This window comes from Agelaius tricolor, unplaced genomic scaffold (genome assembly GCF_023055355.1).
Source record: "Agelaius tricolor isolate 1412-34295 unplaced genomic scaffold, bAgeTri1.0.p SCAF_12, whole genome shotgun sequence".
In the NCBI taxonomy this organism is placed as follows: domain Eukaryota; kingdom Metazoa; phylum Chordata; class Aves; order Passeriformes; family Icteridae; genus Agelaius; species Agelaius tricolor.
In genome coordinates this window covers 782,704-843,651 of record NW_027269272.1, presented here as the reverse complement: position 1 = coordinate 843,651, position 60,948 = coordinate 782,704, and the positions used below count along the sequence as shown (strand labels likewise).

General features: G+C 44.3%; 1 long non-coding RNA gene across 1 annotated transcript; it reads right to left on the bottom strand.

Moving 5' to 3' along the window:
• Positions 1–201: 201 nt before the first annotated feature.
• Positions 202–32,382, bottom strand: LOC139594731 (uncharacterized). The gene is made up of 2 exons (XR_011680746.1): positions 32,283–32,382; positions 202–722 (listed from the first exon to the last, which is right to left on the bottom strand). It is a non-coding gene; the product is annotated as an uncharacterized lncRNA (long non-coding RNA).
• Between the last annotated feature and the right edge of the window lie 28,566 nt (positions 32,383–60,948).

Here is a 60,948-nt window from a genome sequence, read left to right as displayed (position 1 = left end):
GGCTTCCACTACAGCTTTTTCCTTTGAACCAGCCTTAGCTTTAGGCTGTGTTTAGTGCTAGGGTTAGGGTTTTGTCTTGGTTTTGGAAGACAGGAGTCTGCTAAGGAAGGCAGGAGTGTCCCCTGAGATGGAGAATGTAAACCCTCCCCACTTCTCCAAATTGCTATAAATTTTAAATTAAGGGGCTGTAAGGCAAAAAAATGGGAGCAGGAAATAACAGTTCTTTAATAGGGAAGAAAAAAAAGAATAAAAGGATAAAACAAACAATGCAGTACACTAGAATAACACTGATAGAGTCAGAACCCAACCTGACAACCTGTGTGTCAGGGTGTTGGTAGCAGTCCAATAGGAAATGTGGCTGCAGTCCTCCTGAAGTTTCAGGTGTGGCTCTGTTGGAGCAAGGGGGTACTGTAGAGAAGGATTTATTCTTCCTCTGAATATCCAGTGGAAGAAGAGGCAGCTGCTGTTCCTCTGGGGAATCCAGTGGAGAAAGCTGTGCTGGTGTCTCAAAACCTCTGGATTATATCTGGCTTACAATGCTTGGCTCCTCCCTCTGAGCAGTCTCGTCCCACAGCCACTGGAGCTGACAGGTGCCGGCTAGCCGCTCCTGGAGTGACCGGTGGAGACCACGAATCCCGCCACTCCCAGGTTCTCTGCAAGAACCCTGAGTAGTGGCTCCATCTGCGGCGTGATGACGCAGGCGAGAGTAGGACTGCGAAGCACTGAGGTGAAGGAAGGAAGGAAGGGACACACATGTAGTTGCCAAGGCGCTTTATTGACCCAGGCGGGGCCAGTAATGGTGTCAAGAGAAAAACTGTTAGGGAGGCACTTATAAAGGGGATGGGCGTGATGGGAGGAGACATGAGGGAACCAATGAACGAAGCCCAGGGGAGGAGCAAGGGACACAACTGAACCAATAGGAATGGCCCAGGGGAGGGAAAGGGCTCAGGAGACAAATCATATCATAAGTAAGGGATGACTGACATAGAAAATTCTCAAAATAAAGGGGGGGGTGGTTACAATGATGGACAGGTCACTGGTGGGAAAACAAGGGACAAACAACTCAGGAACAATCCATTATGAGGGAGACCATGGGGGGAACCAAGGGTCAAACCGTAATCTTAACTTATAAAAAATAACCAGCTTCATAATAAAACCTGTATAGAACACACAATGCTACAGCATCTCACAATGGGATGGTGTAGTTCTTATCAGTCATGCAGTGACATTCAATAGCCTGTTATCAACAGATGTCCCCTCCCGAGGGAGGAGTGATTGTTATCACTCAAAGAGAGAGATAAAGCAAACTGCCCACTTGACGAACGATAATCTGCCATAGAGATCGTAATAGAAAACATCTTGCATTGCAATATGGAACATTATCCACCCCTTATTCTATTTCCATCTGCATCACAATGAAACCTTACACGCAGCTCTCACTTAAGGCTAGGTTTCCCTGTGGTACACAACGGCTTTATCCATCTTTCTGCATTACCCACCAAGTGTAACCAGGTCCTTGAGCAAAAACAATTCCACAGATGGGTTTGTCTTTGCTTGAGGTGGGAGTAATCCAAACAGTCTTTCCTAAAATACCTTTCATGTGTGCAACAGGGACTTTATCTTCATCCACTGTGTGCAGGGGTTCAGACTGGGCAGGACCAGCTCGATTGATGGACCCTCTGGAGTTGACCATCCAGGTGGCTTTTGCTAAGTTCATTTCCCAATTTCTAAAAGTCTCCCCCCACCAGTTCCTTAAGGGTAGTTTTAAGTAGTCCATTGAACTGTTCAACCAACTTTCCCAGCAGGTGGTGCATGATAGGGGATATGATATATCCATTCAATACCATGTTCCTGGCCCAGGTGTTGATAAGGCTGTTCTTAAAATGAGTCCTGTTGTCTGACTCAATTCTCTCAGTGGTGCCATGTCTCCACAGGATTTGCTTTTCAAGGCCCAGGATGGTGTTCTGGGCAGTGGCGCGAGGCGCAGGGTAGGTCTCTGTCGCAGACATCTTTCATGAAAAATCCTTTCTTAGGATTTTTCCTTGTGAGAAGCTGCAGTTTCAGCAACCAAAGTAAACAATGGTTATCTGCTGCTGTGGAATGCAACAGGTAGACCCATGATTGGTCTCCTGTGGGTGTTTGGATTTCTTGACCACTCATGGCAGAGCTGGCTCTTGCTCTGTCTGAGACACAGATCTTTGTTATTCATTCTTTTCTATTCTTAGCTTAGCTAGCTTCTGAAGAAACCTTTTCCTTTCTATTGCTTTTTAGTATAGTCTTAATGTAACATATATCATAAAATAATAAATCAAGCCTTCTGATCATGGAGTCAACATTCTCGTCTCTTCTTCATCCTGAAAACCCTTGTGACCACAGTCACAGGTCTCCAACCATCCAGTGGTGGCTTCCACCATGGCCAGCACATAGCACTTGCCTTGGCGTGTCGGGGGCAGTGGGATGTAGTCAGTCTGCCAGGCCTCTCCATACTTGTACTTGGACCACCACCCACCATACCATAGGGGCTTCACTCGCTTGGCCTGCTTGATGGCAGCACACGTCTCACAGTCATGGATGACCTGAGAAATACTGCCCATGGTTAAATCCACCCCTTGGTCTCATGCCCACTTATAGGTGGCATCTCTACCCTGATGACCTGAGGCAACATGGGCCCATCGAGCTAGGAACAACTCCCCCTTATGTTGCCAATCTAAGTCTATCTTTGACACCTTTATTTTTGCTGCCTGGTCTACCTGCTCATTTTTTCGGTGCTCCTCATTAGCCCGATTCTTGGGAACATGGGCATCTACATGGCAGATTTTCACAGGTAGCTTCTCCAACCAAGTGGCAATGTCTCCATTCATCAGCAGCCCAGATTGGTTTTCCCCTACGCTGCCAGTTGGCCTTTTTCCACCTTTCCAGCCAGCCCCAAAGAGCATTGGCTACCATCCATGAATTAATGTAAAGGTAGAGCTTTGGCCATTTCTCTCTGTCAGCAATGTCCAGGGCCAGCTGAACAGCTTTGAGTTCTGCAAGTTGACTTGATCCACCTTCTCCTTTGGTAGCTTGTGCAACCTGTCGTGTGGGGTGTGGGGCTCCATATGGCTGCTTTCCACTTCTGGTTCATCCCTACGATGCGACAGGAACAATCAGTGAAAAGAGTGTAGCGTGTTTCCTCTGGTGGCAGTTAAATGGAGGAGCTTCTTCAGCATGTTCCACTGGTTCTTGTTCCTCTTCATGAGTGAGAGCAAAGTTCTCACCTTCCGGCCAGTTTGTAATTATCTCCAAAATCCCAGGGCAATTCAGGTTTCCAATACGGGCGCACTGTGTGATAACAGCAATCCATTTACTCCATGTAGCATCAGTGGCATGGTGGGAACCTTTCCTTTAAACATCCGCCCCGGCACTGGTAGTCGGGGTGCCAAGAGGAGTTGTGCTTCTGTGCCAATCACCTCTGAGGTAGCCTGGACTCCTTCATAGGCAGCCAAGATTTCCTTCTCTGTGGGGGTGTAGTTGGCTTTGGACCCTCTGTAGATTCAACTCCAAAATCCCAGTGGTCGATCCTGAGTCTCCCCAGGCACCTTCTGCCAAAGGCTCCAAGACAAGCCATTGTTCCTGGCTGCAGAGTAGAGCACGTTCTTTACCTCTGGTCCCATCCTGACTGGGCCAAGGGCAACCGCATGAGCGATCTCCTGCTTGATCTGGGCAAAAGCTTGTCACTGCTCAGGGCCCCAGTGGAAATTGTTCTTCTTGCGAGTGACCAGGTAAAGGGGGCTGACGATTTGTCTGTAATCGGTAATGTGCATCCTCCAAAAACCTATGGCACCCAGGATAACTTGTGTTTCCTTCTTGCTAGTCGGTGGAGACATTGCGGTGATTTTGTTGATGACCTCAGTGGGAATCTGATGCTGTCCATCTTTCCAATTCACTCCCAGGCAACAGAACCCACTGTCTCTTGGTTGGTGTTGGCATTAATCATTCCAATAATGGTGGTGTATTGAGATGGCCCCAGATTTGCCAGGCTCCACAATATTTGTCCTGTGCACCTGACCTTGTCAGGGTCATTATCATGCTGTCCATCCCTCCCAAAGAGTACCTCCAATACTGCCACTCTCTCAGCTGTTGGATCCCTTCCTCAAGAGTCTTACAGCGCATTCTATGGTGCTGGTCCTGCATTCTTTCCCTGTGGACAAACCTCTCTCTGACACTTATTAAGAGCTGTTCCCAGAGGGAAAGGGACCCTGGCTCCCTTACAAAAATCTGATTGATACCTGAATCCTGGGTCAAGAGTCCCAAATTCCTTGCCTCACCACCATCCAGCTGGATGCCTGTGCCCATAAGTTCCCAGACCCGAAGTAGCCAGGTTGTATAAACCTCACGTCCCCGTCGTACAATGTCTTTGTGCAGATTACAGAGACTTTTGTACGTCAGGGACTCGGTGATGATCGCAACCTCTGGCTCCCCTGTGGGTTGTGAGGGCCCTCCCCTATCTGGGTGCTCTGCTTTCATCTTAGATCTCTTTGTTTCTACAGGGGCAACTGCTGCTGGCTGGGATTGCCTTTGCAGTTCATCTGGAACCTGGACAGTTGTAAAATCTGTGTGTTCTGCTGCTGCACTATTAGGCTCTCCCTCTTCAAGGCAGGGGGAGGGCTTCTCACCAGCTGGGGAAGTGTATTCCTTCAGCACCTGGCCCATCTCACATATCTCCTTCACCAGACCCCCATCCAATCTGGGTAGTTCACATCTGGGCTGGGCTGTGGGGCAGGGTCAGGCTCTGGGGCAGCAGCATCACTAGGCTCTGGTGGCGTATTAGGTTCTGGGGTAGGTGTCAGGGTGGTTATCCAGGTTAGTCTCCTCTTCTCTCTAAATGCTAAATAGAACAGGCCTATCAGCAACATCAGCCACTGTATGATATCATTAATATTTAGAGTGGATCTGAACCCTTCAAAAACTGGTGGGGCAGACCCAAAGAGATGGTTAAAGGGATGGGAGAAGATTTCGCCCAGTGTCATTTCCTTACAGCAGATGCCATTATTGATGTAACCCCAAAAACATACAGTGAGTGTGTGATAGCTGTGAATCCATGTGCATGCTTTCCAGAGGAAGTTAAAAATCTGTGAATTCCTCACCTTATTCACCCATAAAACAAACCGGATAATAGACACAGTAGCCTTGGACCCATGTTAGATAAGGGCCTATAAATGGGAGAAATACAGCCATGATCATGTGCCACCCAAACCAGGGCAAGCTGGACCACATGGTGTTGCTTAATGAGGTTTCTATAGCCGCACACAAAAAATTAGATTACTCAAGAACTGCTATTCCCTTTTTGTTTCTGTGCCCTCGAGCCCCACATTGGGCGCCAAAATCTCTCTTGGTTTGGAAAGACAGGAGTCTGCTAAGGAAGGCAGGAGCCTCCTATATGATGGAACATGTAAACCCTCCCCACTCTTCCAAATTGCTATAAATTTTAAATTAAGGGGCTGTAAGGCAAAAAAATGGGAGCAGGAAATAACAGTTCTTTAATAGGGAAGAGAAAAAAAAAAAAGGATAAAACAAACAAGGCAGTACACTAGAACAACACTGACAGAATCAGAGCCCAACCTGACACCCTGTGTGTCAGGGTGCTGATAGCAGTCCAATAGGAAATGTGGCTGCAGTCCTCCTGAAGTGTCAGGTGTGGTTCTGTTGGAGCAAGGGGGTACTGTAGAGAAGAATGGATTCTTCCTCTGAAGATCCAGTGGAAGAAGAGACAGCTATACAGATGGTAATAGAAAACATCTTGCATTGCAATCTGGAACAGGTTTTGAAACCACAAAGCCCAGAGCTCCAGACACACTGCAGCTGCAAAAGGCATCTCAAGGGTTACACAAAACTACCACAACATGGCTTCCACCACAGTTTTTATCTTGGATCCAGCCTTACCCTAGGGCACTGTTTATGGCCTAGGGTTAGGCTTACACATAGGGTTCCAGCTAAGCTTAGGGTTTTGAAACCACAAAGCCCAGAGTTCCAGGCACACTGCAGCTGCAAATGGCATCCCAGAGGAACACAAAAGTGATCAGGTGAAGAGCTTGCTACGTAAAAGCTGAATATGATGTCAAGAATGCTTTGTTGTGGATTACCATTGTTTGGCATCATTTATCCCTTACCCTCCCATGTAGGTATAGGAAAAAATTAGGTAGCCACAAGGCTTTTACAGCTGTTCTTGTATTTTGGGATAGTAAGGACTTGGCTTGGTAAAGAAAACTGTGGTGAGTTTTACTATTGACTTTATCGCTGTTTCACTTTGAATTAACTGCTCTGCATTTCAGCTTACCCATCAGTATAATGAGAAGAATAATATCTTCCTTCCTGCCCAAAAGATGTTGAATTATGCCTGTGACGTCACAGACTTAAAAAGAAAAACCATTGTGATTGAAAGGAAGTATTGGCATGCCACAAGATAACTGGAGTGAGCTGTGTTTCCTCCTCAGCTTCACTGTGATAGTAGAATTTTAATTAGCAGTTCCAAAACTTTGTCTTAGCATAGTCTGGTGACATATCTCAGTAGAGCAGCGTCCTAGGGTGACTTTATGATGCTTGTATCCCCAGCCATCTGTTCTGTTAATGCTGGATATTCTATTCTCTGCCTTCAAGACTGGTTCTGAGAGCAAAGGTGGGGAGAAGAAGAAGCACAGAGTTTGTTATCAGAGGCTGCACTCACTCTGCTAAAACCAACACCGCTCCACATTCTGTGCTGCACTGTGTTGTCTGGGCACTGATGGAGCAGAACAGAGTGTTCTTTGCTTTTCAGTTGGTTTAGCTGGCTGAGGCAGAATTTTCCCTGGACTGTCTTTTTTTCTTTCCCTTTTCTTGGAACTGTTCAAACCTGCTCCAGACTGGGACCTGGAGAGCACTGAGAGCTTGCACTTTGTGGCCTATGGGGGCCTACTCTGGGCAGCAGCCTTTCCCAGTGCCGGAGGGATTGATAACAGAGCAAGCATCCACAGGAGAGACTTTCTGAATTTGTTGTCTCTTCAGAGCGGCGACTGAGTTTTGTCATCTGGTATTGTTCATTTTTTGTGCTGGGGAGTGCTTTCCCTGTTAAATAAACTGATTTTTTCCACTTCTCTCAGAGGAAGTGTTTCCCAGACCAGTTGAGGGGAGGGGCCGTGTAGGTGGGCTTTCTGGGGGGGGCCCCCTGAGACATAAACTTTAAAGAAATTTAGGGATTTTAGAGGAGCTGAGGTTTTAGTTAGAGACAAGCCTTATTAGAGTTTATCAAAATAAACAGGTAGGCCTTGATGACGTTAAGAGTTAGTAGTTAACTAATAATTGATTGCTTGTCAACATCATGTTGGCTTAGCTGGGTTTATCATGAAGAATACAGAAACTCATAAATAGCTTTTAGGAACATAAGACAATTGTAGGCCACCTCTGTTCTGAAACCAATTGAAGATGGGGAATGGGAGTTCTACCAATGGGTTCATTTGTCATATTTGCATTGAAAATGTAGAAAGTTCAGAACCAGGAAGACTTCATTTATTTCCTCATTTTGGAACCCCTCCCCATGAAAGGGACCACCGATTCATTTTGAGCAACAAACTACGCGTGCTTAATAGCTTTTGAACTAATTACCATACAAAGTGGGAAATGATGGGATGTACCGAAATTATGAATATGTATTTGTCTTTTGGGTATTCAATACTTGTATAGATAAAAAGACTCTGTTATCACCTCTAAATCACAGTGTGTATTTGGGAGCTATCCCGCACGCTGCCCAGTGTTGCAATAAACATACACTTTCTAACTTTAAACTGTTAGAGAGCCTTTGTCCGTCACAGTTGGATATCAGTACTAGATCAATATTTTTAATAAATCACCCCTTCTTGAGGATTGCTGCCAAATTTGCCCTCAACCAGGACAAGCAGGATGTGCGACTTCGAGAAAGATGGAATCACTTTGGTTGGAAAAGACCTTTAAGAACATGGAGTCTAAATGTAATTAGCAAACACAACCATCAAGAAATGTTGTGCTGTCTGAGGAGAACATGGTTTATCTGGTAAGCTTTGCAAGTATTTGTGTCATCACAAGCATGCATGTCCAATGCATTAGATGGGTATATAATAAGAAACCTGTGCAAATCAACAGAATGATTCTCAGGGTAGGATATTGGCATGTTTCATCCTTCTTCCCAACTTCTTCCAATGGATTATTTTTATAAAGTAAGGATTGGAATTGTTACTCTTTTGACGGTTCTTGTTGTATTACTGACATTTTTGGCATAGGAATGCCAAATGGGTTAATTCACCTAGTTTTTCAGATAAAGACCAAGATTTAGTGTTGCTTAAGCTGGAGGCAGAAATATTGAAATCCTCCAGTCTCCTTCTTAGTACCTAATTTCTATTACAGTATCAATGCACAATCTTGTCCCTTAACGTCCAGCTAGCTCAGTTTATACCAACAGGGTGACATTAGTACGGCTCACGTGATGCTGCACACGGAAGCCCTCAGGGTGCACCTCTAGCATACAGTAATTCATGCAGTTGGACCATCCCAGTGCTGACTTTGGATCACCAGAAGAGTAGAACTAGAGAGTCTGATGGAGAGCTCTCTGGAGGAAGTGGCCTGAAGAAGACAGCAGAAATCCCATCTGTGTGTTTGTACAAATAATGTGAATGCCATTTACAGAAAAAAAGTCTTCAAATGGATCTAGCTTTTTCTGCAGATTATTTGTCAACTATATGCATTACATGGACAGTTCCACTGAGCATCTGAAATACAGCTGCGTTTAAGTGGATTGATTCAGGGTTGGAAAGCAGTGAAATAAAGCTTTTCAGGAATAGCTGACATCCAAGTCCCGCAGAAATTTACCTATTTTTAATGTCCAGATGCTTTTTAATATAATGGGTGACCATTTAGCTACCTAATAGCTTTAATCAGAAATACAAAGAAAATTTTAAACTCCCACCTTTTATAGCTTGAATATTTTTCTTCGTTTATTTCCTGGTTTCCAATTCAAGTATACAAATCATATGATTAGGTAACGAGAACTCATGCTGTATAAAAATATTTCCTGCTATACTTCCAGGTCAAGGCCATGTTTTTCCTGGAACTGTTTAAAAAAATAAAATTCTATCTGGATTCTCTCTAGCCCACACTCATCATTATATAAAATCATTTAAATATTATATTTTGGTTTACATGGTGCAATTATATTCAGAAATCCAAGGCTCTATTGTTAGATTGTTTGTATGGTTTTCTGGCACTTCTAACTTCCCACAACCACCCTTTGCAGCTATATATTTTTGCAGCAAGGCATCACAGGGGTCTGTGAGAAGTTTTAATGTGAAGCAGAGCTAACATTAAAATACACGTGACATACTCGAAATATTTCACTTCAGAAAGTTACAGTTTGCTTAGATGGAATGAAATATGAAATAAATGAACCTCACACAACCTTTCTAAATCTTGGAAATCTATTACCTGAACTTTGAGTCAGTTTGCAGGACAGGACTCTGTAGAAATGCAAATGTGAAGTCCAAGGAATAGAGCAGAAGGTGTATTGGGCAGGGGTACAGAAGATTGCTCTGAAGGGTGATGTAAGAAAGATTGCATCCTATAAAGATAGCAGCTGCTTCTGCTGGTGCCAACATAGAGAATTTGTGCCACCAGCCTAGTTTTCTGGGGACATTTGACCTGTACACTCTTGAGGGCTTGTAGATGTGAATGAATCTGTCCCTTGAGCTGTTTTTTTCTTTTGAATGTCTATGACCTGACTTGCTATTGTGTACTGTATTGTATAGTTTATAAACAGACATGTTTCATCTGTTTGAAAGCTGTAGTTGAAAGTGAGCTTGCAATCATGAGTTGGCTGTCAAAAGAATTAATTTTCTGCTTTAAGCAAAATATCAATAGAAACAGTCCATCCACTCCTATGATACAGATTCCTTTTGAATTTACAGGGTAATTTGCATCAGTGAGTATACTGCATGTGCAATAAATACACCTTGCTTGGTTTCTAATGATGATAATAGTCCTCTTGGTATTACTCTAAGGATTGAACTCACCATCATTATTTTCCCATTCTCATTGAACTGTAAAGGAAAAATAGTTTTGCATTAACCAAGGAGTAAAATGCATGGATTTAGCATCATTCTTGCAAGTAGTCCTCGATTCTGAAAATACCTCTCAGAAGCTGCATCAAATGGGAAAGCTAGACAGATGGCAGAATGCAGAACCTGCCATTTAGGATCAGGTACAAAATAACACCCAAGAAATTCTTCATGGATGCTGCATAAGTACAAAGACGCCGTTATTTAAAAGAGAAAAATAGTCAATGTGAAACGTGTTTGATGAATAAAAAGCTATGCTAATCAAGAGACTACAGTGCCCAGTGTGCGACAAGGCTTTTTTGTAATTCACATCATTCCCAGCATGAAAAAATACTATTTTTATTGTAGATTGCTTAAGAGTGCACAACAGTTTGGAAAAAAGTGCTTTGCTTTTTCTATTCATAGGAACTGTGTATCATGGTAAGAGATACTGTAGACAGGTTTTGGAAAACAATGTTATTTTGAAGATTCATTCTATTCAGAAATACTTCACATGAAAAAATTTGATCTGCTCTCCATCCTGAAGACTCTTAAAGGAAAATGTCTTTCTTGTATTCTCTTCACACTAGTTCAGGAGCTCAGTCTTACCTGCATTCTAATGCTTTTTTATGTTCCTGATGGCACGGCTTAGACATCCTTGTCTCCATTACCATCATGATTTCCAGATCAAGTGATGAGAATTTTTCTTCAGGATTGGTGAAGTTAAGTGTCATAACATTTTTGTCAAGTCAATTTGAAGGGTTTTTTTTTGCCAAAGGAATCTCTTCCTTCCTAATGAAAACCATTGGCAATAGCAAACCTACTCAGTTTTTCAGGAAGTCAAATAATACATCTCCACTGTACAAGGTCCTCCGTTTTGGTTTTTTTTCACCAGAAGAAAACTGCTGTTTTCTTAGACTTACTTTCTTCCAAAATCTTTTTAAACCTTTAGATTTCTCTTTATAGCTACTGACTTTCACAGTGTGCTATAGCATATGTATTTGAAAAGACCATTTGTACATATTCAAATGGCTTACTTCTATTCTATTAAGAAATGGCGTTACTTCTATTAAGGAAACATAAAGGTGCAGTAATATTTTTTCTTCTACAAAATTTAAAAAACCCCAACTATTAAAAATGATACCAGCAAATGATGTCTGTAAGACTGAGGCTTTTTCCAGAACAATGTGCAGTTCTTCCCAATTCTATTATTCCCTCCGATTACTTTGTACAAAAATAGTTTTACACAGTCTTCTAATAGTGGCATGTTACTAGTGGGGTAGAGTATTGCCCTGCCAGCATTGGAATTGACTCGACTGTAGTTGTGTTCAAATCTGCTGATGAGACAAGGTTTTTTGCTGAACACACTTCAGCAAGCAAGAGAGCTTCTTAGTCTTAAGACGCTATGAGTCCCAGAAGAAGATGAATGAGGTGATGACATGCCTTGTGTTCTGAAGAGAGATCAAAACTTATTTCTGGGGTCACCCCCCTCTTGGTGGGTGAAAGTGCACAGAGGGCTTTGAAGCAGCACTTTCACCCTCTTTGCATTCACTAGTAAATCGGAGACAGAGCTTGCCCCAAGGTTTGGGCAAAAATACTCTTTTGATGCAACTCTTCACCAGACAAAATCTCTGGGAAAATTTGCAGTGGCAGAAAGCAAGCCCTTCCTGGGAAATCTACTGAAACGGTTCAGAAGTTATTCCCATTCCCTGTTGCTAACCTCTGCTGTCTAGCTGTCCGATATGTTTGGGACAATGTTGAAATCATTCTAAACAATGTACTGATGCTGCACTGTTGAGTAAACATAGGTCTTTTCCATAGGTGTCAGGGAAAAATATTTCTGTTGGTAAAAATGATAGAAAACAATACCAGCATGGCAGAAAAACAATTGCATCAATAGAATGAAGATGCCCAGAATTCTTCTTTTGAAGTTACACACAGTCAATATTTTCTAAAGAAGGTTGTGAAACTTAATAAGGAGTACATTCTACCTGACTGGTGCACAAGTTCATGTTTCCAACTTACAAAATACATATTATTAAAAGAAAAATGTTCTGCCTTGTAGAAAAGTAACCCATTAGTCATTTGATCAAAGATAGGATTAGATCAAGTATTCCTACGAGACACTAGTAGTACTAGGAAAAGCCTTTTGGCGTCTATTTAACTACAGGAAACTTGAGAAAGCAGAAGAGTGTCCTTCCCTGCTGCAAGCTGTACTTCCTAGTTGCTAGTGGTACTTCAACATTGTCTAAAGAAAACTTGCCAAAATAAGACTACTGTATACACGCAACTGTAACTATCCGTTCCGTTCCAGCTAATTTTAACTAGCAAGTATGAGTCACACACTCTAATGGAATATTCTAATGCATAGATAGAGTATACCTTCACTAATAAATGGGGACTCTGGAAAAAGGACCAAATGCAGATGAATTTCAGGGAAGGAAATTATTGGAGTGCTAACTGCAGTCCCTCAACTTCACAAGAAATGATGTCTGGTAATTCCCAACCAGAAACATATAGAAATCCATTTTCAAATGGGTTGCATCTATGGTCCTCTGTTCTTCCTATATGAAGAAACTGTGTTTTGAATCAATCTTCAAAATAGTATACCTAAAGACCTTAGATGCCTCCAATTCTTTTTTTTTTTTTTTCCAGAAGCAACTGTCTCAAAACCTTTTAAAGCTGATATTTTCCCTTAAGATGCCATATTTTAAAAGAGCACCTTGTCATTTAACAGGGTATTCCAAACATCATTTACAAATTTAGACTAAAAGTAACACTTTTCCTAGTAATCTTTCCTTTTTTGCAGCTCAGTGCTAACAAAGCAAAGAAGAGATCAGAATACAGCTCCTTCTGGAGCATCTTGAACAAATGCCCTTGCTTATGTTCTAATCATTCACTTCACCAAAAGACCTAATGAAGAAGAAAAGGTTGTGAAAGCATTACTAGTAGTGTTACATGGCAATGTACAGGTGTGATTTCTCAAGTAGAATTTGTATCACATAGATGATACTTGGCAAACAGCAAATGAAGGGGTTTTCTTCAGCTCTCAGACTGATGTTACATGTCAGTAATTTAATAAAAAGATAACAAGAAGAAGGTTATTTTTAACATGTGAATTTAATTACACCCCTGCCATGGACATCTGAATCTTATGAATAGACAGTGTCTGATTTAGAAAAAAATAAAGAATTATCACAGTTTAAAGAAACATAGGATCATAAACCCTTTGCTGATGGAACGTAGCCTATGCATTGGTTGAAATGAAGCAGGTACATAGGACATATGAAATATATTTTTGTGGATCAAACATTTATTTTCTAAAGTGATGCTGACAGATAGTGAACTCACCAACTTAGATATTGCACGGTAGATAAGGGTACATAACTTGCTCCATCAAGTAATCCCTTGGCATCATCATCCAAGGGGATTTTCCCCTGCATCTGTGAAAATATGCCTACCTTTTTCACAATACTTCTGCAGCAGCATTGTTAGGCCTGATCAGCTGCTATGGAGAGTGAATTATCGGCAGCAAGGTGACTGGCCAGGGCAATTTGCTTCAATGGATTTTGATCTCCCAGATATTTTGCAGACCTGCTTCAGCCCTGCTTGTCAAACACAGCCTTTAAAGGGTGCCAAACAATTGTTAGTCTGTACTGGGCCATATGCTCTTTATTCTCTCCCTCAACTTCTCCATTGCCTCTCATCTGTTTCACATGAGCTATGTTCAAGGTCCACAGGCTACTTTTCACAGAATCTTCAGGCCTGATGCAGTAAGAATGATGACTAGAACACAGCTGGGATCAATTTCCCAGTTTGGATAAAATGCATTCTGCACACAAATCCAATGAGAAGGTGTTCCCCCTATGCCCAGAAAAACCTTCACTAGTACTAGTGTTCTACGTAAACTGCAACTTAGTCTGAAAGAAAAGATTTTGTCTGAGAGTGTCTAAGAGCTTTGTATGAAGCACAGATATTTGATATATGAAATTTTGAAAACCAGAGAAAAAAGAAAACGGCAAGAAGTTTTTAATGGTACTGGTTTTAATTTTAAATTCCATGCACCTTTTCAAAAAGTGTCAGCTCAAATGCCCATCAACATATTTTAGTCATCTGTAAGTCAGTATTCATATAAAATGTGATTCAAATCAAAAGAATTTCAAACCTTTCCTCAAAGTGTATATGCCTAGATGTAATATTTCTGACACATATTAGATGAAAGGAAGACATTTTTTACTGTGGAGGTGCTGGAACACTGGAACAGGTTGCCCAGAGAAGTTGTGGGTGTCCCATCTCTGAAAGTATTCAAGGTCAGGTTGGATGGGGCTTTGAGCAGCAACACAGGAGACTCTTGATGGTAGAGAAACAAAGTTTGAATATAGAAGAAACTCAGATTGATGTATAGGAGCAAGTTTTCCTTCAGCTCTTGGGGTAAAATCAAAGTTGTACAAAATTACCTTTATCTGTGATTTTCACTACTGTAACAGGTTAATGAAAACTATGCAGAAGATAGCAAACTTTAAAAGAGATAAGAATTACAGCATAAAATACATGGGATGGGTTTCTACATGGGACAAAATCTCTGTATTTCAACACTTCCTCATGTTAGGATTTCATGAAGTGCCAAAGAAGGTGGCAAAATATCATTCAGGACATTATTTACTGGAGTTCAGCCTGGCCTTTAGTAGGAATTGGGTTTGAACATAATGTAGATATACCACACACTTTCCCTTCACTGAAAAATTACTGTTTACAATGAATAAGCAATGAGGATATAAAATTGACTGAAAGCATCTTAAAAAGGTAAAGTATTTCATTGTAAATGATCTGTGATCCAAATAGTTCTTCCACCTTAGTGAGGGACAAAAGCATTCTTCCATATCATGATGGTTTAAAATTGTATAAACCAATGTTTTCTTCTGAAAAGATATTATCTATTTTTTTCTATTTTTAGAAGAAAATATTCCTAGACATACAACACATGAGAACAAAGTAATTGTAAAGAAACAAATGATATGAAAATATTCCCTACATATAATTAAATGAAAAGCTGTGTTTTAAATAGGAGGTAGATATTAAACAGAATTTTTACACCAGATATTTGAATTGTTGCACCAGCTATTTTGCCCCCAAAGAGAGGTATTTAGCATTTCGGTCTTTTCCAAGGTGTTCATCATCTGCTATGCTGACCTCTGTGTGGGCCTAGGTGTGTGTGGAAGGGGGGCATGTGAAGGGGAGTGTGTATCTTTGCTTAACACTTGTTGTGGCAGATTCATGCCTCAGCTCCATCATTTCTTTTAGAAACTTCACAGAGAGTGGATATGAAGTTTAATATCAACAAGAGATCAATTCCCAAATCATCCGTTTTACCCTACCTTATAAATCATATGCTTTGTTGCATACTTTATCAAATAGACTTTCAAGCCACATGGAGAAATGAGAATGTGGAGAATCCCTCCAATGTCTTGCAACTTTTATGCAAATAGAGTTTCAAGAAAGCATAATTTCTTTTTAAATACATCAGGGACAGGCATGATGGTGGTGTCAAGCTGTTGGAGTTTTTGTTGCTGGGAGAAGTTGTACAAAAGGATTGGTTTTTACACTGACTAGTTACTGAATCAAGTGCATGAATACATTGGAAATTCAACTGGGGGTTCCTTTTTCTAGCAGATTACTTCTACAACAAGCTTGCAGACTGAAGCTGACTCTTTTGCTCTCTTTTTGTTTCTTACCTATTTTCTTGGCTTCTTTACCACTATCTACACAATTTTGGAACTTTTTTCCCAACTATAATTGTTTCATAGTCTGATAATTAGGATACATTTTTTACAAGGAATTTTTTAAAATCTTTGTTTGAGTTAAGAAGGTTAAGGACTAAGGTCTTTTTCTTACCTTATCAATATTGCGATGAAATTGATAAATAAAGACTAAGTCTTTCTTTTTATTTTCAACCCAAGTAGATAGTTCCCATACATTAATACATTTTGTGGACCAATATTTGCCATTCTGATGTAAGTTGTCCCTTCTTAACAATATACATTCTGTGACTATGTTGACAACACTATTGGTGAAGATCCTAACTGGTCTTAAACACACATAGGGAGAAATTTGCTCAGCCAGTGTCAGTCTTAAGCATGCCTATCAGAAGATCCTTCTATAGCTGGGGAATTTTCCTATGAAAGGGATTCACTTATGGAAGAGACACTTATCCCAGAGTTTTGCATTCTTCTTGAACACTACTTAAGGAACTTAGATCCCATGTCCATTTGGATCTCTCTCTGCACAGAACTTTGTCATGCCAGTGCTTAAAATGCATCTCTAAGAGAATTCACTAGCACAGAATGAACGAGAGTGGAAGGCGTCAGTGGGGCTCACCAGGTCCAACCCCCCTGCTTAAACCAGGATTCCTAGAGCCTCTTGCCCAGGATTATATCTGGGTGTACTTTTAATGTCTTCAAAGATCCAGGCTCCACCATCTTTCTGGGCAGTCTGTGCCGTGGTTCAGTTGCCCTCACAGTAAAAAATGATTTGGTGATGTGCAGAGGCAATCTCCTGTATTTCAGTGTGTGCCTACTGCCTCTTGTCTTTTCACTGAGCATCCTTGAAAAGACACTGGTTCCCTCCTCTTTGCACTATTCCTTCTGGGATGTCTGTGTGCTGCCACCTAGATAAATGTCAAAAACCTTCCTGAAGCCCAGGCAGACAATATTCCCTTCATCTACCGGGCAAGTTGATTCATCAGAGGAGTTTAAAAAGTTGCTCAGCATCAAGTTCCCCTGGTAAATCCATGCTGACTAGGTTATTTTGTCCTCCTTCATGTGCCTGGCAATGCTTTCCAGCAATAGCTGCTCCATCAACTTCCTGGGGATAAAAATGACGCTGGCTGGCTGGCTTGTACTTTTCCAAGTCCTCCTAGTTGCCTTTTTCCAAGATGGGTGACATTTGCTTTCATCCAGTCTTTGGGCACTTTCCTCAGTCACTATGATCCATCAAACATCACGGAGTGGCCTCAGAATAACATCTGCTAACACCCTTGAGACCTGTGGCTGCATCTCAACAGGGCCTGTGGACTTCATGGAATACGTACCAATTCAGTGACTATGCCCATAAAAGTTTGCAAGGGATAACAGAACATATTAACAGCTACCTGAAGAGTGAGTGAAAAACTATGGAAGCAATCCAAAAGGACAAAGACTAGAGTTCCCTTTTCAGACAAAGCATCCTATCATGGAGCTGAGCAGCTTTAGATCTAGGGAAGCTTCCCCTCTGAAAGGATGCAGAAGACATTCTTTTACCCGTATCCACTAATCAAATGTATTGACCATTCACTTGCAATACAAAAAACTAAATTATTTCCAAAATTGTTGCCGCCTAACTAGACAATCATGTACTGGCTGGGTATTCCCCTAACAGATGACAGCACCTGCTTGATGCCTCTTATGCCTACAGACTATTTGAATTAGGTCATCTGAGTGGGGATTACTGGTCTGGGAACTTTCTTTCTGATGAATTTGGAATATTTACTGAAGCAAGGACCTGAAGACCCATCAGTGCACTTTAACATCCACGGCTGTAATGCCATTGTTTCTCACCAAATGAGTCGAGAATTTATGACTACAAAGTGGATCAGCTCCTAAAGGAAAGATAGAGGCTGGAAAATATTCTCTCTTGGTAAAGCTATTTACCTCAAATGAAGTGACTAAATTCTAATCACTCACTGGCCTAAAGCTTAAGGGAGGGGGAGGTGGACCAGGTTTCCTTCCACTGCCGTTCTCTTTGTCACCTCAGTGTTTTATAGGGGTATGCAGACATTCAAAAAGAGAGCTTTGCTGAATTCATAAAATTCAGTCTTACAAAATAACTTGAGAGCAGCTGAAATGAAAAGAACAAATAAAATGCAATTAATTCCAAAGAAGCTTGAAATGATTATGTCTTTATTTTGCATTTGAGGATGTATATTGTGTGAGTTTGTCTTGTAGTGTTCTACAGGTTTTCTAACTGGCACACCTTTCTTTATGAATGGACTTTCCTTTCCTAAATACTCTCACATGGAGGAACATGCTTCTGATAAGAAGAGCACTAGGGTGTCTTTACTTGACCTTTTATTCTTACTGATGTTTGCTCCTTGGAAATGAATGGGGTTTTTCAATTGACATGTCTTACTATTGTTCCCACAGGATAAGCCACAGACTCTTCTGCTCAGAGCTGTCACTAGTAGCTATTCTCCTATCTGCCTTTAAGTAGTTGAATGTTCTGGTCTCAAAGTAGCACCTTCTGTGTAGCCATGCTCTTAGCTGCCAGTGTCATCTTGAATCCAAACACCCTCCTGCAAGGGACCGCTGGTTCTGTAGTCAACTAAGGGGAAAAAAACGGTCCATCCATGCTTCCTGATTTAAAATATAGAGGTATATAAAGGTATGGTGTCCCTAAACGATTCTCTGCAGTTGAACACTACTTATCTTTGCCGTGTTTCTTCAACTCACTTGCAAGTCATTCATGCGCTACGTTGTTGTGAGAATTGCTTGGTTTGAAGATGATTTAAAAGGGTAGGAGAATACTTTTGTGCCTCTGCTATAAGGATGCTTTTCAAATCCACACAAACTTCCTGCAAATGCAAAAGCATTCATCCTGTATTGTCCTAGGCTACAATATAAAAATGTATTCTGCTCCCAACCTCAAGAGCTGCTGAAACCGGGAGGGGCATCATTTTTTCCTTATCTCCTTATCTCTTAACGGGGCCATCCATGTCTTGCCACATGATTCAGAGATGACTCCCTCCAGGAGCCATTTCTGTTTAAAGGGTAATCAAGGAACCACTGCATGACTCAGAACAATTTGAGCCCATTGCAAGATGCTCTGCCCAGGGGGCAGGAGCTAAGCATCCCCAGCTGGATATAATCTGAGTTTTGGGACACCACAAGCAGTCTTTCCACTGGCTTCCTAGAGGAACGGCCACCCTCACCCACTGGTCTTCAGAGGACTAGAGCTACCAGATGGTTTCTACAGGATCACCACTTCAACAAGGCCATTTCATCCGGACTGCTGCCACCACCCTAACTAGCAGGGTGACAGGTTGTATTCTGTCTGTGGTTTTTCTTTTGTATTATTGCATGTATTTGGTTTTTCCCCTTTTCCTAATAAATTGTATTTCTGACTTGGAGTCTTGCTGCCATGCTGGATTTCTTCAGACCGACTAGCTCCTGACACCAACAGCCAGAGTGGGCTGCCCCCAGAAAGCTGTCAAATCCAGGGTGCAGCTGTAGGGCACAGCTGCTCTATGGCACAGGTGGACTGCATTGGGGATAGGACTGCGCCGAGGGCAGGGACAAGGAACAGGGAGAGGTCTTCTGTATGTTTTCCAAAGGAGTTTCTTCCCTGGAGGGTCAGGGACAGAAAGACACTGACTCAAATGCATACATCAACTTAGAAATGGGGAGAGGTCCCAGAGGAGGATACAAACCTTAATACACTGGGAGAAACTGGGGGTGGACCACAAGGCGGGGAATACAATGTTTAAACCAATAGGGGACTACAGGGGAGGAGAATAACTTAAACAAACCAATGGAGTTTTGAAGACTATAAAATTGATAGGGAAGTTTCTAGAGAAAGGGGCAGGCTTGGGGAGGGATTGACATTCAGTGGGAGGAGGAAAAGGGAAGAAAAGGGCTGGTCTGTGGGGAGATGGACAACTAGGGCAAAAACTAACAACACGGGGGGAAAGGAACAATCCCTTAATAATAAAAGATGCTCCAACAGCACAAAACAGGAAGTATTATAAAACTGACTACTCAAACTGCATTACAATCAAAAACACACACTGCAACAGCGACAGCATCTCTTGCTGGTTTTGCTTTCAAACCAGAAGAGGTGCCAACCAAAAAATTAGCAAACGTAAAAGTTAACTGGCTGCAGTTTTGATTTCCTTCTGAAATATATTATTGAGGGGCTAACTGCTTGTCTAATTGGCTTAGCAGCATGTCTGTTCTTAGTGCCAAGCAGGGATTCACTTTGCCAGGCATGGAGGAAGCTTCTAGGAGCTTTTCACAAAAGATTCACTTCTGTGGCTGGCTTCTTCCCTCCCCACCAAAAACCAAGCCATGCAAAACCAACACCTTAACTAATCCCTAGTACTTAGTACGCATCCAATAATTCCTTTTAAACTATACTTTACATTTTTTACCCAGTGCCCTGAAAAGAAATGGATCCATAATATTGATCAAAATAGTTCCAGTTCAATAGAAATATTGGGTCATGCAACTCTGGTTTACATCACTATTTTTTGTACAATCAACAGGAGCTTTTTTCTCCTCTGAAGAAATGTTTCCTGATGGTTTGGATCAGAAGATCCAGTATTGCCATCGTGAGATTTTTGTTTTGAAGGCCATAAGCTGTGCTCAGTGTTTTGGGTATATTCTTTGTTGTGCCTTGCATGTATTTTGGATAGAAAGCCAGTAGAGATGATGTCCTTGCTGCAGTAGCCATGCTAAATAAGGCAGAGCGTCTGGCTGACGTACTGGAGCTGTAGACTATCCACCAGTCGCCCAGGGCAGTGAGGATCTCTAAAGGAATATAATATTGGCTATGCTCTGGAAGTTTTACAGAGAGAAAGAGCCTCATAGCTCTAATGATTTGTCTCCTGGAGTTCTGAAGAATATGTTGTAAAGAAGAAGGCTGCTGTCTTTCGCAACAATCTTCCGTGCATTCAAAAGGATAATTTAACTTCTTGTCTGAGAATGAAAGAAATATTAGTAGTAATGAGTTCTTTTTTCTCTGTCGGTGCATCACTGATTGAGTTTGGGTAGGTTACACTTTATTTCTTTTTTTTCTTTAAATATTACATCGTAAGGTGTTCCAAATTCCCAAATTCTGTTTCACTTTATTTTGTAGGCCAGACTGGTTCATCTTGTCTCGGCTGTATTATTGCAGACCATATCTGAATGGATATTTTTTTTAATTTTGAACATTATTAGATTTAAACTGTATGAACAGAACACTTTATTTATCATTATTTTACCAGTTTGGAAGGAAATAGAGAATTTTTAAGAAAATGATGCAACTCCACTTGTGGTTTTCAATGGAAGAGAAGAATTACAGTGTCCTACATTCACAGCATTGTTTGCAGTCATATTGCAGCTAGTTTCCAGCAACTTAGGCCAGGTTCTGGAAGCAGGCACCCATGATAGTATAGAAGTCTAAGCAGTTTCATTTTGGCGGCTTTCCTTGAAAAATAGCTAAGATGTCTCAACATTGTGCTGAATCTTGTTGTACAGACTCTTCTTTTGAGGTCTGAACTCCTTGCTGGACTACTGTATCTCAGAATCAGCTACAGTAAACCTGTGTTTCCTTATAGCTTTAAGAATTTGGTTCTAATCTATAAAAGCAAGAAAAGGTTGCCATATTAATACAAGAGAAAGAATATGTTAAGAAAACAGTTAATGGCATGGGGTTTTTTCCTACAAATTGGAGCAGAGATTTAGTTGTTTGATTGGGTTTTTTTGCTTCTCAATGGAATTTTAGAAGTGGTTGGGAAAGAAAGTGTGGATTTTTCAGGTTTGCCTTTAAAGAAGAATAACAGGGGAAACTGTTGAAAAGAATTAATCCAGAACTCTATGCCTTTCATACAGAGTTTCAGAAGTGAAAAGCAGGAAGAGACAGTCCAGACAAGATGATTGAATAGAATGAATTCAAAATAGCTTTCTTTTCCCTCTGAATTCCAGCTCTAAACCTTATTAATATTAAGGTATTAATAGGAAATACATCTGTCCTAGGGTGACATTATGATGCTTGTATCCCCATTCATGTGTTCTGTGAATGTTGGATATTATGTTCTGTACCTTTAAGACTGGCTCTGAAGAAGGAATGTTTTGTTTTGGTTTTCTTATCAGCCTGGCGGGACACAGAGACTGCAGCTTTTGCATTTCCTGCTTTTGCTTTTCACTTTGCTCTCTCTCACTCTTGCTTGCTTCGCTTCTGCTTGCTTTTGCTCATTAGCTAGTTTAGCTAAACTGTCCAAATTTCTTCCTGGACCGTTTCTCCTTTCCTTTTACTGACCATTTTGAACCTGCTCCGGACTGGGACCTGGGAAACACCGAGAGTTTGCACCTTGTGGCCTGCAGCAGCTGGCCCAGCGCCGGAGGGACTGAGAACAGAGTGACCACCCCCCCAAGAGAGACTTTCTGAATTTGTCATCTTTTTCAGAGCGGTATCATCCGGAATTGTTCCTTTTGCGTGCTGGGGGGTGCTGTGCCTATTAAATAAACAGGTTCGTTCCACTTCTTTCCAAGGAATCCTTCCCGAACCGGTTGGGGGGAGGGGCCCTAATTTGGAAATTCTCCTCCAAATTTGCCCTAAACCAGGACAACATCGCAATCTCTAAGATTAAAAATGGATGATGAAGTTTTATATCCAGTAAAGTGTAAGGCTTCACATTTTAATCTGATTTGCATTTTGGTGAAAGCCGGGCATCCTTTGCAATTTACCAGATAACAAGGGATTTAGAAGAGTAAGTATGCAAGTAATCTTTTGGACCCTTCATCTCCCTTCTTATGACAATGAATACATTTATTAAGCTTGTTGTCCTGGCATGTTTTTATTCCATCAGGGGATTTGATCATACAAATGTCTAGTCATTCTTTCCTTGTTTTCAACCACTCTAAGAGCATTCATCAGAACTATTCAGTAGTTCTTGATCTGCAACAGTGACGAGCACTAGACTGGTAAGAGTCAGTGGGCAGCAGCAGATCCCCTATGACAGCACGTGGCGGGCTGTTCTGGCAGGACTGATGTTTGAGGAGCTCGAATTCTGTGAAATAGAACATTCGAGGGATGGGAAACATGGAAACAGATTCTGAGCTTTCAACCCACCACATGAGCAAGTAATAAGGCAGGTAATTTTCTGTGGAAATTTCTTTAGCCCCAGTGTTGTGGATGATGATTACTCTTCCTACCTCCTTTGGCCAGCTACCAGCTTTCCCCTCCATTACTCTGCTTCTGGACAGAAAACCAGAAGAAGGGATTTTTGACCAAAACACCTACCAGGACCTTAGAGTGATTTTTGCTCCAAAATGTTTCAAGGCAGATAAGGAAACAATTCCATTTTCGAGAGTGTGTTGAGAAGACAAGGTTGAAAGTTAAAAACCATGGGTTCTGTTTCTATATATGTTACTGATTGTGCTTATTATCTTAGTCATGTAATATATATATATATATATATATTTGGTAGGGTTTGTTCTTTTTTATTTTTGGGGTTTTTTTTCCTTTTTTTTTTTTTTTTTTTGATGCATCCTTGAGATAAAAGGCCAAAAGTACAGAAAAGTTCTGTACGATTAAAATACTTTGGAGATGCCTCATGCTGAAAAACTTGTAGCTACTGCTAAGGCCCATTGGCCAATTCCTGCTTCATTTCTGAGAAGGCCCATTGGCCAATTCCTGCTTCATTTCTGAGAAGCTATAAAATTCCCATCTGTATTTTAGTTCTAACAATTTGTTGTTATGGTGGAGATGCAAATTAAGAACAACCATTTTTGAATCTGTAGGGATGAATTTACCATTTTGTAGCTGCCTTTTCAGTTTCTGAGCCACTATTGAAAAAAAGGAGAAGTATCTACACTGTTTTCAACCTGTAGACCATCCACTCCTGTCCACATGCTCAGATTCAAAGGCAAACAAGCCTGTGTGGCCTCATTGGGAGGAATTATTTGCATTCAAAAGACTAGACTAGTATTTGATTTCCACCAGCAGAGTCCATTGGGCAGCTCCTGTCATCTGCATTTCAATATTTAATCCTCCTCTATGTTTACTGTGCAAAGCTCTTTCAGAATGATGGTGTGCCCACTGTCTCACCAGCTGTGACGTTTGCAGCGAGTCTCCCACGGAAAGGAGCTGTAAAAAAGGCAAGCCAGGGCAGTGATTTCTGTTGCTCAATACCCACAAATCAAAGCTATTTAGTCTAATTTAAGGCTGAAAAAGAACATGCCTTCAAAGGATTCAAAAAATCATCAGACAAGACTGCAGTTCAGTATTCAGGACAAGAGCATATCCCACAGTGTGGTGGTTTGACAGGAAATGTGTTTTCTGGGATGCTGTGGTTAGGCCAATGGGTGTTCAGATTTTAATATTGGCACCTAAGGTGGCCATTGGGACATTGGATGGGCCTCTGAGAGCACGGGGTTAAAAGCAGGGCTCTCCCCTGGGAGGCTCTCTTGGGTTCCGGTCAGGGAAAGGTTCAGATCTCCCCTGCCTGGCTGCGGGCTGGGCAGGGCAGGGGAAGCCACCCGGCCGGGTGAGGTAGGCTGGGGCCCTGGCCAGAAGGGAGGTGAAGGCCCCTGCAGGATGGAAGGGTGGAGGAGCACTGAGAGGCATCGGGCAGCCACCCCCACCCCACCCCAGGAGAGACAGAGAGAGAGCTGGTGCCTGTGCTTGGCCATCTGAGAAGGAGAAGAGGGGAGTGCAAGAAGGTGCCTGGCAGGGCAGCCATGGGAGTTCTGGACAGACAGAGCCTCAGATTTTTAACCCTTTTCTTGGATGATGGAAACCTTACAAATGCTAATCCTCCTGGAGTTGAATGAGAAGAGAGATATAGTGGAGATAAGAGGAAATGGGCCACAAGAGAAATAGAGAAGAAGGCAGGTGGAAGAGATGATGGAGTAGCTTATGCTGGACTCTTTGTGTGTAGCCATGGACAGAGCCATGTTTCCTTGTGATACAGGGACTGCATTCTAGGGGGAGGCAGTGCCTCAGGACCAAGAGGGTTCGGTGTGGGTACCCCTCGGCCCCAGGGGGTGAAAAATATGGGGGAACAGATGTCCCAAAGTTGAGACTGTGCCTTTTTGCAGTGGGACGAAGCATCCTTAAAAGTCGACCCTAGAAGCAGCTCTGGTCCGTGTTCAGTGGTGAGAGCACTGGACATGAAAGGAAGAGGTCACCATTGGCACAAGAAGGACTCCTTCTCCTCTTGATGAACTGAGGATTGAGTATTCTGAAGGGTGGTGCTGGACCGAGAGTCGATGATTTGGGGGATGTATTGTATTGGGAATTTGGGGAAGAGGAGGAGGAGATGTATTTGTGAAGTTTTCATTTTCCTTGTGTGTTTCTTTTTTTTTTTTTTTTCCTTTCCCTTGTAGTTTAGTTAATTTTTTTTTTTTCCCAGGTGGGAGCCTGCTTTGCTTATTCCTGGTCACATCTCGCAGCAGAAACCAGGGAGAGAGTATACTCATGGGGGCACTGGCATTGTCCCAGTGTCAAGCCATGACACACAGGCTGAGAGAATTAGGGCTGTTTAGGCTGGTGAAGAGAAGGTTGCATGGAGACCTCACAACATCTTCCAATATCTGAAGGGAAGCAGGAGAGGGACTCTTCATTAGCAACTCTGGAGACAGGACAATGGGCAATGGCTTCAAAATGAAAGAGGGCAGGTTGAAACTAGATACTCGGAAGAAATTCTTCCCTGTGAGGGTGGTGAAGCACTGGCACAGAGAGCCTGGAGAAGTTATGGACACCCCATCCTGGTGTTCAAGGCCAGGCTGGATGGGGCTCTGAGCAACCTGAGCAAGTAAAAGGTGTCCCCGCCCATGTCAGAGAACTAGATGGCCTTTAAGGTCTTTGTCTACCCCGGCCATTCTATGATCCTGTGATTCTGCTGTGGTAGCGTTCAGGATGGAGCGTGTTCTGCATGTTGGCCATTTCCAATACACCATTGGTTCCAGGTGCCTTACACTAGCTTGCTCCCTGAAAATTCTGTCAGAATGAAGAACATCTCTCTATATATTAGACACATAATAAATGAAGAAATGGGTTTGCACATTTGTCCACTAAGTTGTGGATGAGATTGCTGTGAAGTTTCATTTGGTTTTCTTGTTTGCTCATGAGGCCAACGGTCCTTGTGTCAGCTGCCTCAAAGGCAGCATTTGCCTCCTCCTCCTCCCTTCTCCCTCCTGCCTCTTTCAATTTCTTTCCCTTGACAATTTAATGTCGTTTTCCCTTTCATACCTGAAAATCCCTGCATGCTTCTGGGCTTTCTCCCTTTTCATAGAGATCTTCTTCCACCCTTGACAATCCATACTTTTCATACCATAAGGGCCTGCCCTTCAGGCATAAAAGACTTTGATTCCTTATTATATCTATGGGAATTTAATTAATAGCTTCATGCCTTTTCATAGAAAGAGTAGGGAATTGATAGCTTGTTCCCTGAAGTACAGAAGGAAGAGAATGAAACATGAATCATGTGGAGTGGAAAAGTTGCTCTCTATTTTCTTCCAAGAACTACCCCAAAAGATGCAGGGGGTGATGAAGCCTGGCTAGATGAGTTTCCCTTCTAATGGAAGGAAACAACCACGCCACTTCATACAAGTCAGTCCTATAGAAGAGAGAAATTCACTTCTGGGAACATTGCAGGATTTGAATGCAGAGTCACACTCATCTTTTGTTGCTTTGTTGTCTGCTTGGCATGGAACACGCTGCTTTGAAGAGGGAAGGGACTAACAGACAGTCCACTTTACAAACACATCTGCTTCCCTCTTCTTCTGAGACCTCAGCACAGAGCCCTCTTTGGCATGGTACTTCAAGGTAAGAAGGAGCGGGCAGAGGGCACTGCGAACAGACAGCAGTTTGCAGGTTGTATAGGAAAGAGGACTGCCCCTTGAATGTGGTGCAAATACAAACTTCCACCAGTTTCAGGGGTACACTTCAGCCAAGCTTGTTGTCCTGGCACATTTTTTCTCTGTGAAACGCTTTGCGGTATGATCTGGACGACAAGAGACGCAGAATACAGGGCTCCGTAGTGCTGAGAAGGTAAGTGCCTGGCCCCAGTGTCTTTTGGCAGAAGCAGCGCACTAGAGCCGTTGGCTGCTGCCACAATGATCTGTGTGAGAAACAGATGCCTAATCCCCTCCGGGAGAGTAAAAGCAGGATTGGTTACAAGAGTCGAAGAGCACTGGGCTGGTGGCTGCCGCATACCAGCTGTAAAAGGAGCATGACTCCTACTGGCCTACCAACCAAACTCATGGTGGCAGTGGTAAGGATTAAAGTTCAGTGAGAGCTATTTGTGCCGCTACCTATGGCCCTTCTGTGGAAACAAATGTGCCTACCTTTAGGTTCCGAGATCCAGAGAACACAATGGTAGTTGCAGCGGAAAAGGGAAGGACAGAGCGCACTGGTGAGTTTGATGTGGCTTACACAGGGCAGGCAGAAGGTGCAGCCCAAGTCTCGCTTTTATTTCTAGAGCCTTTTTCTACGCAAACAGCTGCTGGATGTTTGCAACAAAGATGTGAGTGTGAAAAAGTGAGGGCAGGTCTATGTGGGAAAGAAGATACAAAGCATTGTGCGCAGTTTAAAAGCTGTTTAGAAAAAAAAGGGGTTACTTTGAGAACATCTTCTGTCTTGACACTTCCACCTGTGTGATCTTTAGCTGCTTTGGACATGGCCACAATGAAAGAATGTGAAAATATTTGCGCTGCCAATGTCAGGTTGCACAGGAAAGAGGGTAGGTTGGCAAATGCCTTCTGTCCTGGCACATCTGTCAGTCAGAAGTGCAGCTGAAAACGCTTGGCTGTAGCGATAGTCTCTGTCACTTTGAGAGAATGTGCTGATGCACGTATATATATCATTGAGAAAGAACCTGAGAATCGCTAGTATGTTTCGTTTGGTTGACAGACTGCAAAGGGACCGTTATGGCCAGCACTGCCTTTTTGTTGTAGGACTTGTTCTTTGAGAGCAGCCGCTGGACATTTTGAAGCAGTTTGGGATCTTCAAGCGTTCGAGTGCAAGATGGTACCTAGATCTTGAGGGAAAGTGCATATCTCCAGGAAGCTGAATGCAGTTCAGTGGGTGCAAGTTACATGTTGAGCAGCTGATGGCCCAGAAAACTTTCTAAAATGAAGAGGCCATGCTGCAATTGCCTGTTATTTTGAAGCTTCTAAACTGTGCAGCCAACAATGAAATGATTCTTCTTCCTTCTGGGCTACATGCAGGATCCCATTCTGTCAGTACCCGAGAGCCAGGATCCACAGCGGAGCTCTTGTCCCTACACTGCTCCCACACGAACGGGGCTGGGCTAGAAAAGTGCTTGTCTTTTTCCTGGGCACTGTCAGCGCTCTTCTAAATAACCACACCACAGCACTGTCAACTCACAAAACCAGGACACGCACCGAGCCCAGCTCACAACCACCCCCAGGACCCAGCCAAGTCAGAAACGTCCCTGCTCTCCAATCAACTGTGTCAGGACAAAAAGATTTCACCCATCTTCCCCTTCCAAGTGGATACTCTTCTTTGCCCCACACTCAAAGGCCGACACCAGATCTTCTGCCCTAACAAACTTTTTCTCTCTCACAGAGTCTGGTGACAAACTTGAAAATGTCGGCCGAGCTCGCAACAGAGCTCGCAAAACTGTTGGTGGAGAAAGCTCTTTGCTGCCTACAATTTCAATTGCACCCATCCAACTATAAACGCACACCCTGCTATCGCCACTTTCCTTCTCAGCTCTAGGTACCACCGTAAGCCTTCAATCTCTCAGAGTCAGGATCCAAATGGGATGGCACCAGGGACTGCTCACACAGTCCCTAAAGCTACAAGGGACAAAACCCTGTCCTGCAGAGGCCTGGCCTGGCCTCTGCATTGCCACTGACAGTTCAACAACTCGAACCCAGAGAACTGTCTATTGGGACAAGCCTTTCAATTCACTGAGACCACCCAAAGTGGCCACCCAAACTTTGCCAAAGGGAGGAGGAACTAGAAGCCCATCTCAAAAGAAATGGCATCCCCTCCTCCAAAATCCAAAGCATCCAGGGCCTGATCCTCTACAAAGGTGTCTGCCCACTGTTATTGGGCATTACCCGTGCGGGGCACTAGCTAGGCTGCACACCAAGACCCAGCGCAGCTCTTTACCTTGTCCAAAAGAAGTGTGCTGGCAGAATTTCAAGAAGGCTGCCTTGAGAAAGTGGAAAACACATGCCAAATGGATTCTTGCAGGAAGGAGACTGCCTTCCAAAGATGGATACCGACTCCATGATTGTACCAATTGAGTCAGGGCTTCCACACCAAATATGCCAGCATAGAAAGTTGCTGCCGCCCTTAAGCTGCACGACACAGCTTCTTATCTGCACCTCCAACACTGGGGCTAAGTTCTTTCCTTCCCATGAGAAAGCATTGCTGTTCTCCTTCAGGAACTTACTGAGCAAAAGTTGCATACCACGTCCGGTACTGACTCTGTCCAACAATGGCTCCTACACAGAAAGGACCAGGACAGAAATGTCTTGCTGTACTATACCTTCCCACGATACTTTATCATCAGCCCTACCAACATTGCCATCATATCTTTTACTTCCCAAGCCAGGAAAGGCACTCCAAGTCACTCGGCTTTGCCTTTCCTCCAGTACCATGCCTAGTTTTCCTAGCCTACCCTACCCTAGCTTTGCTTGCTTGCCTATGTCTGCCTTGCCTAGCCCTTCCAATAACTTCCTGGCTTTGCTTTGCCTTGTCTACCACTCTTTGCCTTGCCTTCCATGCAGGTAAGGCAATGCAAAGCAAGTGCAGGCAATTGTAGGCAAGTCAAGGGACAGGTTGGCAAGACTGAAGCCGTGAGGGGAAAGCAAATGGAGTGGTAGGTGAGACAAGTGCCAGAAGTTAGAGGCAAGGCTGGGCATAGGAGGTAATGGTAACCGGAAGGGCTAGGCAAGGCCAAGCCCTGTAGGAAAACTGCAGGCAGGTCAAATGTGAGGCATGGGTATGCAAGGGAATGCAAAGCAATGGAGAATGAGCAGGGCATGGCAAGGAAACTGGTTGGTTGCCCAAAGCAAGGCAAGTGGCAGGTCCATTCAAAGATTGCTGGTACACAAAAGCGGCCCGGATGGACCGCTCTGTCCAGCCTTGATCTTGCATGGGTCATGTCTAATCTGCACCTAAGACACTTGGGTTGCCTGCTTTCCTTTGTATGTAAAAGAACTGTCATTCTGCCCCTGAAGCCCAAGGGTGAAAGATGAACTTTGTGTCCAAAATTCAAGACATGTAAGCATAGATGTCAGAAGAAAGCTGTCAGGACAGATAGGTGTGCTTGCACGTGGCCTCCTCCAGGCTTCCTCTCACAAGCTCCTGAAACGCTGGGGCCTTGAGAAAAAAAAAGCCAGTGGAAGCCTGGAGAATCCTAGGAGAAGCAGGCAGGGCAATGCATGTTGAAGAGATTCCACAAGAAGAGAGGTGGTGAATTCCAGGTGGGGGACTGGTGAGCAAGGTAATGCAAGGCAAGGAAGGCGTTCAAGGACAAGGCCAGACAAGTGGTGGCTTTTCCAGGCAACACACAAGAGAGGGAGACAAGGCAATAAGAGTCCTAGAAAGAGAAGGAAATGAAAGATTGGAGCTGGACAAATGGGAAGGAAAAGAAGGATAGGTGAGCAAGTCAATACAAGGCACTGGGTTGGTATGAAGGGCAAGGGAAGGACATGCATGGGTCAGGAAGGCAAGGGAAAAGAAAGGAATTGTCAGCAATGACAAGGAAATGCAAGATTGGGTAGGAAAGGCAAGGCAATGTGGGGGAGGGATAGGCAACACAATGGGTATCTTAACAGGAAATGTCCATGCACAGCAAGGCCGAAGGAGAAGTGGTAGAGAGGTCAAGCTGGGAAATAGGTGAGTGTGTGCAGCTAAGAAAGAAAGAAAGAAAGTGCGTAGCTCTCGTGTGTGTGTGTGTGTGTGTGTGTGTGTGTGTGAAGTTTGCAGGATGTAAAGCAAAGAAAGGTGTCTCTTGATTGTGGAGTGAATGGATGTTTTTGAACGTAAGTGGCAAGGTCCAAGCAGCCTTTTCATCCTGGTACATCTGTGTGTGTGAGACATAGTCAGAAACGTCTCCTTTTAGATTCAGACTGCAAGCAGGACATAGAATGTGACTGTGTGAATAGCTGAGCAGGAAAGCACATCACATCAACATGTTTCAACAGAAGCAGTTTGTGCGAGAAGGAGATGGACGTGTGGGACTCCAGCAATATGGCAATGCACTCAGCTGAGAAGCAAAGTGCAATGCCTCGGTGTATGCTCTGAAAATAAAAGGCTGCAAGGAAAAAGCAAGGGGACAGGCCAGTGAAATCTTTCTGTCCTGGCACACTGAGCTGTTTGAAGGTGAACCGCTGTTTGGTTTCACTAAGGACTCGGAGAGATGGAGAGCATGAGCTTGTCCATGTAGCTGAGAAGGAAAGTGAGAAGCACCGGTACGTTTGGCAGAGTTTGTAGGCTGCGAGGAGAAGGTGACGGCCAGGCCTGGCTTTTGGCTGTGGCACTTGTTGCAAGGAAGAAGCTGCTGGATGGTTAAGCTTTTGGGGATCTGCAAGAGTGAAAGACTATGCTGGTACCTCATCAAACTAATGCTTGTTGATCATCTGGCTGAATCTATGACATAAACCAGAAGTGAAATTTCCCCCCATTTCCCTCAGTTTTTTCACCTTTTCATCCAACAGCCTGGGCCTTTTTGAAGCTGCTGTCAAACGCCTTGCCTTGGAAGCTAGAAGTATCTCAGTTCACCTGCTAAGAAACACGGGAAAGAGCTCAAGTCAATTTCAGAATTGCCCTGAGCAGAGCTGGTGTTTCGGTACCGTAAATTTCCATTGCGAATATGTGCAAAAATCACCATTTTATTAGGCAAACAGTTGAAATACACTAGCAGCTTCATCTTCTTGTCGCTGCAGTCCTTGGAAGTTTTGCTATTTACTGAAACAGGAAACAGATCAAACACGAGAAGCTTAAGAATCCAAGCTCACTGCCATTGTACAAATAGCACAAACTTGATGAATTCAAGTTACCATTGTAACCTACAGAATGGCTCTATTCAAGAAAATGGATGTGTCATCCTTCACGGGGGCAGAAAACCTTTCTACCACGTGAACTCTGGGAGTAATCCATCATGCCTCAGTGTGCTGTGGCTGGTCAGAGAGCTACACGATGGGTCTCTTTGCCTATGGCACTCTCAGGGCTCAAAGCTGCACATAAACTCCCCCTCCTTACAGACACGCTAGTAAAGCCCACCGAAAATGCCATTCTCCAGACGGCTTACTGAAACCAGCTAGGAGTTCCCAGCATCACGCTGGGCACTTCTGTCCACAGATGGCTTTGCTTTTAATGAACCAGAACAGAGCTGCGTTTTTCTAGTCTTTAGCTCTACTAAGGTATTTGATGTAACATGGCGAGAAAAAATCTCTTTCGACAATGATAATAACAGAGGGGATAATGTACCTTTTGCTGCTATCTTCTTTTGCTGCTCCATTTTGCTTGCTTTGTTATTGCTTTCTGTCAAAGAAACGCCAGCAAAATCCCTCATCAAGTCCTGCTGTGAAGACAGACTGCCAGAAAGGTAGAGAAACTTTGAACCTTTCCAAGACCCTTGTAGCACGTGTCTTGGTCAATTGGTATGCAGATCCTTTCTTCCAGCGGGACTTTTTTGCACCGTTAGCGCACATTGAACTGAATCCAGTACAAAAGCAGTGAATAGAGGAACTTTTCTTTTCATTGGAATGGTGATAAAAATGCATATCCAATAAAAGCATTTTAGAGCAGCAGGAAGATTTTCTATGTAGCTAGCAAATCATAAAAAGATGCATATTTACCGGTGGGGTTCCTCTCGGAATTTCAAAGAATTCCAGACAGAAAGCACAGCTTAGTAAACTGCAAATCTAAATCACAGTATCTAGAAAGGTGACATGAAAAAGAGCAAGAGGAAGAAAACCAAAAAGAAAACCAAAGGAAGCCAGAAATAAGGCACAACCTCTCCTCCTTCTCCGCTTACTACAGTACCTTAGAAGTACCTGTGAGTGTCCTAACAGTCACATAAGTAGAAAACTGTGCCAAGAACAATTGTGGAAACTGGAAAACCCTGCGATCCCAACAGAAACATAGGGTTTGCTTTCACAACGATTAAATCTGCATGCAATGCGTACGGTAAGGGTATGTTTTGTATATTCAAAAACAATTCAAAAATATTTCCAAATTGAAGGGGCTGCTTTTTATTTCTTTTGAATTACTTGGCTAAATATGGTGCACGTTAAAATACTGCAGAGATGTGGTTCATTTTACAGATGCCAACTGCAAAGGAGGGAAGCATTTTGTGTGCTTAAGAAAGTAAAGTATTGGAGAGTGTTTTTGTTACTTCTTTAGAAGGTTAGAATATGCATAAAAGATGCTAGCTGGGGACTTACAATTAATGAATTATTTACTGTCAGTAGGTCAAATGACATGAGCTTTCAAAAAGGAAAAGTCGTCTTATTCCACATGCCAATTTTAAAGTAGATTACTAAGCCTTCAGCAGAATATGGATATGAAGAGGGATATGACATGAAAGGTTAAGCAACACTGGTGACAGCAAAAGGCTTACCTGCTTCACACAAATACAGGAGATAAAATACTATTTTTACACAAACATTGCTATCCAGAGCTTTCCTTGAAAAGTTTCAATGCCAATCATGACAGTAAAATTCTGAGTGACAGTAAAATTCACTCTATCATGAATAAAATTTACTCAATCATGACAGCAAAATTTGCTCAATGATGAGTAAAATTCTTAGTGTAAACGAAGTACCTTAAGCAAAGGGTAGCTCAAGCATAACTGGCATTTGATGTCAACAAAGGCAACTTGGCCTGCACGTGTCACATCTACTGCATTCAAAAGCTTACTCTGTCTCAGATTTCCTTTTGAGGGATACCAAGGCAAGCCGTTAAACTGCATGAAAATGATGACTTAAAGGAGGATATATTAGAAGCATGGAATAATGGGTAATGTTCTTTTCCTTCCAACTGCTTTGTTTGCCCTTCTAAATTTTTTAAGTCCTTCCTGGTATCACCATGGTAGCAGTGCAGCAAGTGTTTGGTTGTAAACTGTTCATATTGCCAGCTTCTGGACTGCCTTCAGAAAACTTCCCACTGGTTTTGTATAGAAATCACAAGCAGTAGAGATGACAAAGACTGCAGAAACCTTCTCATCTCCTTCTAGAGCAGGAGCGTGTCTTTGACCCACTCTTAACTAGACAACTTTCATCAGTCATGAGAGAGTCTCATGTTCAAGAGCTAAGCAATGACAGCTGTAAATGACAAAAAGCACACTGATATTTTCTTGGGACTCCAGCACAGAGCAATGAAGGAGCTTGAATTCACCTTCTTGGAAAGTTTTAAAATGCACATGAAGTTGAGGAGAGGAGCTAAGCCATGGTAACTTTTGTTGAGTATGTCTGCGTAGACAGAGTTTCCATCACCGCAGAAGGAATGTCATTTAACCCACATAAGCATCTCTAGCTGCTAAGCTGCACTTACTGCAGATTATGGCGCAACGTATTTTACAGGGTGAGCTTTTATGTGTAATCCCTGAGTAACATTCCAGAGAGAAGTATTTTGGAGGGGGGGAAAGCCCAACTCTTAACTGTTTCAAATAATGGTTACATTTGAAAGTCAAACAAGATGTAAAACCTTTCTTTCCTAGACCTATTACCAGCACAAACTGTACCAGAATTTTCAACGCTTTTATTATGGCAGCATAACTCTACCGTGGATGCTCTTGCTCTGGACTATTCCTTAAGAAACAAAGTCCCCGAGAGAAATAAAACAAAATTAGCCAAAAATATTGGGCTGGATGATTTCAAAGGCTATGTACTAAAGGCCAAACACTTGAAATAATAGTAATGAGTGGACTAAAAGTTAAAGCATTACTCAGTTCAAAGATATCTTGTTCTCACAGAAGACTGTAAAAAAACTCTATTTTTGTGGGTTTGTTTTGTCCATTTAGATGTACCTTCTACTCCTTTCCACTGTATGCAAATGTTTATGACAAGGTTGGAGGACCTCATGTAACCTTCTAGAAGTAAAGAAAGACAAGCCAGTCAAGAAAGGCAAAATTGTTAATGGCAGGTGGAAAGAGGGAGGCCAAGAATAGAAAACAAAAGAACAATAATAATTAAACGCCCCCCCTGTCTTCTGTGAAAAGTAAAGGCACAGACAAGAAAGAACAACTGCAAAATTCTCACACAGAGAAAAACGCACTTTATCTGGCTCAAGTATTTTGGGCTACATTTCTTGCTGTTTTCTTATGCCAAACATCTTAACCATTGAAGGCGTCCCTTTTCTCTTTCTGGAATACAGCTAGGAAGATGGCTGTGTCATTGCTGTCAAGCTGTTATTCTCAGAGGTGTCCAGTTCAAAGTCCTAGATGAACTGCTTTGCTCTGTCTCTTTAATATGGCATGACTTAACCACTTACAGTTTCAGCACCTGAACTTGCCCAGCCCTACAATTCTTTAATCTTTGAATAGTTATATAAGCCCCTTGGAAACTGGCATTTGTAAGTCCATGAAACTGTGCAGAATTTGCACTATGAGATGATGCCAAATGAGTCACGGCGGTAGATTAACTAGGACATGCAAAGCAGAGAGGAGGGCATGAGAGCACAAGAAGTGAGTACACAAGAAGAGAGTACAATCTCCTTTTTTCTGCAACAGGGCTAACACCGTAGAAATCAAAATGAACGCAAATCCTCCTAGGGGTAGTTCTTGCAAAAAACAAAGACTTCTTTTTGTGTTCACATGCCTGGAATATTTAACATTGGATCACAGCAAAATGCTGATGACAAAACAAGGCCATTAAGTCACATACAGTATGAAGCAGTATGAAAGAGGAAAGCAACTGAGAGCATCAACTCTGTTGAGTAGTCTTGTCGCTATAGGACACAAAAGAACACACGCTCACACCGTTCTCAAGGTGAAAGAGAAAAAAAGGGCCATTTATTTTCTGACTCCGACATTTATAGTTTTTCAAAAGTGTCAGTGGATTGGAGGGTGACAGTGGCACCTCTCCAATGCCACTGGTTAAACCAGCAGTCCATCAACTCTCTCCTCCTCCATAAAGGAATGCAAAACAATGAGTTATTTACAGAAAGTGTGTGAGAAAATTCACTACAAGAATGTCAACATCAGAAGGCTTAGAAAATCTTAAAAACCCAGGGTGACATCTCACCCTTTTTCCATTTAAAAAGAAAAAGAAAAGAAAATGAACAATGTAAAAAGGAAAAACATGAACAATGCTCCGTGTCCACTTGCGGACGAATCATCAGAGCGATCACTCCCGTCATCTGCATCTGAGTCATCACTCAATGATCTGTCCGCTTGATCCCTTTCAGGTTGGTCACAGTCCCCGTCTTGCTCATCGGCTGGATTCTGCCTCTGCGGTCGCAGGTCACGGCAAACACATTTCGAAGGTACCCAGCGTACCTCAGTATCTGTGGATACACAAGCATATCCGCGCCCCGAAGCGATAAGGTCGTAGGGACCTTCCCACTGTTTGGTGACTAAATTCCGCACCCGAACCTTCGCTCGAGGCTGATGTGCCTCGTCCGCAGCCTGCAACGAGAGATGGTGATTCAAAATGACAGGGTTATTTGAGTTCTGTGGCACAGTGAGATGATTGATTGTGTACAAAGCTTTTGCCAACCGACTGTGCAGGGTTTCACCCTGCATTCCCCGTTTTTGTTTTTGAAGAACCCGCTTCAGAGTACCATGAGCGCGTTCTACAATAGCTTGAACAGTCGGGGAATGAGGGATCCCGAACTTGTGTGGAACACCCCACAACTGCAGGAACTGCCGCACCTTTTGCGATGCGTAAGCAGGACCATTGTCGGTTTTCACCGCAGAAGGTATGCCCAAAACGGCAAAGGCGTGCCTCCAGTGGGCAAGGACATCATGGGCCTTCTCCCCAGTGTGAGCCGAAGCCCACATTGCAGAGGAGAACGTGTCCACAGTGACATGCACATACTTGAGCCGGCCAAACTCGGCAACCAGGGTGACATCGGTCTGCCAAAGCTCCAAGGCCCTAAGGCCTCTGGGGTTCACCCCTGCCGGCAAAGGCAGAGCAAGTGCATGGCAGTCATCACATGACTCAACGATGTCACGAGCCTCAGTTGGCGTCAGCTGAAACTGCTTCTGCAGGGTATGTGCGTTTTGGTGGAAAAACCCATGCGATGCCTTGGCCTGCACGAGTGTATCAGGCTGAGGCGCTACCCACGCTGGGTTAGCCAGCTTGTCAGCCCTCGCGTTACCTTCCACTATAAAGCCCGGCAAAGTGGTGTGACTTCTCACATGCAGAACATAGAATGGATGAACCCGGGCCTGAATGGCACACCACAAGGTCTTCAGTAAGTGAAACAAGGCAGGATTACTGACCTCCTTCAAGACCGAGTGACCCAACCGCTGTGCGATATCAGCCACATAGGCAGAATCCGTGACCAAGTTGAAAGGCTCCTGGGAGAATCTTTCAAATGCCACAGCAGCCCTCAGTTCAACCAACTGGGCTGACCCATCCTCGTGGCCTTCCAGAACCTGCCACTCAGATCCATCCCTCCAGGTAACAATGGCCTTCACAGTCCTCCCTGAACCATCAGTGAAGACAGTGGGTCCTTGCACGGGTTCTTGGCTATTTTTGGGCCGCAAAGAGATTTTTGTGGATTTTGGCATACGCAGTAGCCTATGGCTGGGCAGATGATAAGTGATCTGCCCGGAGAAATTTTCCAGAGCACTCTGCAGGGACACACTGTTTGCAAAGCTCCAGTCAAAATCCTCCCGCTGCACCGGGAGTATGATCTTTGCGGGATCCGCACCCATCAATTGCAAACACCATTGCCGGCATTTGATTATCAAGCGAGCGATCAATTCAAACAACGCAGTTGCCATCTTCTGCGGCTGATGGGGCAGGAAAACCCATTCCAAAATGTGCAAGGAATCAGACCAATTGTCACTCCACTGGCCAATGATGCCTGTGGGATACGAATCTGGAGTGGTGACAAACACAGTGACATCAACAGAGGGATCAATGCGATAAACTTGGCAAGCCGAAACAGCTCGCTGAACCACCTCCAACACCTTATGCGCCTCAGGGGTCAGTGTGCAAGGTGATTTTAGATCACCGTCTCCTTTCAACAAATCATACAGAGGAGACAGCTGCGCATCGGTTACTCCCAAATACGGACGCAACCAAGTGGTGACACCCACCAATTTCTGAACATCATTCAGTGTCCTCACAGGATGCACAAATTGCACCTCCTGGTGACAGATCGTCCATTCCAGAATTTTGACCCCCAAATACTTCCAAGGTGGTTGCTGTTGGACCTTCTCCGGAGCCACCTGCAGTCCCTGAGCATGCAAAGCATCAAGCAACCGAGGCTGAATCCTCAGCAGCTCATCCTGGGTGGACGCGGCCACCAAAATGTCGTCCATATAATGATACAGACGTGCATCAGGAAACTGCCTGCGAACTCCAGACAAGGCACGGGCCACATACCACTGGCATATGGCCGGAGAATTGCGCATGCCCTGAGGCAATGTCCTCCATTGATACCTCTGTGCAGGCTCAGCCTCGTTAATTGCTGGCACTGAGAAGGCAAACTTCGGTCTGTCATCGGGATGCAAAGGAATTGTAAAGAAACAATCCTTCAGATCCACAATGAGGACCGGCCAGTCTGCAGGAAGCATGGTAGGCGATGGCATGCCCGCCTGCAATGTTCCCATGCTTTCCATCACGGCATTAACCTTTCGGAGGTCTTGCAACAACCTCCATTTCCCAGACTTCTTTTTGATGCAGAAGACAGGGGTGTTCCAGGGGCTGGTGGAAGGCTCCAGATGACCCTGGTCCAACTGCTCCTGCACCAGATTCCGAAGGGCATTCAACTTCTCTTGAGGGAGGGGCCACTGCTTTTCCCATGCAGGTTTGTCAACCAGCCACTGTATAGGAGGCGTCGGACACTCTGCGCCCTTCACTGCAGTGGCCCCCATCAAAAATCCGTCCCAATGCACACCCCCCCAAGCAGACAGAACATCCCTCCCCCAAAGGTTGGCAGGAGTAGAAGTAACATGAGGCCTAACCCAGGCCACCTGTCCCTCTGGGTTCGTGACCAGCACAGGCTGTTGGCTCACATAACATTGCGCCATCCCTCCCAGGCCAGCGACAGATGTCCCCACCGGATCCAAGGGCCACTCTGAGGGCCAGGTCACAAGGGAGAGAACCGTGACGTCATCACCGCTGTCGAGAAGCCTACGAACGCAGACTTCTGGCGGCATCACACCAGGAACAGACAGGGTGCACAGCATCTCGGGACGGTCCTTGGTCAGGACAGCAGTCCAGTGAACTTGAGGCGGCCCAGTGGAACCAAAACCGCCAGCTCCACACGACTGATCAGCTGACCTGCAAACAGAGGACTTGAAAGGCACAAGTTGAGCAAGCCACGTCCCTTTCGGGATCGTGATGGGGGGGTGGGTGTGGAGACCATGGCACAAATCTGCCCTGTAAAATCCGCATCGATGAGCCCCAGGTGCACAATGATGCCCTGAAGGGTGGCACTAGACCTCCCCATAAGGAGAGCACTCATGCCCCCACCCAAGGGACCAAAGGCATCCAGGGGAACCTTGCATATCTGAGAAGACTCTAACACAACTGTTGCTGCGGTGCAGACATCCACTCCTGCTGATCCACGGGTGCTGGCTGCAAGCTGGCAAAGGAGACCTCCATCGGCACCGGGGTCTGGAGAGAAGCTTGTGTCCACACGCGTCCCCCCTGCGCACTCCACTTGCTGTTTCCTGAGCCTGGCAAAGCTTGGCCATTAGCATGAACAGTCGCCTTGCACACATCAGACATATGATTCGGCCTACCACACCGACCACACAAGAACATGGGGAACTTCACCTTCTGCGCTTTCTTCCCCTGCTTCTTGCCAGCCTGTGCAATCCCCCGCTGCGGCTGCTTGCCCTGCGGCGCCGCCCAAACCGGCTGCACAGCGGCAGCCACGGCAGCCAACTTCCGATCCAGGGGGACGATGTCTGCACAGGCCTCTGCCATCTCAGAGACAGTAGGATCACCAGGCAGAGCCACTATGACTTTCTTACAAGCAGCATTGCAATTGCACTTGACAAGGTTCGTAATCGTAACGCTCCTTGCCACAGGATCAGGCACCTGCCTCTCCACGGATGCAATCAGCCTTTCCGCAAACGTCATGAAAGGCTCGTCATCCCCCTGGACAATGGTCGGGAACAGTGGCCTCGGAGCAGCCATTTCCAGGGTCTGAACAATCGCAGCCATGCCCAGCGAGTGGCACTGTTCAAGCACAAGGGGATCAAATCCAACCTGCCCTTGAACATTCTCATAAAGCCCTGTTCCCAGCAGCATGTCAGCGACAACCCCACGCCTGGGGTCCTGCGGACCCAGCGTAGCATTCCGCAACACCGCGTGGGCCGCCAACCGAGCCCACTTGGTTTCAAAGACACCATACTGCACAGGGTCAAAAAGAGAACGTGCCACACGACGGAGATCGTAAGGCGTCAGCCTATCTGAATCAACCCTCCTGAGAGTCCACATAACCTCAGCAGACCCCAAACCATGCTGAGCAACTGCCTCACGGAGCTCCTTCTCCAGCTTATATGAAAGGGGTTCATGGGTGTTATGAGCAACACCCCTGAGCACAGGGAAAACCTGAGGATCCCCTGGCAAAGCCACCGCAACTGACGCTCCCTGGTCCTCAGGCCCAACAGGGGCAAAAGACGAAAATCACCTGGGAGCCAGGCCAACACCACTCGGCCCTGGGCCCCCCGCAGCACCGGCAGAGCCAAAGGAGCCTGCCCCACAACCCTGCAGGTGCCGCGAGGAAACAGGCTCATTCATCTCGTCAGTCTTGGTTTTCGCCTCTCGCCAAAAACGTTTGGGATGCCTGGGATGCACGGTCACCTAACAGGCAGGAAGCGTCCACAAATTCGATGAGGAAGTGCCGTGGCCCCAGGCACCCACCGGCCTCCCGTGTCAACAGGTGCGCTAAAGGTAAACACCCCAGCGCCCTGTCGTGTTACAGCTCCAGCAGGGGGCGCCCCGGCGGACGCAGGTACCGTCCCAGCCCGCAAATCTGGCGCAGGCCGGGACGAGACCGGCGCGGGGCCCCCGGCCCCTGCGACACAGGGGAGGGACGGGACGCTGAGAGAGACGCAGTCCGCGCAGCTGCGTCACTGCGGGATGGCACCAGGGAGCCCGGCAAGCCCCCTATGAGGGTCCGTCCCAAACCATAAGACTGCCCAGCGGGTACCGCCCCCACCAAGCAGAGAGGGGCGGGCTGCCCGCCCAGCGGAGTGGGGCCGGACAGAACGCCAACCGACGCCCTGCCCCCGGCTACGTCCACCGACTGCGCACGCTCAGCGGGCTGCGCCGGCCCAGGGGCGGGTGACGCCCCACCCCCGGGTGCTTCCACCAACTGCGCATGCCCAGCAGGCTGCGCAGGCCCAGGGACGGGCGAAGTCGCCCCCCCCGCCGATGAGCCCGGTTCGGAGGTGGGCGCCCCGCCCCCGCCGTGGCCAGGGGGAACTTCGTGGAAACACCGCAATTCGGACACCAGGTCGTCACCGAACCAGACTCAAGCCGAGGCGGAGGCTTGCCCTCAAGAACCGGAAAGGCACAAAGAAAAGGCAACCCGTCCCCCACCCCACCGCCCACGCCGGGCGAAGCAGGACGAGGACGGCCCGCCGAATCCACAGAGCCCGCAGAAACCCATGGGGCTCCGCCCCCCAGCACACCATCCGGAGGCGGGGAGGGGGACTCCACATCGGACAAAAACTCAAACTCCCCCTCCTCCACGTCCGAGGCAGAAGAGCTTCCCCGGGAACTCCGAGGGGTACAAGAGGCAGACCCCTCCCAAAGCTCCACACATCTCTTCCACTGCACCAGCAGCGGTCCCGCATCTAGAGTGCAATCGTCAAAAAGGGCCTCCATGAGGCGGGTCCCCACACGAGACCACTCCTCCCTGGAGAACACCCTCTCAGGACCCAAAAGAAACCCTCGCTCCCGGGACCACAGAAACAATCTCTCAAAATCATCCCAGGAAACAGAAATCTGTTTCCACTCCAGGACCCCCTTCCAAAGATCCAAAAGGAGGAGATCCTCCTCAAAACCCACAGCGCTCGCCATTACCCCAAGAACCGCAGGCAAAGCACCAAAGAGAGGGGGAGGAAAACCTCACCGCAATCTGCTGCAATACACACGTCAGGGTCACCAAATGTCGCTATAGGACACAAAAGAACACACGCTCACACCATTCTCAAGGTGAAAGAGAAAAAAAGGGCCGTTTATTTTCTGACTCCAACATTTATAGTTTTCCAAAAGTGACAGTGGATTGGAGGGTGACAGTGGCACCTCTCCAATGCCACTGGTTAAACCAGCAGTCCATCAACTCTCTCCTCCTCCATAAAGGAATGCAAAACAATGAGTTATTTACAGAAAGTGTGTGAGAAAATTCACTACAAGAATGTCATCAGAAGGCTTAGAAAATCTTAAAAACCCAGGGTGACGTAGTCTTAGTATCTTCTTGACATTAGCAGAAATTTCAAATGAGTCTCTGAAAATTACAAAGGAGGCAGAAGAAAAGGGAGCAATGACTCCTCTGGCATAGTGTTTCCTAACAGGGATCTTCAAAATGTAAAGATTCTATCATCCTTTCAACTGAAGGAAGGTATTAAAACAACAGGAAGGAAATGGCATCACATGCTAGAAAGACTCTGGGCAGTGTACTTCTAGACAGAAAGGCCACTGATGGAAAACCGACTAAACTGGCACCAATGCAGCAGCATTGTATTAAAGCCCAAAAATACCCACCGCTTCACTCTTTGCCATTCCGTTCATATGGACACAGCAGCTCTGCAACATTCCTACTGATCATCTCCTGGGAGTGAAGGTCCCTAGTGACGCAGAGTCCCCAGGCAGGTGCAGAGGAGAGCTGCTTTTTTGCAAAAACCAGGCTTTTGAAGCACTCAGGCCTTTATCAGTTCCACAGCTTTAAGCCATAACAAAATTCATTCAACCAACCATCATACACCATGCTGTGAACACATGACGATTCTAGAACTTGTTGATCTACCTCTGATTCAGCGGCCTCACCTTCCCATAGTCCTTTTCTACTTAGCCAAAGTAACAGGCCTCAGCCCAAGGCCTTCCTTTTTTAAGCTTCTACCTATATGCAGCAGCAAACCACTACTTTCTTCCGTGCCAAGAGTTTAAGTAGATGATTTGCATCTGCCCTTCTGGTGAAACATAATAGGGAGAGAAAATTCTGTCGGAAATGTCCAGTCATTCAGTTTTCTAGACAGGCCAAATCAAAAGAAAAGCAAGCTATAGGATTGTGTACTTGCTCTTACAAAGCACCTGCTGCCCTCTGACAATCAACTAGCAGAAAACCAGCAAAAATAAGACTTGAGGCAAACAACCCTTTGAAGGGAATTATGACATGATAAATAAAGACAACACATTTCCAGCTTGTCGAGATACTTGAAATGTCAGCAAAGGCTTGAGGGCAAAGGCTGAACAAATGGGGAAAGGTTACAAGAATCCCAAGAAAAACATGACCATGGATTAAAAGAATCCCAACAGGTCAACTGACCTGTTGAAGTTTTCAGGAAATCAGTGGCTGCTGATTTAGATAGGCCATTCAAGTTAATTTACCCATGCACCTTCCACTCCATTTTCACCTGTCACCATCACAGGGTGAATTGGGACCATGGAATCACAATTCTTTGGATTCTGTTCTTAGATTTAGGAGAAAACTACAGCAGCTGAAGTAGCTGTTACTGATGTGATACCCAGGAACACAGAGTTGACATATTTCATTCACGTCCAATCACAACTAGCAATACTAAGAGGATAGGATTGGCCTCTTTTCATGATGCTTTTCTTATTTTACAGCCCGCTATGATTCTGGTGAAACTTTTTCATTAGTTTCTCTCTAAAAAGGAGAAAGTCCAATGTCCCTCCCTACTGGTGCAGGTTTACCATTCGGTTTGTCGAGTCAAAAAATGGAATTGGAACTAGCAGGAATTACTGTGTTTAAAGCATCCGGTCCGTTCAGACAATCTCAGGTCGATAATAGCCTAGATGTTATTGGCTAAATACTCTGTTTCCCCCAAGAGCGGACGCACGCAATTTAATCCAACTTTTTATAACAAACTCCAATAATACAGAACCCAGTCATACAAAAGAGTCACAAAGAAGCAGGAAGAATTATCGGACCATTTATGGTAGCAAACTTCTCACCTTCTTTTGGAGTGAGCATAATCTGCTAGCTGAAGTAACAAACTTGAGGACAGAAATCGCCCTACTATTGAGAAGTTGTTGACAAGGGAACCACCTAAGCTGTGTGACTTTCCCTTTTCTATTCATTGGTCAAGCCTAGTAGCCTAAAATTTACGGGCTCAATCAAAGACAAATGCAATCTAGTCAGAGGTCTATGAAAAGTCCAAAACTAATCAGAATTCTTCTTAGACAATGGAAATGGAAGCAGAGCTACCAATTTCCTTGCAACATATCCCTAAAACTCATTCCTTTCTAGTCATAACTAATGTATAGCCACCAGTACAATCAGGAAAAGATGAAACTTACAGATGTCAGCAAGGGAAGGATTTGAAAGAACTCTTCCCATTATTCATCGTCTAGACAGCAACTATGATTAAAATCAGAGCCCTTTTAGTAGGGCTTTCCTTGTGGGAAATTCAGGACTCCAGGACAACGGAGCAAGAGGATTAAGCAGAAGCCGTTGATTGTTGACATGATGCACTTCCACATTCTAATTCTCTGCACACGCTAGGCCCGCATTTTTATCTTGGTGCCTTTGTTATGTCCACGCATTCTGTGTGTACCTCTCAGAAGATACGTTTGGTTACAGTCCAGGCGCTTTGCTGCCCCCCGTTATCGAGTTCTTGTAGTCTTGGAATTTGGTTTCTCAGCTTCTCTTTCTTATTTTAGCACGGCTTATATCTTAGCAACTTTGATGAATTCCAGAGGGCTCTGAGAAAATTCTGATAAAAACATATTCCAGCTGGATGGCTGGTGCACCCTGTGGTCTAAGAGGTTCAGATACATTGCTACAATTTCCCGCTTCTTCGTCTTGCACCAGCTAAACCCTTTCCACTGTATTTTCTTCCAAGACGCTCACTAGTTTCATGATGCATGGAATAACAAGAAGCAATATAATAATGACTACTAGTAACAACAAAGTTCCCTTTACAAGGTCTTCCAACCATCGAGTTGTTTCCCATCTCTCAAACCATTCATGCGTAACCCTCTCATTCCCAATCAATTTCTTCATGTTATCTTGTCCTTGTTTGAGTTTCCAGTGAATGACTGCAGAATGGTTAGAGAGGTTCAAAAACCACATTCCTTCAAAATCCTCACACTCGTGCCCATGTGCTAGCAAGAAAGCTAGAGCAGCTTTATTTTGCACTGTGCAACGACGAATGGTATCTACACCAGTGAGAACCTGATTTAAAATCGCTGACCTTACATTGTTTGACCACCCAGTGTCCCAACTCATTAAGCATACTCAAAGCTTGACCAACAGCGACACCTGCTGTCAGGAATGGAACAATTAATGGAGAGGAGTGCCCAAACCTGCGTACAATTGAGGCAATCGTGTCTTAAGCTTGTGCTTCTTCTTTCAGTTCCCGGGAGCCGAAGAAGCGGCTTCTTCGCACACAAAGCATCGTGCCGCTGGCTGTGAGCTCTGGAGAGCGGTTTTTGCCGAAAGACACCGGGGACAGGCACTTAGCTTCGGAGAGCTCCGTATCTCCGTATTTCCGGAGAGCGGCACAATGCTCTGTCTTCTTCGGCTCTTGTCGTTCAACATTCAGCAAAAAGCATTTCCACAATATCTTGCAAGGACACAGTGTGCCAGTACACAAAATATGCCAGACCTTGTTCTAAAGGTTGCACACAGGTCTGCAGAGAGATTGGCAAAAAGCAAAAGATAGTTGTTCAAAACTCTTTTTTTTTAATATATTGTGAAAAGGCAGAAAAGGTAGGAGAGTGGTAAAGTACTCTTTTCTATTTGTTTGAAAGCTGCCCACGCTGTGCCTGTGTGGTGCGCTTGCATCTTCACCTTTCGGAAGCTGCCGCTCTCTCCGTCTCCCGGAGGCGAAGAAGCGGCTTCTTCACGCACAGAGCATTGTGCCGGACGCGGTGAGCTCTGGAGAGCAGCTTGTGCCGAAAGACGCCGGGGACGGGCACTAACCTTCCGGAGAGCTCTGTATCTCCGGCTTCTTCGGCTCTTGTCATTCAACATTCAGCAAAAAGCATTTCCACAATATCTTTCAGGGACACAGTCAGCCAGTGCGCAAAAATTCCAAAATCTTGTTTTAAGGGTTGCACACAGGTCAGCAAAGGGCTTGGCAAAAAGCAAAAATAGTTGTTCACAGCTCGTTGTTTTTCGAAAATATTGTGAAAAGGCAGAAAGGCAAGAGAGTGGTAAAGTACTCTTTTCTATTTGTTCGAAAGCTGCTGACTCTGTGCCTATGTGGTGGGGCTTGCATCTTCGCCTTTCGGAAGCTGCCGCTCTCTCCGTCTCCCGGAGGCGAAGCAGCGGCTTCTTTGCACACAGAGCATTGTGCCAGTCGCGGTGAGCTCTGGAGAGCCGTTTCTGCTGAAAGACACCGGGGACCCACATTTAGCTTCGGAGAGCTCCGTGTGTCCGTCTCCTTTGGGTCTTGTCCTTCAACACTCAGCAAAAAGGTTTTCCACAAAATCTTGCACGGAAAAACTGTGGCAGTGCACAAAACATCCAAAATCTTGTTCTAAAGCTTGCAGGAAGACTTAACTCTTTAGAGAGTTTAGCAGGAAGGAAAAATAGTTGTTCAAATCTCCTTCTCTTCGAATATAATATGAAAGAAAAACGCAGAAGAGGGTTAAAGTACTGTTTTCTATTTGTTTGAAATCTGCTCACACTATGCTGGTGTTACACGGCTGGTATCTTGCACGGAGAAACTGTGCCAGTACACAAAACATCCAAAATCTTGTTTTAAAGCTTGCAGGGAGGTCTGTAGAGAGTTTAGCAAAAAGGAAACATAGTTGTTCAAAACTCCTTCTGTTCAAATATAATGTGAAAGGAAAAGGCAGGAGAGTGGTGAAGTACTCTTTTCTATTTGTTAGAAAGCTGTTCACACTATGCTGGTGTTGGGCGGCTTGGTTCTTTGCGTTTTGGAAGATGCCGCTCTCTCCATCTCCCGGAGGCGAAGAAGCGGCTTCTTTGCGCACAGAGCATTGTGCCGGTCTCGGTGCATTTCGGAGAGAGGCTTATGCCGACAGATGCCCGGGACCGGCACTTAGCTTCGGAGAGCTCAGTATCTCCGTCTTCCTCGGCTCTTGTCGTTCAACATTCAGCAAAAAGCATTTCCACAATATCTTTCAGGGACACAGTCAGCCAGTGCGCAAAAATTCCAAAATCTTGTTTTAAGGGTTGCACACAGGTCAGCAAAGGGCTTGGCAAAAAGCAAAATATAGTTGCCCACAGCTCGTTTTTTTGAAAATATTGTGAAAAGGCAGAAAGGCAAGAGAGTGGTAAAGTACTCTTTTCTATTTGTTTGAAAGCTGCCAACACTGTGCCTGTGTGGTGGGGCTTGCATCTTCGCCTTTCGGAAGGTGCCGCTCTCTCTGTCTCCTGGAGGCGAAGAAGCGGCTTCTTTACGCACAGAGTATTGTGCCGGTCACGGTGAGCTCTGGAGAGCCATTTCTGCTGAACGACGCCGGGAACCCGCATTTAGCTTCGGAGAGCTCCGTATCTCCGTCTTCTTCGGCTCTTGTCGTTCAACACTCAGCAAAAAGGTTTTCCATAAAATCTTGCACGGAAAAACTGTGCCAGTACACAAAACATACAAAATCTTGTTCTAAAGCTTGCAGGAACACGTAACTGTTTAGAGAGGTTAGCAGGAAGGAAAAAAAGTTGTTCAAATCTCCTTCTCTTCAAATATAATATGAAAATAAAATGTAGGAGAGGGTTAAAGTACTGTTTTCCATTTGTTTGAAATCTGCTCACACTATGCTGGTGTTGGGCGGCTTGGTTCTTCGCCTTTCGGAAGATGCCGCTCTCTCCGTCTCCCGGAGGCGAAGAAGCAGCTTCTTCGCGCACAGAGCATTGTGCCGGTCTCGGTGCGTTTCAGAGAGCGGCTTATGCCAACAGATGCCCGTGATCGGCATTTAGCTTCGGAGAGCTCCGTATCTCCGTCTTCTTCGGCTCTTGTCGTTCAACATTCAGCAAAAAGCATTTCCACAATATCTTGCAAGGACACAGTGTGCCTGTGCACAAAAAATCCAAAATCTTGTTTTAAGGGTTGAACACAGGTCAGCAGAAGGGTTTTGCAAAAAGCAAAACAGAGTTGTCCAAAGCTCGTTTTTTTTCAAAAATATTCTAAAAAGGCAGAAAGGCAGGAGACTGGTGACGTACTCTTTTCTATTTGTTTGAAACCGGCACACACTATGCTCGTGTTGGGCGGCTTGGTTCTTCGCCTTTCGGAAAGTGCCGCTCTCTCCAACTCCCAGAGGCGAAGAAGCGGCTTCTTCGCACACAGAGCATTGTGCCGGACGCAGTGAGCTCTGAAGAGCGGCTTGTGCTGAAAGAGGACGGGGACAGGCACTTACCTTCCGGAGAGCTCCGTATGTCCGTCTTCTTTGGGTCTTGTCCTTCAACACTCAGCAAAAAGCTTTTCCACAAAATCTTGCACTGAGAAACTGTGCCAGTACACAAAACATCCAAAATCTTGTTCTAAAGTTTGCAGGGAGGTCTGCAGAGAGTTTAGCAAGAAGGAAACATAGATGTTTAAAACTCCTTCTGTTCAAATATAACGTGAAAGAAAAAGTCAGGAGAGTCGTGAAGTACTGTTTTCTATTTGTTAGAAAGCTGTTCACACTATGCTGGTGTTGGGCGGCTTGGTTCTTCGCCTTTCGGAAAGTACCCGTCTCTCCGACTCCCAGAGGCGAAGAAGCGGCTTCTTCGCGCACAGAGCATCGTGCCGGACGCGGTGAGCTCTGAAGAGCGGCTTGTGCTGAAAGAGGACAGGGACAGGCACCTACCTTCCGGAGAGCTCCGTATCTCCGTCTTCTTCATTTCTTTTCGCTCAACACTTAACAAAAAGCATTTCCAAAATATCTTGCAAGGAGAAAGTTTGCCAGTGCACAAACCATCCCGGATTTGTTCATAAGCATGCAAGGAGGTCTGTAAAGAGTTTAGCAAGAAGGTAAAATAGTTGTTCAAAACTCCTTTTATTCGAATATAATGTGAAAGGAAAAGGCAGGAGAGTGGTGAAGTACTCTTTTCTATTTGTTTGAAAGCTTCTCAGAATATGCTGGTGTTGGGCGGCTTGGTTCTTCGCCTTTGCAAAGCTGCCGCTCTCTCTGTCTCCCGGAGGCGAAAAAGAGGCTTCTTTGCACAGAGAGCATTGTGCCAGACCCGGTGCATTTCAGAGACCGGTTTGTGCCGAAAGATACCCGGGACGGGCACATAGCTTGGGAGAGCTGCGTATCTCCGTATTCTTCGGCTCTTGCCGTTCAACACTCAACAATAAGCTTTTCCACCATAGCTTGCAAAGGGAAACTGTGCCAGTAAAGAAATCACCAATCTTGTTCTAGAAGTTGCATGGAGGTCTGTAAAGAGTTTTGCAAGAAGGAAAAGATAGTTGTCCCAAACTCGTTCTTTTTGAATATAATAAAAATGGAAAAAGGTACAAGAGTGGTAATGTACTGTTTTCTCTAAGTCTGAATGCTGCCCACACTGTGCCTGACTGGTGGGGCTTGCATCTTCACCTTTCGGAAGCTGCCGCTCTCTCCGTCTCCCGGAGGCAAAGAAGCAGCTTCTTTGCGCACAGAGCGTTGTGCCAGTCGCTGTGCGTTTCGGAGAGCGGCTTGTGCCGAAAGATGCCCGAGACTGGCACTTAGCTTCGGAGAGCTCCATATCTCCCTCTTCTGCGACTCTTGTCGCTCAACACTCAACAAAAAGTTTTTCCACCATATCTTGCAAGTAGAAACACTGCCAGTACACAATACATCCCTGATCTTGTTCTAAAAGTTTCACAGAGGACTGCAGAGTGTTTAAGAAGCAGAAAAAGATAGTTGTCCAAAACTCCTTCTATTCGAATATAATGTGAATGAAAAGGCAGGAGAGTGGTAAAGTACTGTTTTCTATCAGTTTTAAAGCTGCACACACTATACAGGTGTGCTGCGGTTTGTTTCTTCGCCTATAGGAAGCTGCCGCTCTCTCCGTCTCCCGGAGGCGAAGAAGCGGCTTCTTTGAGCACAGAGCACTGTGCCGGTGGCAGTGTTCTCCGTGGAGCGGCTTCTGCCAAAAGACGCCCTGGCAGGGGTCTTAGTTTTGGGGAGCTCCGTATCTCTGCCTTCTGCCTCTCCCGTCGCATAAAAATTACCAAAAAGCTTTTCTACTATGTTTTGCAAGGACAAACTGTGCCAGTACAGAAAGCATCTCTGCTCTTGTTCTAGAAGTTGCATGGAGGTCTGCAGAGTGTTTAGCAAGAAGCAAAAGAAATTTGTCCAAAACTCCTTCTTTTTGAATGGTAATGTGAATGGAAAAGGCAGGAGAGTGGTAAGGTACTGTTTTCTTTAGGTTTGAGAGCTGCACACACAATCCCCATGTTGTGCGGCTTCGTTCTTCTCTTTTAAAGAAGCGGCTGCGGTCTCAGTCTTCCGGAGGCGAGGAAGCCGCTTCTTTCCACACAGAGCATTGTGCCGGTTGCGGTGCGCTCCGGAGCACGGCTTCTGCGGAAAGACGCCCGGGAGCGGCCCTTAGGTTCAGAGAGCTCCGGGCATCTCTTGTCACTTACATCTTAGCAAAAAGCTTTTCTACTATGTCTCGCAAGGAGAAACTGTCCCAGTACAAAAAGCATCCTTGATCTTTTTCTGGAAGTTGCACGGAGTGTCAGCAGAGTGTTTAGCAAGAAGCAAAAGAAATTGTCCAAAATCCCTTTTCTTCAAATGTTAATGTGACTTGAAAAGGCAGGAGAATGGGGAAGTGCTGTTTTCTGTACGTTTCAAAGCTGTTGCAAGGAGAAACTCTATCAGCACCTCAAGTTTTCCCTGATTTTACTCCCGATATTTCTTTTGCTGTGCAGTCAAGAAGCACCCCTCTTTCTTAGTTATGCTGCAAGTTGTCTTCAAATGGCTTTGCTTTCTGTCCCCTCCTCCCCATTTCTAACAGGCACAAGCACATTACCTTCCCGGAACAAAATCCTGGTAATAGAGCCAGGAAGACTACGCTTTGACTTTGAGAACCAAAACCTATCTAAGAGCAAATAGTCCATTCTTTGAGACCCAATATCACACATCTGTGTGCAGGAGGAAGAGGGGTATCTGCGTGTGTGAATGGGAAGTGTACTCGCCAACAAACTAGAGCCAATATTAGTAACCAACATGTAACTAGTGTGCACGTATATAATTCCCTGCTCCTTTTTGGATCTTTTTTCTTAAAGGTTATTTTGCTTTTAAAGATTTTCTAGTCATTTGAAAGATTATTCTTTGTTTGTGTGAGAATAGAAATCTCCATAAAGCTTACTACGTAAAAGCAGGGTAATCTTTTGGACTTGATGATGACTATTTGGAAGATGATATTTTCATCTGCATAAATCAATTTCCTTGTTTTGGAAATATTTTTTTTCACGGAAAGTAGTGAGTTTCAAGATGTGTTTTTAGAAGGTGTAAAAATTGAGATCCTCATTTGTATCAAAGCAATACAAAGAATATCCCTTAAAACCATCCATTCCATCATTTCATTTTTGTATTTTTGACTTTTCAATAGCTAGTTCTCACTTTCAAATGGTGTTTTGCCACAATTTTGTAATTTCTTCATTTCTAAGCTTCAAAATGATATTTAAAGAAGAGTAATTTCCTGTAACTACTTGACAGTTTGCAAATTAATATCAAAGTGGACGGAGGGAGTGAAAAAAGTGGCAGAAGGACGTGGCGGAAGGAAGGACATAGTGGAAGGAAGGAAGTGAAGGAAGGAAGTGGGGGAAGGAAGGAAAAGAAAGAAGGAAAGAGAGAAAGAGAAAGAAAGAAAGAAAGAAAGAAAGAAAGAAAGAGAAAGAAAGAAAGAAAGAAAGAAAGAAAGAAAGAAAGAAAGAAAGAAAGAAAGAAAGAAAGAAAGAAAGAAAAGGAAAGAAAATTCCCAAATGTCAGAAACGTTAAAAATTATAAAATACTTGCGTGTATGATAAAGAGCAAGGACTAGATATTAGATATAGTATTGCTAAATGGCACATAAATGTGAGACCCAAACCGTTCAACTCATTGGATAGCAGTTTCTCAGCATGAATATGTTATTTCTAGCTTCAACTTCTTACTGCTACTGTACAGAATGATTACCATAGAATAATGGAATGGTTGGGTTTGGAAGGGACCTTAAATTCACCTACGTCCTCCCCAGCATGTCATTGTCAGGGACACCTTCCACTAGACCGCCTTAAGCTCAAAGACCCATTCAAGCTGGCCTTGATCACTTCCAGGAATTGGTCACCCACAACATGTTCCAGTGTCTCACAACCCTCTTGGCAAAGAGTTTCTTCCCAATAGCCAAAGGAAACCTATCCTCTTCAGGTTTTAAAGCCCTCCACACTTTTCCTATCGCTCCGTGCCCTTGTGTAGCTCACCTGCCTCCTTCTGGTAGGCTGTCTTCAGCTACTGGAGAGCTGCTCTAACAATTTGCCCAGAGTCTGCTCTTCTCCAGGCTGAGAAAACGCCTGCGGGACCCTGGCTTGATGACAGACTTCATGTGCTGCACTGGGGGCTCAGACCATTCTTCTTCTTGGAATTGTTGTAGGATGCTCAGCCACTGTTCACTGTGGTACAGGTACACTGGTCATTGTGGTACAGGTATTAATAGATGATTGTTTTAATAAAGACCCAATTGAAATGATAAGAGCTAAATTTTAACGCAAAATTAATTGGAGAAAGATTCCTAAACCTGTGGCCCGTTACCCCAGCCCATCCATTGATTGTAAATGAGATTCCTTACAGATGTTATGATACATGAACCAAAGCCAAGTGATGGATACTGCTTAAGATTGATGTTCTACCTGCTTACTGCAATATGTTCTTATCAGTCTAAAACAATCCTCCAAACATTAAGAACAAGGGATTACATCATGAAGTAATGAAGTGCTTGGGTTGAAAGTAAAAGGCATTTGAAAGAAATGGGTTTGGGGGCTACCACAGCAAGATCTCAGAAATGGAGTGCCAGCTTAGTTCTCTGCTTCAGAGACAAGTGAAGCAATTCAGAAGCGTCCTCCTGGGAAAAAGGTTGACAGATCTTTCTGCACAACAGTTAACAACTGGCATCAGAAATGTGTGCAAATAACATACTAGCCCCTACAAGTTTGTCATCCTGGAGTGGAAGGGCCACTCTGACTCAGAGCAGTGGTCTTGCAGCTGTGCCTGTTTGAATAGACAGAAAAGAATGAGGAAAACAGATTTTTCCATCTAGTTTGTTTCAGTATTGGTACAAAGACTATTTTCCCGCCCTCAGGAGACAGCAAAAACAGTCAACAACTGAAATGCTTCAGAAATGGAAATTATCTGAATCACAAATATTTCTTTTCCCATCAAATTTAAAGCCTAAGTCATAACTGTCAAACAGATAGAACTATTTAAAGATGAATGTACTATACATACTAAAATATTCCCAGAATGTGTCCTTAGTCTGTTTAAAAGTCTAGAGTTCTTGGCAAAAAAACTTGTACAGAGCTGAGGTAGCTCCACGATATTCTCTTTTCAGATTAATTAAACTCTTCAGTCTCACCACCGTTACCAATGGATTTCCGTAAGTCCTTGAAAACCAGTAATTTCCCTATTTCGTTCTATGAAAAAAATGACAGTGACAAGAGTTATTTGCACTCCCTATTTTCTGAAAAGCCTGAACATCAAGCCTTAAGAACTTTATCATCAGTTTTACTTCAAACTAAATTGGAAGAGAATGGCAGAAAGAATGGGAGCCTCAAGCAAAAGAATTTAGGCTTCTAATTCTTGGGTTGTCTTCTTACTTACCTAAGACAAGAAGTGGAAAGAGAATAGAATAGAGTTAGCAGCTGTTGAAGATCTGCACATATTCTTCCACTCTTCCAAGAGGTCAAGGATGCTTTTCTGGCCCTCCCTCCCTCCACAAGCTGCAGCTTCCTTCAAGGCACATTCACCTGCTGTGCAATGGAGCTCCCCACGAGCTGCAGTGTAGGTATGTGTTCCTCCACGGTTCTCCAGGGACTGCTGGGAGACAACCTGCTTGATGATGATGTCCTCCAGGGACTGTGGGGGATTCTTTGCTCTGTCTACTGGAGCACCTTCTCCTCCTTCTTGTCTCACTTTAGTATCATGCAGCTGCTTCTCATACTCCTTTTTTCCCTCACTTGTCACTGCCTATTCATATGTTTTGTACTTTTGACAATATCTTTTCACAAAGACTGATGGGCTCAGTTGCAGAAATGTGTCTTGCTAGAAAATTGGATACTACAGAAAACCATGATTTTACAGAAAAGCATAGTGGAAGTACAAATATACTGCTAAAGAACCGGAAAACTGACAATCATTCATTGTAATACGTCCCCTCATTTTGCCTTCTTTCTCCTTAAGATCTGGAAAGACTACTGGGCAGTGAAAAACACTACAGTGTTGTTTCAAAGAAAAGACTTTTTTAGGATTCTAAGGCGCATGTTCCAATTGCTTGAGAAAATTGAGAAAAGGCACTTTGTCTTTTGTGATAAATATCATTAGCCACTAGGGACAAAGTCTGACCAACAAGAGCAGATCAAAATCTGATGAGACCAAGCAATATACCTTGAGTGGCCAGGACAGAACCATTGAGTCGTCGAATCTGTTGAATTGGAAGGACCCCATCAGGATCATCATCAGTCCAACTCCTGGCCCTGCCTGGGGCCATTCTTGAGAATCACACCATATGCCTGAGAGCAATGTCCCAAACTCAGACAGTTGTGATGGTGTGACCACTCCCTGGAGAGACTCTTCCAGTGCCCAGCCATCCTCTGGTTAAAAACTTTTCCCTGATACCCGACCTAAACCTCCCCTGACTCAGCTGCATGCCATTTCTTTGAGTCCTGTCTTTGTAGACCTCATTTGAGGACTTTCTAATACCAAGGTGATTCCGCCCCAGAGCAGAGCAGAGCAGAGCAGAGCAGAGCAGAACAAGACAATCCCCTCCCTTGCCCAGCTGGTGATGCTGTGCCTGATGCACCCCAGGACAGGCTTGGCCCTCCTGGCTGCCAGGGCACTGCTGATGCACATTCAGCTTGCCATTGGCCAGGAGCCTGGGTCCCTTTCTGCAGTGCTTCTCCCAGCCTCTTGCTCCCTCCCTAGTCTATACACCCACCAGGATTGCCCTGTTGCAGGTGCTGAATCCAGCACTTGCCCTTGTTCAACTCCATCTGGTTGGTGATTGCCTGTGGGAATCCTCAAAAACAGAGGGGTTTGGGAAAGCTGCAAAAGGAAGGCCTCAGAGACAGCAGAACTGTCATTGGAGCTAAGCAGTAGTCATAAGGTTTGTCAGCAGAAAAGTTAGATGAGAAGTAGAAAAGTAAGGACAAATGGAACAATGGTCTTTGTATTAATGCTTGTCTCGAATAACTCCCTAAGCTACAGCAAAGTATATCTAGCCAGATGTTAGGTAGTTCTAAGCTTAATAATGGAGCTCTGTGCATTGTATCTTAAGGCTTACAAGCAGGTCTTTTATTCGAAAGAAGCGAGCATTGTTCTAAGCCCAGGTACATGTCTTTATAGTGATTGGATAGAAGTACTGTCAATATGCTTTTGCTTTGTGTGATTGGTCAAAAAACTTTTCAAGTCAGTTGTAACATTAAGTTCTTTGTCTGCTGCTGGGGACGTGAGCTGCTGGCAGCTTCCCATTGTCATCACCATGCAATGAGACTGATGCTGGAAAAAAAACCAGCTTGAGACGCCGTCCCCAGCAGTCCCGCCCCTTTTGTGATTTGTGCATAGACTCCCGGCCAGCAAGAATTGCCCATCTCTCCTATTTGGCAAGATCTCTCTGCAAGGTCTCTGTGCCCTCAAGGGAGTTAGTTCACAGCTCCTCCCAGTTTAGTGTCTTTGGCAAACTTTCTTAATATTCCTTCAAGTGCTGTGTCCAGGTTGTTCAAAAGATGTTGAAGAGAACTGGCCCAATGATGATACTGTCTTAGCCACTGAAATAAGTGCTTCATACTTCCTCTTGTTCCTTAGTGCAGAAATCACAACAAATTTCTTTTCTATCCATGCAGATATCTTCTCTTATGCTCGTGCTTTTTATCCCAACAGCAGCTGACACGACATTTACAGGCACAGCAACAGCACACTTTTCCTGCTCTTACTAGACTTAACAATTTTGCAACCTGTCAATCAGTGACCTTTGCAAGTAAAGTCAGACCTTCAGCATTTCTCATTAAATGAATGTCTTCAGAAGAAAACTTTGCTGCCTACTCTGTAAAACTGAAAAATAGATGATAATGAGTTAGCATCACAATCATTTAAGTACAGAGCCTATACTTTAGCAGGGAGAAAATTAAAAGAAGAGCTCTTTTATGCAACTACATATCTGAGAAACAAAACAACTAGGATCTTCCAAAGGGTTCCCTGCAGTAGAAATGTACTTGTATGAATGCAGAAGATAAAAGATGTGGTTTTGAAAGGCTATATCCTTGCTAAGCTAAATTGGATCTCATCCTGTAGATGAGAGGTCAAGGAGCTCAAAGCGGAGCTAGAGAGACATGTCCAGATAATGAGATAGAGCAAAGCATTTTTCAAGATAATTAAGCATTCTGGTGGACTGGGCAGTTAGGTTAAATCTGCCACACCCATTCACTTTCGGGGACTGAACTGTGGAGTGCTAAACCGTATCTGCTGCTGTGCAAAGTAAAAGAGATCCATCCAAATTGTATGGTTAGTGTGAACACTCTCGCTCTCAATTGTAAAACACTTCATAAGCTATTAATCAGTCTTAGGAACAAAATGAAATAAAGCCATCTGGGAATGGGAAAACATGTTCAAAATATTTTTTCCGTATGTTTTCTGCTTTTCTCTTTTTCTTTTTTCCGCTTTCTTTTTTTTTTTTTTTTTTTTTAATCCCACATTATGTGATTCATAATTTCAACCATTCTGGAATGCTTTTAACAGATGAACCCAGCATAGTAGTTTTATTACCGGCTCTTGTCCCTTACATGCTTCAGTACAGGTTTGGAATATACTCCCCAGTCAATTAGTGGTTTTTTATCTCTTTTCCCAGAGACAACTTTTAAAGGACTACTTAACCCCTAAAAATCATAATTTCTCTGGTTTCTCCAAGCTTTTTGAGAAAGCTCTTTTGGTTTTGTTTTGGTTTGTTGTTTGGTTTTTTTTATAGCATCGTTCCTAATGTCTTCAGACCTACTACAAGAAGAAGTTAAAAATAGATCTTATTTGAAGAGACTGTTAAAGCTAATGAACTGCCAGTCTTGGTATTTGTATCTTTCTAAATCCTTTAAATTCCAAGGTTGCCTTCCTGAATCCTCAGTTACTTAGAAAACATTGTGTTTATAAAACAGAGCCAGTTCAATTGCTTCTGCAAACTCACCTTCATTTTATAGCTCATAAATTTAAGATAGACAATTTGCATAGGATGTTATCTGAAGATCTCCTGTCTGCTTTCTTCACTTGCTTTAATGGGAAGACAAGAGAAATACATTTTGAATGTTATGTTTTAGTCTACTTTTACCTACCTGTGCGCTTATATGGACTAGAACCAATTTCAGCTTGAAAGAAGGTATTGTCACGAGCCGCTCATACCAACGGGTTGGTTGACTGGTTGGTTGGTTAACTGATCTGGGAGTGCAACAGACAACCTGGAAAGGGGATTGCAGTATCAATCAAAAGAAATGCACCTTTATAGAATGACCACAGCAAATGCCTGAAAGGAATCAGGGAGAGGAAAAGAATAAAAAAGAGGGGGAGAAAGAGAGAGGGAGTATAGCTACCAAACACGGAGAGACTAAGTCCTCTTAGTCCAGCCGACAGAGTTTGCCTAGTCACGTTGGGAAGATCTCAAAGTCCTGGTGAACTCAAGGTTCTATTATAGTCCATTGCTGAGGGGGGAAACAGAATCTTGAAATGGCTGAGGGGAAACAGATACAATCAAGAAGAAGAAGTCTATTGAAATTGCTGAGGGAGAAAAAGGTATTGAAGACGGGTACAGACAGTCCATGTTCTCAGCAGGATAAGTCAGTATCAGCAGTGAGTGGGACCCACTGTTTCAGGACTGCTTTCTGTGGGAAACCAGTCCAGGTCCAGTGAACACATCTGTAGGCAGCACTCAGCAGGCATCCTGCTTCAGTCAGGCCAGCACCCCTGCATCAGAATTACGGGTGTCTCAGTCTCAGTCCTTGGTAGGGGAGCTTCAATCTCCATGCCTCACGGCAGTAGTGGAGCAGATGAAGGATTTTCCATGGGGGGGCTACCAAGTTGCCCCAGCAAGTTCATCTGGCCAAGAGGTGGGAAAATTCCTAGTCTATTGTCGTGAAGCAGGTGCAAGCATATAGGGCATCTCGCCCCTTGGCAGGCTCTGCTAGAAGCAGTCACTGAAGACACAGCTGTGAACAATCACTTGGCAGGCCAGAATTCTGCTCAGGGGCCTCAGGATTTTTGGTGTTCATCCATTACTGGCAGGCCAGAGATCCCATCGGCGTCCTCAGGCTCCTGATATCGGTCCTGTGGACGGTCGTGAGGCAAATGAGGGGAACTTCAGACCATCTTTCACAGCACCTGGTGAGTCACCACAGGCTTCAAAGGGTCTTCATCAGCAGTGTTCTGTAGTATTGTGGTGTACTTGTCGCACATTGGTAGCATATCCCGGAAAGCAGAGACAATACGTCAGACAGAGAGAGAGAAGGGAAGGACAAGAAAAGATAGAAAAAGGCGGGGGTAAGGAAACAAGAAACAAATATAATAACAGGAATTTAAACCATATTATTTTGAAACATTTTTTTCAATTATCTGAAACTAATCACAAATAATCAAAGGCAATAAAGCAATAAACAAATCAACAACAGTTCATTTAAAATATTTTTTTTCAAAACAATTCACCAAAAATCAAAAGTAATTTTCTTATAATCTTCAAAGAAAATTGAAGACGATTTCAAAACACATCCTCTCATTTATAGTTGCCTTGTGTCAATAGTCTTGGAGATGTCCACAGTGAAAAGGACATCAGCCAAGTTGTGTGCATTAATTACAGACATCAATTTTGTTAACTCTTTCATCATTCTCCAATTCATAATGAGTAAGATTGCTGATTAAAAAACCCCAATCAAAACGAAACGCAAAAGGGCAATGATGGGATGACACATACTGTTCAGGACTCTTGTGGCAGTAGGTGACCACCCAAAAAGAGTATCCTACCACCTGTGTTCAGCATCTTTTCTTACTCTCTCTATGACATGGTGTATTTCTTTCACATTGTGATGAACAGTTACCAGTGCTTTCTGTCTATTCTTCTTGATCTTCTCCAATATTTCAATGAAGTCCTGATGAAGCAAAGATTGCTTTACCAAAGTCATGTTCATCCCAATGGGAGTAGGTAAATGTCCTGGTTTAGGGCAAATTTGGGAGAAAACCTCCAAAAGGTGGACCCTCCAGAAAAGAAACCCACACGGCCCCTCCCCCCAACCGGGTCGGGAAGGATTCCTTGGAAACAAGTGGAAAGAACCTGTTCCTGTAACAGGCAAAGCACCCCCCAGCACACAAAAGGAACAATACCAGATGACACCACTCTTTCACCGCTCTGAAAAAGTAGACAACTTCAGAAAGTCTCTCTTGGGAGTGCTCGCTCTGTTATCAGTCTGTCCTGTGCTGGGGTAGCTGCTGCACCTTGGCCGCAAGGTGCAAACTCTCGGTGTTTCCCAGGTCCCAGTCCGGAGCAGGTCCGAGTAGGTCCAAAGAAGGGAAAGGAGAAACAGTCCAGGGAAAATTTGGACTGCTTAGCTAAACTAACTAATGAGCAGGAGCAAAAAAGCAAGAGCAAAGCAGGAGCAAAGCCGAAGCAAGAGCAAAGCGAAAAGCAAAGCAAAAAGCAAAAGCAGCACCCATGTACTGCCCTGTCTCTGTGTCGTGCCAGCTGTGGGGGAGCGGCTGATAGCAAAACCAAAACAAAACATTCGCTCTTCACAGCCAGTCTTGAAGGCACAGAACATGATAGCCAGCATCAACAGAACACACGGATGGGGATACAAGCATCATAACGTCACCCTAGGACAGTAATAGTTTGTGAATCAGTCTTTAATTGGATTGGAAAAGGTAATGGGAGGTAACTGGAGCTTCTGAAGAAAAATCACATCCCTCAATTTTGTAAAGTTACAAGCGCAACAATTTGAATGATTTTTACTATCCACTACTGCATTTTCTACAAATACCATATCACAAGCAGTTCTAAAGCACCCACACCCATTGCCTATATATTTAAGGACTGTTTCGAAAGTCTCGTTAGGATGAATTTCAAAATGACAGATATTTTGTTCTGTGTCCAAACAAACATCTTGAGCTAGAATTGCATTTCTTTCACAGATGAAACCTTGTTCTCAGACAATAGAAGATTCCAAATTAACATGTTGCCATTTTTTACCAGTTTGATGGGCCCATTGTCTATGTTCAGAAAGATTGGGAATAGCTCCATCATGATTTAGCCCTAATGCAATAATAGGAAATCTCAAATGCACTGAGGCATTGCGTACGGTTAACACAAGAGCTGTGGCTGTGTTTGTAATGGGGTGGAAAGTAAAATTCACCAACTTCCACCAGGATTGGAATTCTCTTTCAAAATCAGTGGCACTGTCCCAAATTCTTTTCTGAATTGCAGTAGGAAAATTGCCTTCACCTTCTCTTATCATTGAGGCAGCAACTGACTGCATCGACAATTGTGCCTGGATACAGCTAAGAGCCAAAGAAAGGTTGTTTTGTGTAGCACCGAGTGCATCAGTCAACCAATTTGTGATCACTTACATTTACCTTTTCCCAAGCTGGTAATATGTTTGATAGCAAGCACTGCTGTGTTCCCAAAGCCA